The sequence below is a fragment of the Vigna umbellata genome, chromosome 9, assembly GCF_029865625.1.
Source record: "Vigna umbellata cultivar VRB3 chromosome 9, Vumbellata_1.0, whole genome shotgun sequence".
In the NCBI taxonomy this organism is placed as follows: Eukaryota; Viridiplantae; Streptophyta; class Magnoliopsida; order Fabales; family Fabaceae; genus Vigna; species Vigna umbellata.
In genome coordinates, this window is record NC_142173.1 from 47,051,966 (window position 1) to 47,119,248 (window position 67,283).

Consider the following 67,283-nt stretch of genomic DNA (forward strand, 5'->3'; position numbering starts at 1 on the left):
TTTCGTCTTGTCGCAAAATTAAACTTTATGAAAATTTGAGCAAACATTATTCAATTTGTGTGGACTTTATTAGGCTTGTAATGTGGCTAGGGCTAGAAGGTATCAAAAGAAAGGGTTAAAGGCCCAAATGAATGCTTGTCGGTTATTTTTTGGAAACAAGGGTTATCATCTGGCATTGTGTCAACTATTTGACCTTTTGAGCACTTTGTTTTTCTTGAATCTCCATTTTTTCATTTTTTTTCATCATCACTTTGTGATTTTTTTTTTGTTTGTCTTGTTTTTTTGTTTTTTTTTGTTTACCCTTTTGAAGGATTCTCTCGTTTGACATTGAGTGCTCTTCATCTGCTTCCTGAGTTGACTCATACTGATGATAACCCTTGCTTGGGAATAATTTTGAAAAATGATTTATTTTTGGCTCAAAACAGGGTGAGAATGGATTTTTTTTCCTTTTAGATAATGACAAGAAGAAGGCCACACATCATTTTGAACTCTGATTGCTTTATTTTCAAAAGATTAACTCCACGACTGGATGACCTCAACGTGAGTCGTTTTTTCTTTTTCCTTCTTTCTAGACTGCCCTTTCGGGTTTTCAATCTAGGGGACTTATTCTTTTTTTTTTAAATTCTTTTGTTCTTTTGTTTGCTTCAATGGATTCAGGGATCACTCAACTAGCGCAAATGAGAACAATATTGGCCAGGCCAATCTGCCCTAGTGTAAAGGTTTATTTTGTTACTGAGGGTAGTGTTAGTGTTTGTTGGGGGAAAATCCTTTATTCTTGGAAGGTGAAGGGTGAGAGTTTTCAAGCAACATGCGCACAAACATCTCGAGAGAAAACGTCAAATTGTTATTTTTTATTAGACATTTGACCTCGGAAAAGTCTGACACAATAACTTTTGTTTTTGATTCATCATTTTTTATTCCTTTTCGCTATTTTCGAAAAACAAGAGTTTGGCAATTTGCAAGAAAGACAAGTGACTCAAGATTACCTTCAATTTTTTTGTTCTTTTTTTTTTAATTTTGTTTTCCTTTTTTTTTCGTAATGCGCTTTCAGGACTCGATTTCCAGCACTGCTTGGAGAACCATGTAGTGAATGTTCACATCAAAAGTCATGGATGAAAGTGCGATATCAATGCGCATACCTCCCCGGTAGCAAGACACTTCATTTCTTTATGGCATCTGTAGAGACATTCTCAAGCCCTGCCTTAGTGTTGGTTGACTGTCTTCAAACTTTAACCATCTTGAATCAATTAAAGTTTGTCTTTGCGCTTGAACGCCCTACACTTTTTGGTGTATTCTTTGAATGATTCACTCTCCTTTGCCGTGCTCCACAGTTGTAATCCATCAGGTGCCACATGCATGTTATATTTGTACTACTTTAAGAAAGCAGTCAATAGATCCATCCAGGACAAGTTGTGTGAAGGTTTAAGATGAACACACCAATTAGTGTCATGCCAGCCCAATTCTCGGAACAAATTTCCATCATATGTATGCACAATCATTTTTCTTTCCATTGATCATGAGATGGCTCTTGAACAAGTGGTCCCTCCGGGTAATTTAAACTTTGCTAGGTATCACCATATCATCCAGGACTAAGCATAACCCTGCAACATTTGCAAACTTAGAGCTTCCTCCACCCTATATGGCTATCATTATTTTTCAGCGCTTCAAATTTGTGCCTAACAACCTCAACAGACATGGGGAGAAGATTTCAACTCGGGCGGCTCTGTCCTCATCGTGCTCACAATACTTGGCTTAATCATTTCCTTAAGGACCATGAAAGTGGTTGCCCCAAGCTCGTTTGCTCCTCAACTGCATTCTCTTCGGCCTTTTGAGTGTCAACATGCCCCAAGTCTTCCCCTCAGGGTGGAGTGTAATTTGAGGAAGGACCAATAAGGAAGGAAAGTTTGTGCCTCTGGAACTCTCTATTGTAGTCGTGGTGCACGAATCTCCAGGGCTTTGTAAGGCATTCAGGGCCTCTAGGATTTGGCTCATTTGTCTCTTTAGTTGTTGGATATCGACTTTCATCCCTTCTTGAACGTCTCTTTGGTTCTCCAAGATTTGTTAACTGGTTCGATTCCTTTAGGGTATCTTGGATGTTTAGCTGTATTTTAGTTTTTTTTGTTATTTTTGTTTTTTTTTTTTTTTTTGCAAAACATATTTAAGAAAAAGAAAATGAAAATAAAAAGAAAAAAGAAAAGACAACGTAGTTCAGATTTTCTAGTCAGAAATTATAAAGCTGCGAAAATATTGCCCCGGTATAATTTGGAAATTAACACGAAACGGAGTCAATAAAGTGGTTCATCATTCAGAAGTTCCGAAAAAGTGCGTCATAGGAAGTCTTGGTCAACTGACTCGGGCCTCATCCATTAGATTCTTGCAACAACTGAGGAAATTTTCAATCCCCTTGGGCGGGTTAGAGATCGGCATTGCAGACTCAGCATCAACTAATAACTTTAGAAGACCTTCAATGGCTTCGTTAGCGAGAGAAGCTAGTTGTGAGAGACTTCTCTTTCAATTCCCCCTTGCTCAACAACATGCTTCTTCATCTGAATTATCAATTCTTTATGTTTCTTCTCTGATCCAGCCCGATGCCAACGTTCCTTCTTCCGTTTTGTCATTACTGCTTTTATCCACTGCTCGTCATTTTGAAATTGTTTTTCACAATTTGGGTAGGTGAAATTAACGTGAATTACAACTTGATTGTCTTAACCCTTTCTATGTTCCCTTTCCTAAGGAAAACTTTCATTAATAATCCATAATCTTGAGCCTCCCTCCGACCATTGCCCCAAGTGTCTCTAACCTGATGAAGCAATTCAGCAAAGGTTCCTTCCTCTTAAGATCTACGATATGGCAGGAGATGCAGGCGTAGGCGCTACCCAGATCGCTTTTGTGCTAACACAGTATTGTGATTAGTACAACATCGAATACCCATGAGGGGTACATTAGGGTACTTCCCGCAATGATATATGATGTGTGGTCCTTGCTGCCCAGAAAACATGTCATTTAAACCTTTCCTCCTCTAAGCCCGCACATAGTTGCGCTCATTCATTTGCCTCTTTCATCTTTGGTTTACACCGCAACAACTCCTCCACGTGACATGTGGCATTCAAAATGGCCTTACTCATGCGAGAGATCTTCTTTCTACACGGATCATAACCTTGACTAAGGGTCTTGGAAACTTCAGTTAAGACAATAGTGAGTGGATTCTTTAGAGAAAACTTTGTATCCCACAAAATGCGTTCATGGTGACATAGCCGATAAAATCCGAGATATTAGCAAAGAGCGTGACACCATAGAGGACAAGAGCTAGCACATTCGTAATTGTTTCCCACTCTTCCCCCTTATCCGAACGATACAGGTACCACTCTAGGTAACCCTGAGGAAGGTTCCTCGCTTTACCCTTAAGCATGAATCTTCTTTCCAACTTCATTGGATGCACTCTTATGATTCTCACTTGCTGCAAGATAGGGGTATACTGCCCAGGTAGTTGTAGGAAATTTTTCCCTTGAGAGGTATATCTAAAATTTGCTCGAATTCTTCTACCATAGGCACCAATTGGAAATCCCAGAAAGTGAAACATCTCAATGGTGATTCATAGTACTGGGCTAAAACAGTAATGGCCGTGTTTGAACTTTCACCTTTAACAGGCTCAACAGATTCCCATACTCCTTCCTGAATGCATCCTTTTGGGGTTGTCTTCATTTTCTTCAGCAGTTCTCTCAGGCCATCCATATTACCCTCCTTTACTTCAATGGCTAACATTTCCTTTAAAATGTCTGAACTTGAACCCCCCTTGACTTCAGATCTCATGTTAATTTCCATTTTATCTTAAAGGCTTAGTCACAAATTTATAATTTCTCGACTATAATCCACAAAGTGTGATAAGACCATAAAAAGCACGAGCTAAAAAGAAAGAAGGCAAAAAGAAGAAAGAAGAAAAAAAAATGTATAAAGAGATATGATGATATATTCAAGGTGCGTGATTTTTTTTTAAGCAAACATGAGGATTATGAAAATTGCACACATTTCCCTTTGTGCCCTAGAGAAGGTCCGACACTTAAGATTCAAGGTTAAGTATATGCAATCTTACAAGGATGGTTCCCTGAGCCTAAAGGTCAATGGTCACTAGAGCTATGGCCCTTTTCATTGCTTCTCCACAACAGTCAGAGTAATCAACTAGATGTGGAGACACAAATGAAGAGAACAGACTCTAGCTGGAGCTCTCACGATAGCCAGACAGGAAGTACATCCCAGAATGACACCGTTACACAACTCCTCTAATTCTAAGTTACGCTCAGACCCGGGTATAGGGCCCCACTCATGATATGCACAAAGCGTGTGTGTGAAGGGAGAATGCAATGCATACCCAAACCCTTACCTGCAAAACAACCAGAAAAATTCCAGGCAGATATAAACATGTTTTCTACCCTAGGGTTCCATTTTCAACAATTCACATGCAGTTATTCCAACTATCAAACACAGATAAAGAAAAAAAAAACAGGGGAAGAAAAACATGAAGAAAAATCATGTCAAATTCGCGCATCTAATTAAATGGCTTGACTCTCTAAAAGTCCCCAGTGGAGTCGCCATCTGTCGCAACCGGAATCGCGACGGGACGACGATCCAAAGAAACGGGTTTTGAAAAGAGATTTGGAGTCGCCACCATAGTTTATTCTGGAAAACTACGGAAAAACCATAAAATGATAAGACACGGTCCGTGAAAACCAGATTCTAGGTTCGGGAGTCGGTTACGTGTAGGGAAGGTATTAACACCCTACAACGCCTGCCTTAAGGCAGTACCTTTAACTAAATGCACGAATATGATGTGGTTTTCAAAATGTTTAACTATCCCCTAAAATAAAATTATAAATAAACAAAATATATTTTTTAGTTTTTTGGGCCCGACAAGGATTGACCTTGCTCCTACGTATTCTCATTCAAAATGAGAAATCAGGGTTACGTAGTTCTTTTAGAAAACTGCTTGAAAATTTGTTTGAAAATTGTTTAGAAAATTTTGTTTGGAAAATGATTATGGATAAATTTGGATTTTTGGGAAAGTGAACCTGACAAGGGCTAGCCTTGCTCCTACGTATCTCCACTTTTGATGGAGAATCAAGGATCACGTAGTTCTGGCTAGAAATATTGTCTGTTTGCTTGAAAGTGTTGTTTTTGGTTTTTGAAGATTTTTATATTTTTTTGATATTTTTATAAAAGACAGAGAGAGGTTTTTAGCACGAGGACGATGCGAGCGATCACACACGTGCTTAACCTTTAAAACATATTTTTGGTATTTTTTTATTTAAGAAAGGAAAAAGGTTTTTAGCACAAGGACGATGCGAGCGATCACACATGTGCTTGACCTTTAAAATATATTTTTGTATTTTTATAAAAGAAAGAGAAAAGGTTTCTAACACAAGGACGATGCGAGCGATCACACATGTGCTTGACCTTAAAAATATATTTTTGTATTTTTTATAAAAGAAAGAGAAAAGGTTTTTAGCACAAGGACGATGCGAGTGATCACACATGTGCTTAACCTTTAAAATAATTTTTTGGGTATTTTTTAAAAGAAAGAGAAAGGGTTTTGAGCACAAGGACGATGCGAGCGATCACACATGTGCTTAACCTTTAAAATATTTTTTTGTATTTTTTTATAAAAGAAAGAGAGAAGGTTTTGAGCACAAGGACGATGCGAGCGATCACACATGTGCTTAACCTTTAAAATATACTCAAAAACCATTTTTGATTGTATAATTTTATCCTTTTTATATTTTATAATTTTACAAATTTTTTTGGCTAATTTTATTATATGAAAATAATTGTTTAAAATGAAATAAGACCATATTTAACTATTAGATAAAAGAAGAATTTTAAACGTAAAAAACTGAAATCTATTTCTCATAATTTTTTTATTTTATACCATTTTATATTCTACGAGAAAATAATGGTTAAATAAATACATATTAACATAATAGTAAAATAATAACATGATAGTAAAATAAATTATACAAATAAAATGTATGTGCAATGAATAAATTAAAACACGTATCAGGATTGCGTAAAGCAAAATAAAAGCATAAACAAAGAAGAATCTAATTAAACCAAAGCTTAAAACCAGCTGTTAGGAAGATTTGGCCCAGACCTACTTTTCTGAGCAGAAACCCTAGGTTTCTTTTTTCTCTTTATTTGTAAAAAAAAACTTCTTCTCCATGAACAAGCTCACATAAGGAAAAATTAATGGCAGGTACGAGAATAGAAAAAAGAAAATTTGCATCGAAAGAAAAAAGAAAGTCAAGCCTTTACGAAAAACAAAAGAAGAAGAAAAACAAAATAAAAATAAAAATTAGATAAGAAATAAACAAAAAAATGAAATAAAGAAAGTAAACAATAAGAGAGTCAGGAAAGTAAAAAGAAGATGGGTTCCCTCATCCCCTGTTTCGTGAGCAAAAAACCTAGAGTTTCTCTTATACAATATATGCCGCTGCCATCGTCGAGCCAACCACCGTGGCATCCTTCCCTGCGGCCCAGCACGTCGCCGGCGATGTCGTTCGTCGCCATAGTCATTGCTGGTCACACCGCAAGGTTCTCCTTTCTCGTTCCTCTTCTTACGCGAGAGGGAAACATCCTCACTTCCTGTGACACATTCTCACCACCACTAACGAGACCAGCTGCTACCGGTGGCTCCAAAGGAAGGATCTCCCTTCACTGCGGTTCAACCTTTCTCCCTTGTGAACCCCAACGACGTCCCAACCCTCGCCAGAGGGAGACACTGCCGGCGACCGCCACCGTCGCCGCTGACGATGGGTTCTCCTATTACTCTATTCTGTTTTTGAGCGGTTTAATATCTCGCCATGATGGGTGCACTGATGGTTGTGACCAAAAATGTGGAGAAACATCGGGGTTTGTTTCGACGCGACGGGGGCGAGTGATTCGGACAATGAAAACAATATGGAGTCCAAACAGCAAAGGAAAGGAGAGCAGTAGGAAAAAAAAACTGATTCGCATACGCAAAATTAATTGGGAGTAGGCGGGAACAGAAATATTATCCTAAAAGATCAATCCATATATGGAAGATAATGCCAGTCAGTCAGCTAGAGTTGGAAGCTTACCTTTAAAGAAGACTTTGTTTTTCGCTTTGTTACTATCCCTTTGTATCTGAGCAAATGTCCCTCTTATAGCCAACGTTTCTTTCTTTCTCCGCTCTTAGACGTGACCTTTTGTTGTTGCTCCCCTGTTGTAAGTGCTGTTGTAGGTGCTATTGTGGGTGCAAGAGGGTTGTGGTGATCGCCAATGATGGTTGGTAGCTGAAAAATATGAATAAAGACCCTCCAGGAGGTTTTCTTTTGTTCTTCTCCTGAGGTCTGTAAAAAATGAAATCTTGAAAGACTCCATGGTCCTTCTTTTTCAAAAATGCTTTGCAAGATTCCGCAGGAGGAAAAACCTCTGACTTAGGATATTCACTTTGATTTCAAATTGTCTTTTTTCCTCTTTTATGTTTCAAATGGATCAATTGGTCCTAGCGAATCAGATATCCTTTCCCCCTTGATATATGATTGCAGCTACTGTAAGCCCCTTTGCTGCAGAAGGACAGTCCTCTAAAGCTCAATTCGTGCTTGCGTAGACTGAGAATGGGGAGAAGCAAAGTCTGCTGTTCCTGAAAGGTTTAGTTGACTATTGCGTTTTCTTTTTTTTTCTCTTTTTTTTTCTCTTTTTTTTTCAGATTTTTTTTTTCGTTTTGTTAACGTTTAACATAAAAATTAAAGCAAAAGAAGATAAAAAAACTAAATCAAATAAAGCGAAATAACTAATAAAAAAAGGGTAAAATAGAAACATAACTTAAAAATAAAAATGAAAGAAAATAGGATAAAATAAAATAAGACAAAAAAATAAAAATAAAATAAACCTATTAGAGTCAATCCGGACGAAATTGGGTGTTGACAGTCGCGACATGAAGCATTCGCGCGACAAGTCGTCCACTTATGTTGGCACGCAGGATGAGTGATATACAGAACGCGATACCGCGGTCTAGCGGTTACAAACCATGCAGGAGACTCAACGTAAACACGCAGAGGAGATAGCCGCGCTGCGAGCACAGATCCCCGCAACAGAGTTATCTGCCTCCAACAGACAGGAGGATAACGATGCCAGTCATCATGGGAGAGCCTCTGAACGAGCCGGTGGAGGAAGGAGGGGGCCTACTCCTATGCGCCTCACTAACCTGCTTCCATTCACAGAGGCCATCATGCAAGCAAACATGCCGGACAAGCCCCCTCCAACTCTGGAACGCTACAATGGCTCTGAAGATCCAGATGACCATTTACGTAATTTTATAGATGCCATGGCATTCTATACTGACAGCGATCCGGTGATATGCAGAGCTTTCTCCTTATCCCTTAAAGGGGAAGCTCTAGAATGGTTCCATAAACTCCCCCGTAATTCCATAGATTGCTTTGCAACCGTCGAATCTTTATTCCGAAAACAGTACGCAGCCAATAAAAAACCAGCGATGACTGCTACTGAGCTTGTCCATACCAGGCAAGAGAAAGATGAGACCCTGAAAGCTTTCATGCAGCGGTACATCGAGACGGCCCGGCGCGTGCCAGATATTACTCCCACCTTTATCATCAGCAACCTGTCGTCCTGCCTAAGGCCGGGACAAGTCTCAGAACAATTATATGCTGACCCTCCAGCATCCATGGAGGAACTCCAATCCACGATGGCGAAATTCATCCGCATCGAAGATCACCGTAACTCCAGGAGGAAACACCAGCAAGATGCCCCTAACCGTGAAACAGGAAAACCAACGAAACGACCCCCCAATGACTACAGACCAGATCGACCACCTAGGAAGGAGTCGGGGTGGACGTCTAAATACGATCGCTACACGACTCTCAACGCACCAAGGGCGAGGGTGCTAGAAGAGGCCTTACACGCCGAACTTCTCACCGTGCGGCGGAGTGCCACCCCAAAGAACGCGGATAACAGCAAAACTTGCCGGTTCCACATGAACCGTGGGCACGACACGGACGAATGTAACGCAGTAAGAGACGAGTTAGAACGACTCATTCGTGCAGGTTATCTCCAGACTTACGTCAAGGAGAGAGTTTCCGCTAGAGCAACAACTCCTCGCCGAAGAGATCCTCCTAGGCGCAGTCCCCAGCGATCTCCCCCTAAAGATGATCGACACCGTAGGCGATCGCGCAGTCCACCTCGACGCACAGAGAGAGAGCGCTCAGTCCGAGGCCGCATCGACACCATATCTGGTGGTTTTGCGGGGGGAGGCGTGTCGGCTTCGGCGAGGAAGCGACATTTGAGACAGTTGAAGTCGGTCCATATGGTCGAGCGACAGGCTCGGTCGATCCCTGACATCACGTTCACGAACGCTGACTTCCATGCCCCCGATCCTGATCATGATGATCCTATGGTCATCACAGCTAATATAGCTCGGTATGATGTCAGCAAGGTCCTCGTCGACCAAGGAAGCTCGGTCAACATTTTATATTGGTCCACTTTTCAGAAAATGGACCTATCTGAGGACCTCATCGCCCCGTTTAATGAGCAGATTGTCGGATTCTCAGGAGAACGGGTCGATACCAGGGGATACCTTGACCTGCGAACTCGGCTCGGAACGAGTCGAGAGGCACCAGAACTTCGAGTTCGATTCCTGCTGGTCGAGGCAAATGCATCGTACAACGCCCTGCTAGGACGACCTTGTCTGAACGCGTTTGGGGCAATCGTATCTACTCCTCACCTCGCCATGAAGTTCCCAACAGACCATGGTGGCATTTGTACTGTGAGGGCCGATCAGCGCACAGCTCGACAGTGCTATGTCGCCGGGTTAAAAATCACTCCCTTCGTCCCAACCAGAAGGACAAAAGGACCCGAGGCAGCGGCAGCCGATTTAGACCCCCGCACCAACGTAGACGAGCGTCTACATCCGCAAGGCGAAGTCAAACTCCTGTCCTTAACGACAGACACATCCAAAACCACTAGCATTGGCGGAGACCTCACCTCCAGCGAAGAGCACGATTTGGGACGCATTCTACGGAACAACGCAGACTTGTTCGCATGGACAGCTGCTGATATGCCAGGCATCCATCCCGGGGTCATGGCCCACAAGTTATCCATCTTCCGAGAGGCACGACCTGTCGCCCAGAAGAAGCGACGAGTCGGGGAAGAGAAACGCCAGGCTATCCAAGCTGAGGTTGGGAAACTGCTGAATGCCCAATTCATCAGAGAATTGACGTACACTACGTGGCTGTCAAACGTAGTTATGGTCAAAAAGTCCAACGGCCAATGGAGAATGTGTGTCGATTTCACCGATCTTAACAAGGCATGTCCTAAAGACTCGTACCCCTTACCCAGCATCGATCGTCTGGTAGATGGAGCTTCAGGTCATGTAATACTAAGCTTCCTCGACGCTTACTCAGGCTATAACCAGATCCCGATGTACGAGCCCGATCAAAGCAAGACAGCCTTTATTACCGAACGCGCTAATTACTGTTATGAAGTAATGCCGTTTGGGTTGAAGAACGCCGGAGCTACTTATCAACGCCTTATGGATAAAGTTTTCCATCACCAGATTGGGCGATGCATGGATGTATATGTCGATAACATGGTTATCCGCAGCAACTCTGTCGAACAGCACCTGCAAGATTTGAAGGAGGTTTTTGCCCAGCTCCGACGGTACAGCATGCGCCTCAATCCTACCAAGTGTACCTTCGGCGTCCCCGCAGGAAAATTCTTAGGTTTCATGCTCACACGTCGAGGTATTGAAGCCAACCCCGACAAGTGCAAAGCCGTGCTCGACATGCCAGCTCCAACGACCCGACGAGAAGTACAACGTCTTGTAGGTCGCCTTACCGCCCTGTCCAGATTTATTCCAAGGCTGGCTGAATACATTAAACCCATCCTGAAGAATTTGAAAAAGAGCTCCACCCAACACTGGGACAATGATTGCGAGACTGCATTCAGCACTGTCAAGCACATCTTGACCAGTCCTCCAATTATGGCCCGACCGGACGAGGGATCCGACTTACAGCTGTATCTTGCAGCCTCCCCGTATGCGGTTAGCGCCGCCTTGATACAAGAGACACCCTCCCTTAAATTGATCTACTTCATCAGTCGTTCTTTGCAGGGGGCCGAGGAACGCTATTCCCGCATTGAGAAGTTTGCCTTGGCGTTGCTCACAGCTTCCCGCCGGCTTCGACCATACTTCCAGAGCCATCAAGTGATAGTCCGCACAGATCAACCCATCGCCAAGATCCTCCGCAAGCCAGACTTAGCAGGACGCATGGTTGCTTGGTCAGTGGAACTGTCAGAATTCGGCCTTCGCTACGAGCCCCGCGGATCTGTCAAGGGTCAACATTTGGCAGATTTCGCAGCCGAATTAACACCTGCACCAGAGAACTGCACGACAAAATGGCTCCTCAGCGTGGATGGTTCCTCTGACAAAAAGGGGGGAGGAGCCGGTGTCGTCTTAGAGGGGCCAGATGATGTGGTCCTAGAGCAAGCCATCATATTCCAGTTTCCAACTAGCAACAACCAAGCCGAGTACGAAGCCTTAATTGCTGGCCTATCCCTGGCTAGAGAGTTGTCGGTCGAGCGTTTAGAGTGTCGGATGGACTCGAAATTGGTCGTCAACCATGTCAATGGAATCTATCAAGTCAAGGACAATCAGCTATTGCGTTACTACCACAAGGTTCAGACTTTACTCCGCAATTTTGTCGAAGTTAATGTCATCCATGTACCCAGGGAGCAAAACGTAAGAGCGGACCTGTTGTCCAAATTAACTCATTCTAAGGAGCGAGCGCAGTTATCCTCAATCATTAGAATGACACTCGACCGCCCTGTGGTGGAAGCTTTTGTCACTAATGTGTCGACACCTATAACAGACTGGCGGCAGAAAGTGAAAGACCTCATGGAGCGACAGGACAAAGGCGTTAGCATTACCGCGGCTGATTCCAAACACATTGCGCGCTTTGTGTGTATAGGCGACGACCTATATCGTCGCGGCCATAGCACTCCTCTGCTGAAATGCCTCTCGGAAGAAGAGGCCGACTATGTGTTGCGCGAACTGCACACAGGGATGTGTGGATTTCACTCTGGTAAACGGACATTAAGAGGACGTATTCTTCGCGCCGGATATTACTGGCCTACTCTCGACCGCGACTGCGAGACATTCGTCAAGAAATGCCTTTCCTGCCAAGCACATGGTCACGACCTCCGTGCACCTCCTGAAGACTTACACAATATTGTCTCTCCCTGGCCGTTCGCCCAGTGGGGTCTCGACATACTTGGACCACTGCCGATCGCCAAAGCGCAAAACAAGTTCCTCCTCGTGGCAGTTGACTACTTCACAAAATGGATAGAAGCGGAGCCGCTGTCCGTCATCAGCGCCCAGCGAGTGCAGAAGTTCATTTGGCGTCTCATCTGTCGGTTCGGTCTCCCTCAGAAGATCATCACCGACAACGGTCGCCAATTCATCGAACGCAAATTAGAGGATTACCTCACCAGTTTGGGCATTAAGCATGTCACGTCATCAGTCGAGCACCCTCAAACCAACGGCCAAGCCGAGGCCGCAAATAAAGCCATTTTGACAGAGTTAAAAAAGCGACTCGGTGAAGCCAAGAGTTTATGGGTGGAGGAGCTACCCGAGGTCCTGTGGGCATACAGATGTACTCCCCATGGATCTACGGGGGACACGCCATTCAACTTAACCTATGGCACTGACGCCATGCTTCCAGTCGAGGTGGGCGAGCCTTCATTGAGGCGCCAAATCACTGATATGTCCCTTAATGAAGAGCAATTACGGACAAATCTCGACGTCCTTCCTGAACGACGTGAGGTTGCCACCATTCACGCAGAGGCCCAAAAGCGCATGCTATCTCGACGATACAATACCAAGGTCAAACCCAGAACCTTCAAAAGCGGCGATTTGGTGTGGCGGAAGCGGGGAGAAGCTCGGAAGAATCGAGCCCATGGCAAACTCGCAGCTAACTGGGAGGGACCCTTTCGGGTTGCGGAGGACATGTCGAACGGCGCATATCGTCTCCAACTTCTAGATGGCCACCCAGTTCCCAACACTTGGAACGCCACTCACCTTAAATATTACTTTAGTTAACATCCATTTCTTGTTTATGCTTCTTACAACACTATCAACTTCAATTATCAAATAAAGATTATATTTCATCATGATTATTGCTTAGATTCATTTATCACTACTCTAGTGTCGAGTCCCAGGGTTGTCGTACCAGACACTTCCATACACAAAGGGGATGAAGGCAATCTCACTGGCCGATGTTCACTCTTGAACACCCAGTCTGTTCGGGACACGCTCCCACTGGCCGATGTTCACCCTTGAACACCCAGTCTATTCGGGATACACTCCCACTCACTGGCCGATGTTCACCCTTGAACACCCAGTCTATTCGGGATACACTCCCATTGGCCGATGTTCACCCTTGAACACCCAATATTTTCCTCACTCGACTATCGTTCTCCACTGTCACACAAGGCGCTATCAATACACTCGACATTCACACTTAGCGATCACTACAGCAAATCAATCGCCAAAACAGCTAAGTTAAACGAACAGAGCACTTTATTTCAATGATTAAGCATTCGTGAATAATCCAAGTTTAAACATTCATAGTCGTCAATCAAATACTCAAGTATGTATACGCAGATCATTACTACTTCCTACTCTATTACAATTGGGGGTGCGTCGCCTTCAACAGCTTCAGCAGTCTCTTTGGCAGGCTCGTCAGCTTCCCTTGCTCCCTCAGGCTCATTGTTGGCGACCTCCTCTTCATTCTCTTCCCCCTCCAGGACAGCGTCATCCGGAATTTCCTTCAAAGGCTTCAGATGACCTTCATGCACATCTTTCCGGACGTCAAATTCAGCTCCTTTGGTTGATACCTGAAGCAAGTGCTCGACTTGCCTCAAGGCCTTCCTGAAACCTTTCTTATGTTCGTCCATGATTGCATCCTTCAACTCCTCGATCAACTCATTTTTTTCAAAGATCTCTACCTTTAGTGCGTTTCTCTCTCGGGCCACTAACAACATTGAGTTCTTCGCTTTATCCAGATCCCTACCCATCTGATCACGTTCTTGTTGGAGGGCCACACCAGCTTCTCGAGTCTTATTCAACAATGTCTCGCCCTCCTTCAGCATTTGTTCACTACGCTTCTGTCTGGCCTCACAGCCCGCATGGATCTCGGCGAGCTCTTTCAGCTGGGCGCGCACCTTCTCTAACTCAGACCGCATCTGACCCCTATCCGAGGCATACGCTAGATGCCAAGCCAACGCTTGTGCTCGTGTGTTCATCTCTAGTAAGCCTTCAGCAATCTGTTGCTCGCTCATGTTTTCGATCACCTTCTTCTCTGAAACATCCAAGTTGAGGTCTACCCTATGACCAGGCATGAAGGCACGATCCCATATGCCCTGCGGCAGGGGGCGTTCATTTTCTTCAACCACCTCCTTACTTTTCTTTGCTGCCTCGCAGTTGATGTCGCCTGTCTTGGATTTCCTTTTGCGCACGAGAGGCACCTCAGCTAATGTCGTCTCCGCAGCCGCTGCCACCACGACGGGAGGTGGACCAGATGGTGGCACCGGAGGGCATTGTTGCCCAGCGGACGACCCTGGACGATTACCTTCATCCCTCTCATCGTCGATGGTCTGAAACCAACTGCGACCACTTCCTTTCCTCCCCATTATCTCTGCAAAACACCAAAACCCATCCAGCATGGTCAGCAACAACATAACAAGTTACACAAATGATAAGCAAAGACACATACCAAACACCCTCGCCCCTGCGTCGTCGAACTCGAGGCAATTAATAAGCTGACGAGACGAAAGGGGGCGTGGCAACGCAGTCAACACACTCAACGCCTCTAATTCTTCAACCGTCATCTTATCCTCTGGCCAAGAGGTGAATCTCAGCGGGTCCTGCGTCCAGTACAGGGGAAATCTAGGGTTCCCCTCACCATCGAAAAAATACTGTCGACCGACAGCGGTAATCGACACCTTATAAAATTTTTCTTTGAAATTCCTATATGATTGCAGATATAGCTCTAACAGCGCGTTACCCGGCTCCGAAATCAATGACACCCATCCCTTTGTGGCTACTGGTCGACATCTAAAGAAATGCAGAAACAAACCTACAGTGGGCCTAATAGCTAGTGCCCGACACACTATGGCGAAAGCCTGCACATACGCCCAACTATTGGGGTGCAACTGACTCGGTGCAACGTTTAGGGTACGCAGAACATCCATTTGGAAGCTGGTAAAAGGCAGCCTCACATACAAATCGTAGAATAACACAGAATAAAAATAAAAGAATTCCTCAGAAGCATTCTCCCTCCCATGGCACACTCTCTCATCATCCCGGCAAGCTATCAATTTTATACAAGTTTGATACCCTAGGGTTCGCAACACGCAACTATTTTCAATCCAGTCTGCTAACACAACCCTACTCCTAAATTGGCTTCTAAGTTCTTTTACCTCACGCGCCGCCCAGGCGTACTCATCTCCACTAATCGGAGATATTATACGCCCCCCCGGTCCTTCACCACACACATTTCCATATGTAAAAGCCTCCTCCCCAAAAGGCAATGTGGTAATTTCAAGACATTCCGCCGTAGATGACGGCCCCGGCGTCCCGCCCCCAATGTTCTGCCCCTTTCCTTCCATGGTCAACACTAAACAAACTAAGATGAAGGAGATTTTAGGGTTACCTGGTAACGTCTCGTAACAGGGTAAGCAGTGAGGATAGAAGAGAAACAATCTCGCTCAGGATGCACACTGTCAAACTCTGTTCCTCCGCAAAAGTGAATAACCTCCTTCTGAATCGTGTTGAAGAAGCCAAAACGTTCAATCATCAGGCACCGTAGGATTCTTTTTTTTATCTAACGGCTACTAATCCGCGTCCCCTCATTTCCCTAAAGGCGCGGGAAAACCCTAAAATTCGTAACGCCACGCACAGCGGTCACCCACGTCTTCTCGTCTCCCCCACGTCTTCTCGTTTCTTCCACGCCTCCTCGTTTTACCCAACAATACTCAACAGTCCTTCGTAATTCTGTCGTCCATTTACTCGGACTTGGGGGGCATGTACTATAAGATACCTAATCCACCAACGGTCGACCAATAACCCAGGCGGTTCATAACGACATTCGACCACGTGTTGTCGACCACTCTCGGTGCCCGACTCGTAACGACATCTGACCGTATGGTGTTGTCGACCACTTGGTGCTCGACAACCATATAAGTGATGTCGCGACATGAAGCATTCGCGCGACAAGTCGTCCACTTATGTTGGCACGCAGGATGAGTGATATACAGAACGCGATACCGCGGTCTAGCGGTTACAGGTAAACAGTTACGCATATTGGCTAACAAGCGCCGCGAATCATGGAAGTACTTGACTAAATATCTAGCAGTTATAACTTATAGATAGCCAACTCCAGTAACCACCCGAGATCTCAGGTAAACGGTTTATTTTACTACTTTAAATACACACAGCATACCAGAAAAAAGGTACGTTTTTCCCCTAAGAGAAAATTAAGAAAGATTCAGTTGCTCTAACAAAGACCATTATTGACTTGAGCGTCGGAGTGCCTTTGCAGTACCCAGCCACCGTACTCAGAGCTTTGGAGAAGAGAGAAAGACGACATAGTGAAAGCAACACAGAGAAGGAAGAAAGTAAGGTTGTTAGGTTCGTATCTTGGTCCCTACATCCCTACCGAAACAGTAGGGTAGAAAGTGAAAGTAGAAGAAATATATCAATGGAATTCACTGACACTTTAAATTGAATTCAGATGTTGTAATTAATTTTTGAGTAAAATTATATTTAAAAAATTATCGTTATTTTAAAGATTGTTATGTAAAAGGATTCTTTTATATTTTTCTCATGCAATATAAATAATATAATGATAAAAAGTAAACTTTTACCGATTATTCTTATCATTGTTTCTATTTTTTATAGGTTTCAATTATCCAATTAATTCGTCAAAATTAAGGAAATTATTTTTTCTATTAGAAACAAATCTGTCTTAGCTTTATAATTTTTTTAAAACTATCTTTTTATATAGAAGCATATTTGGTAAATAAAAAAATTGTGATTAAATTTTAATTTTTTCTTTCAAAATTGGGATAAGTTTTACGTCCAGGACAAAAAATGTGAAATAAATAAAATAAAGCTTCCAGACGAGTTAGTTGTAAAAGTATCTAAGTAACAAATAGATTAAATTAGCAAAATTAAAAAATATAGAGACTAAAATGATTTGATTAACATGTTCAATAGGAAAATAGCCTCCCAAAATTCCTTCTAAGAAATGCAAGACGCTTCAACCTAATGATCGGAACGAGTAAAGAAAATCATTTACAGATTTGCAAGGTTTATATATGGGCATTATAATCTTTAAGTGTTTTTTACATGGTTTATGCTTAGTGTTTTGGGATGTATATGTCATGTGGTTGGTTTCTAATGTTGAGTATTCTCAATTCTTAAATTGTTTGTTTATGTTGTTCTCGGTATTTATGTTGCGTTTTATAGTTGAATAGGTGTTGAGTTGAGTCTAGTATGGTCGAATAGTATAGGTAGAAGACACTTTGATATTACCTTTTTGTACGATCCAAACATACCTTAATATAGGGATTAACAAGTTGATTTGTCATTATCATTTTTAATCTCATCATTTTGCAACTAGTTAGTCATGTCCTTTGGTCAGGATAATCAGTCACGGATGATATGTTCATGAGGTCAACTTAGAGTAGTCGGCCAAAGAAGCTCAGTCCAGAGTGGCGGCCAAGAGGAGCTCGACCTAGAGTAGTCGACCAAAAGGAGACATCTGAGCCAACTATATAAGGGATCGACATCACTCTCTATCCAAAATCTTAAGGCAATGGGTTAATGGGTCTTTCACCTTTATATACTGCACTACCTTTTCATTTCTACCCCATGTGGGACTTGTACTCACACTTGGATTCCCAACATCTCCCCCTCAATGGTGAGTCCCTTCCACATAGGTACACTCCTCCTCTAGCGGAAGCATTCCCAACCAACCACAACCACGAGTAACCCTTTCCAACCACCGTTCATCTTAACGGAACTCGCTTACCTGAATACCCTTTGCCAGGAAGACTTTCGGTATAGGGATCATTATACTCGTCTAAGCCGGTCACCAAGACAAACCATCGGCTCTGAAACCACTGTTGCGTCTATCGAGGAGGAGGTTACCCATGGGTTATACAAACACCAATAACATTTGAGCCAACTATATAAGGGATCAACACCACTCTCTACCCAAAACCTTAAAGCAATGAGTTAATGGGTCTTTCACCCTTATATATTGCTCTACTTTCTCATTTCTATCCAATATGGGACTTGGACTCACACTTGGATTCCCAACACAACCTAGGGTAGTCGACCAAGAAGAGCACTTCCCAGAATAGTCGGCCAATGGTGTCATCAATCTTGGAGTTTAGATCGTTTGGTTGATGGTTGGTTGTTCAGGGTTGATCGGACAGGCATACAGTACATTTAGTATGTTTAATGAATTTATATTATATATTTCTACTAGGGGTGGCAAAACATACAAACATGGCCTATTGTCCGACCTAACATTAGCCCACCAAAAATGAGTCAGACAAAGTTGACTTGTTAATTGAAAATGGATTGAACTTTACAACCCGGCCCAACCCGTTGTTAGGTTGCCTCAACTTTCTTCTTTCTGTCATCGAAAGTCTAATATCACACGAAAAATGATTGGAACTTTTTATTTTTTACATGAAAATGTGCTAATGAAAGGTTGTTAGGTTGATTCTAGGCTGAAAGAGCTGAAATGGGCTCTCGTCGAAGCTGTTTTAGATCTTGGTCGAGCTATATCAGACCTGGACCAGACTGTTAGACTGTGTTAATATTGTTAATACAAGATCGTCTATAAGACTGAACTGCTAAACATTCTCATATGTTTTGAGGTTTAACAAACAACATTAAACGAAATGAACATATGACAATGTTATCACTAAAATATCATAATAGTTGGAATATAGATAATGAATGAAAATACTCAGAAAACCAAGTAATTTAGGTCAAGTCTTAGAAAAACACCTAGGCAAAAACTGGATGTGCCACTAAACGATTCCCAAGTTAAAGCATCAATAAGAGTCTTGCTAAACACAAAAGTTATAACGTACCAAACGATAATCAATCAATTCTCAATATAGTTAAGAGGTAAAAGTGTCAAGACAATGTTTTTGGAAAGCACTTTGAAAGTCTTAATTAACATTCCAAAAAGTTGTGATAGAAGACATTCTGCCAAATAAAGTAGAATCTTAAAGCATTTACATATAGGTTGGACGATACCATGTGCTAAACGATCCACTTCATCCAACGGTGAAGCCTTAAATCAATTGATTGGTATCTTAGTGTGAAGCTCAAATGATAAAATCATACTCGAATGGTAGAAAACGTAAAAAACACTTTGTTGTTCTAAACGAGCATTAAATTTTCAACGTTTAAAAACAAAAAAAATGATGAGAGATAAGACATATATGTTACATGCATATCTATTCTACTTTGTGCAGATTGCCTATTACACGCATCCACTTGTTCCATCCTATACAAATCAGAAGTGGACATTAGGAACAAGGAAGACATTCACAGAATGTTCTCTTCATCAGAAGTTTCATATAAATAGTACTACCTACTTTTGTCAAAGTACTGAAAAAGCAAGTTTACTCTAACAAGTCAAGTTTAACCAATGGTTGCTTCATACGACAAGACTAAGAAGACTCAAGAATCAATGCCAAAGCTTCTTCTAACAGATATCTTTTTAAGAAGTCTTTAAATAGAAGATGAGTCGAAGAAAGAATCAAGAGAATAACATATAGAGAGAAAGAGCATAAGCGAACATCGTCGAGAGAAAAACACACGAACTCAAAAGGGAATATCAGAGAAGAGAAAAAGCTCAAGATTAGAAACACTCTCAATCTTCATTGATATACAAGAGAGAAAATACTTAGTGAGTCTTTTAGATTGAATTATATTGAACACATATCCTCTCTGCAAGGGTAATAGTCTAAAGACTTATAAGCAATCCCATTGATTACACATTTTGAAGAGAATTCAAACACTTGTTGATTAACTCAATTGAGCTAAAGAATTATTGGGCAGCGTATTAGGTTGATACCATGATTGTCTAGTGGAAACCAGGAGTTGGTGAAACTCAACTAGAAAGTGTATATGAAGGATACCAGGAGCGTATAGGGATATCAGAAGCGATGAAGAATACTACATAATTAGGAGTGAGTGAAACTCAACTAGTCAGGATAAAAGTGATTACTTGGGGTGACTATGGATACCAGGAGTGGTGAGAGTACTCATTGTAATCTTGTTCAAGATTATAGTGGAACACTCTAAGGTGTTAGAGGAGACTGGACGTAGATCAGGTGGAGCGAACTAGTATAAAAACAATTGTGTTCTTATTGCTTTATTCTCTTTAAATGTTTCTCTTACAAGCTTGTTACATTAAACGATTTTTTGTTAAAAAGGAAGTTTTATTAAAACATTGCAACAAACACTCCTTAACAACTGAAACACACTTGAAAGAAATTTATTGTTTAAACTGATTTCAAAGTCAAGCGTTTAACAACTTATGTAAAATATTTGATCCTCGACGAAAATGTTATATCATAATTGTTATGAAAAGGTTTTCCAATAACATTATTCAACCCTACCCTCATTGTAGTTTTTTTCAAGTACTTCAAATATAGAGTGTCGCAACGTGGCTTCCAGTTTTTTTAATGAGGTTAGACTGGTGAGTTGGCCCGACTGACCTGCAAGGATGACCGCCAGGTTGCTAAGTTGTCAAGCTTGGCGAATCGAGTTGGTTCAGATTCCCAAGTCGAAAATGTTATCCCAACCTGTCTTTTTTTATCGAACTGACAAGCTGATCCACCAAACTTGAACCTTTTTACAATCCCAAATTTTTACATGGATATTTTTAATATTTGTATAGACTCTATTCTATATTTTGTACATGCTTTATCATTTTGTATTTTTAAAAAATCTTTTCCTTATACTTTTAAATACATACCAAATTTGTAAACTTATAAATATCTTTTCTATTGATTCTATTTAAAAAATTTAATTGTAAAGTTAGAAATAATACTATTTTTTTTCAAATCTCTAAATATCTTTTAATAAAATATATATTAACATAAGAAACACAAAAAAAATAAAAAGTATCAATCCGTTCTTACGCATTGGTTTAAAACCAACAACAACATTATATATATCTTAATTAAATACTAAATAATAAAATTATACAAGTTATTGTCTCTTTGTTAACCTATAAGAGAAAGTACTAATTTATTTACATAAAAATTACTTTGATGTATTTAGAATTAAATTAAGTACTAAAACTTATTAGTTTGAAATAAAAATGTAAAATATAAGAGATTGTGACTTAATTATTTTCTTTGAACAACTATATTGATAATTTTAAATGTTGAGATTTATTTATTCAAAACAATACTAAAATTAAATTTGTAAACCATAATACACATTTTTATGTTATCATTGAATTGCACATAAAAAAGTAAATAAAAAAAAAGTAAAATATCAATATAATTTCAAAACAATTAAAATTGTGATTTTAAAACGATAATACATTTCTAAAACATATAACCATCTCAATATGTTCACATAAATCTCATTAGGATATGCTTTAACCTACCTCTAATACTATGTTAAGACATAAATCTCATTAGGATAGGCTCTAACCTAGCTGTGATACTATGTTAAAAAGTGAACTTTAAGTCTAACTCAACCTCACAAAATCGGCTTGTAAAATGTGATTTGCACCCATGTCGATGTGAGACTTCCAACCATTACCATGTGGGTTTCAAAAGTGTTTTGCTTGTCCTCACAATATGTGCAAAAATGTTTTAAGTCTAGGATCGAACGTTCACTTAAAACAATTTACTAGTCATTTACTCTAATGTTATCATCTGTGTGTTTGAGTACACTATTCTCCAACCAATAAAAGGTACCTGTTAAAACTATTCTGACCCCAAAATTAGCTAAAGTTTGATCGGTTAAACCATTAAAGTTGTAATAAATGCATGATAAAAGTCTCCATCATACCTTTGACTTATAATTATAGTTTTGTTCATAAACTTTTTTATTAGCATCAACCTAATCATGATTCAATTATCTTTAGACCTAATTAATGAATTAATACATACCTAAACTATCAGTTGTGATATTTTGATAGGTGTCTACCAAATAATACATACATTACAAAATCAATATTAATTTCAACTTCAACAAATAGAAATAAGTAATTCATCTGTTTATTTAATATAGCAGAAATTGTTGAAGGTGTAACTTTTTAATAAAAGAAAACACATTCAGGAATATATTAATAAATCCAACTAGATGATCGATGAGTGTTGGTATGTTGCTATCATATCATAAGTTTTATATGCACAACTACGGTTGATAAAACAAGAGAAATTAACATGTATCTAAGAATAAGCCACCTCCATATATAATACATCCAAATCTACATAAAAAAAATTGACATTCTTCTAACTAAAAAATAAGGTTTAAACTCTCGGTTGGTCTTCACTTTTGTATGGTATCTCAATTTTGTATGGTATCTCAATTGAGTTCTCATTTTTGTAACTGTCTCAATTGGGTTATATTTTTTGTAAAAATGAGTCAATTTTAAGTTTAGCTGAGCTGTATTTTATATTTTGATGGCGTGGCATTGTGCATTTAATTGAATGAGTGATGTGTTTTAGAATCATTAAATTGTCGTGGTTATGATGCTTCTTCTTCCTTCAACCACTGATCACATTCCATCTCTTCCGCTCCTCCACCCAAGATGTTTCCTTCCACTCCCACCCTCAAACCCTCACTCCCCAGACACACACCCTTTCTCCCTCTCAAACTTAAAAACGTCGCTGTCGTGTGAGAACATAAACCCCAATCTGGAACAAAAACACCGCTGTTCGGAGGTCTGCGTTGAATGATCAAAATTAAATGGAAAACATATAAATGCAATGTTTTAATATCATCAAAGATTTATGTTTAATCTAATTTGGAAGGAATTTATTTTTTGACATTCTTTTCCCTAAACGTTGAGTTCGCGAACAACTTGTTTATTTCTTGTGTCTCATGCAAGGTCCCTGTACAGGGAGGTTCCTTCTTCCGTTGGTTATGGTTTATATTTGTCCTGGTAGGGAGGGGATACGCCTTTCTCCCTCTTCTTTGTTGTTTCTCGTTGTGCTTCTCAATGTGTTTCTCGTTGGTAACACAAGTGGCGTGACAATGAAAGGCACCATGGGAACGATCCATCTCGAGCATGCATAAAAATGAAACCTTTAACCAACCCAGAAGTCGAAAGCATTGATCTTTATGAAGAAATCTACCATAAAGAAAATGAAAAGACAAAAGAAAAGAGAAATCAAAGACCCCAAATGGGAAAAGAAAAAAAGTAGCAGAATTTACTCACATCCACAGTTGGCGGCAGAAGGGGCAGAGACTTTGCATGCGGCAGGGAGACTGGTGACCTTGGTGACATTCAAAATCACACCAAACTGAGCATTGCTTTTGAAAGCCTCGCAAAGGCAAACATGAGCAGTTTTGAGTACAGACTTGAGGCCAGAACAGCGGGTACCCTCTGGCTTGGTGACGGTGCTGCCATTGGTGACAAAGGACAAGCAATCAACCATGGTGAGAACAAGAGTTGAGCATTCCACAGACGGTGTTGGCGCTTGAGGGTATGATGCGCTTTGTGCTAGATCAATGGCGCATAGAGCCATGAAACACACCATGAATGAGAGTTTTGATGCCATTTCTGGAGAGAGAAAAATGAAGAAAGAGTGAGGGAAAAGGAGAAGTGAGAGAATGGAAGATGAGGTGCTCCGTCGGCAGAGGAGAAGAGGAGTTCGACAAACGCGCCCCGACGGCGGCATTTTTTAGTTTGAGAGGAAGAAATGGTGTGTGTCTGGGGAGTGTGAGGGTTTGAGGGTGGGAGTGGGAAGGAAGCAGCTTGGGCGGAGGAGCGAAAGAGGTGAAAGGTGATCAGTGGTTGGAAGGAAGAAGAAGCATAGGCGCTACGTGGATTTGATGATTTAAGACACATCACCCATTCAATTTTAATGCACAATGCCACACCATCAAAACATAAAATACATCTCAGCTAAACTTAACGTCGTCTAAGAGCACTTAACAGTTAGAGTAAAATTGGCTCATTTTTAAAAAAAATATTACCCAACTGAGACGGTTTCAAAAATGAGGATCCAACTGAGATTACCATACAAAAGTGAGGATCAACTGAGGGTTTAAACTAAAAAATAATTATAAAACAATGAATTTATGAATACTTATTTTCTTATATATTATTTATGTTTTTTTTTATTTTTATTTAACGGGAAACTTAGATTTATAATTGAATAGTTTAGTTTTTGTTAGAAAATAGGAAGAATAAATTATATATGATTCGCGAATTTGTAGGTGGCACGTTGGTGACGAGCTACTTGACTGGCAGAGTACCAGCCAGCATATCTTACCATGTGGTCTGAAGTTTGGAGAAGCCGTAAAGTCAGTTGGAACATCTTCTTCCCTGTCCTACGCTATCAGAATTTCAAGCATTTTATGCATTCAGATCGATAAATGTTTTCGTTGACGTTTTTCATATAACCCTCGTGTCACTTTAATTTATCCATATTTCTTCTTTTTTTTCACTTATAATATTAATATTTGTTAAAACAGTTTATCCAAAGTATTTCCTCATTACTTATTTAAGTCATTATAACGTATAAGTCAGCCATGTGCTTATATCTTCGTGTGTTCGTATGGAAATCTTTAACTACCACTTAATCATACTTAATTTATTAAACGTGGGGCCTCAACTACCTGTTTATATTCGTATTAATATCATTTCGTTGATAAAAGAAAAGTTCCAGACTGAACGTGATTTATGGGCACTTATTTTTTTTATTGAGAATTAACAGATTTTACGAGTGAAGTGAGCTTATCCAAAAAATAAAGAATTATGAATTTACTTACTTTACCTTAATCGCTCTTATATTATTATATAGTTTTATAAATATATATATATATTTTTCATTATTTAAAGTAAGCAAAACCTTACAAATAATCTTCTTGTTTCATAATCTTTTGTCATTTTGCAACATATTTATCTTATTTGTTTTATATTGGTCAACTTTTTTTATTTTGGAAAAAAAAACTCTTCATAATTAATAGTATATTAAATTGTTTAGTCTTTACAACAGCCAAAGAAAGCTTTACACGGATTAAATTTCACTTCGTGTGAATCCTCTTTTTAAAAGCATTGGAATCAATATCTTCGGTTGATTTGATGCTTTGGAGTTTAGATATTTGGTCCTAAAAGCTTTATATTCTTATGTGGGATTTGGTAATCCTAATCCCACTCAAACTTTATGCTTCCGATAATTAAGGATTCAAAACATTTAACCATTTCTACCAATAATCAAATTAGTCTATAGTCAATATTCATTTATACTAATTACTAATTAAGTTATTATCCACACAATAATTGCAATAGGGTTTTTATATCTGTTTTTCTTTACTGCTTGTTTTTAACTATCTCTCTTATTTCTTTTTCTCTTTAATTTTAAAATTTTGTGTATGTGTGTATATATACATATATATTCATCTGTACATATTTATTAAGTAGATATTATCAAAAGTTTATCTCCTGCCGGCACTTGTCGCATGTCTTTCAAAATTCGAAAGATTCTCATTATTAAAAATTTGGAAGAAGAATTATGTATTAGCATTTATAAAAATGAAAACTAAACAACAAAAATGAATAGTTTACATAATGGCGTTAAATAAGACAATATAAAGATAAGATATAGATATCTAGAGAAAATTACAGAAATAAATTGGATATATAAAAAAAACACACATTTTCCTTTTCTATATTATAAATCAATATCAGTTTTGGATTAATTTTAATAAAAAAAGTTATATATTTTTCATATTCTTTTATTTTTTATTATTTAAAAAAGCTGGTTTTTTATTCGTTCTTTTCCTATGTCATTATGCTGCTACCTTGCGAGTCGGCACCACCTTCCAATTTTGCTGACCTTGGACCAACTATAATTCGTGAAGCAAATAACCATCCATGGATTTTTCTGCTAAGCGTCTTTGATAATCAATAATTAATGAGGTCTGATAGTAAGTTTAACTATAACCATCACTAGACAGCAAACAAAAACACAATAATTATGATATAATTAGTGCTAATTGATTAACTAAACTCCCTCTTCTATCGTTGCTTTACCTTTACTAAAATTGAATTCGATGAAATTCAATTTACTCTCGAAAAACTTAATTAGACATCAGTTTTTGTTAAACAAATTACTCGTTTTCATGGATCATGTTTCTTAATATAAATATCATACCCTAGTTCTAATAAACCTACGCTTGCTTGACAGAAGAAAAATATATAAGAAATGATACTTTGACACATGTAATTTTTTTATGTTCATTTGACACTATTATTTTTTAATTTTTACTTTTTCTTTTTAAAATATTACAAAAGCTTACTCTTTTAAAACCATTGTATCCTTGTTAAACGTGTGAAATTAATATTAATTTGTGTAATACTCTTAATCAAAATATATGTGTAATTTTATTTTACATTTTTGCATATAATATCTGATCCGCACCAATATGTATAACAACAAAGACTAGACAATAATCACAATAATACAATCTATAGGGCCTCAATAGACCAATGATCATTCTCTATTCTGCTTGCAATTTTCTCCACTGGAAGACATGAATCCACTGCATAATAGACTCCACAGTCACGTTATCTGAAAATTCCAAGCAATTATTTCCAACTTCTGTCATGCCATAAATATCTAGGAATTTTTTTCAAAGACGGGACCATTTTTTTTCAAAAGGAAAAGAAAAATAATCCCACAGCTTAATTGCTTGATTGACCTTTTTTTTAATTTAGTTCTAAACGTGCTATCATTGTCTTTTATATTTCAATTTATTCACAATTCCAATTTTGTTATATAATATTAATATATAATTAAATAAAAACATCGTGAGGAAAACATTATAGTGCGAGTCGTTCTCGTGTAAACGGCAGTTTGGTCCTTAAAATAACGTCGTTTTCTGAAAACGCTACAATCTCGTTTTCAGTTGATCTGATCGTTAAACAAAAAACAGGGTTAACGGTAGCAAAAACAATTAGTAATGGACCAATATACCCACTTGCGTCGACTTTAGGGCACGCACATGCGGAGTTAACGCCTCAACCGCCGGTGGGACCCAACACAGTGGCACCCATTGTAAATAAATACCAAACAAATGGATAATAAGGTCAGGGCAATTATTCCGTTGAGTAGACCCCACTGTGTTCAACTATAAAACCCCGAAAGCCATGTAACGGTCTCATACAACCAAAGCAAAAAAAAAAAAACTCCGCCGCCACCAATCAATAACTGTCGGCAACACAGCAATCCCACTTTTCCATTAACTGCTTTTTCGTGCTCCGAGCTCGCCGGAGCCGACATTCGCGGCGGCGCGTTACCCCATTTTCTTATTCTCTCAAAACAAAATGCAGCGCCACCGCGTCTCCGCCGTGTTTATTTTAAGCCTGTGCTTTAACATTGCGCTAGGACAGACTCCTACTCACAGTGTCCTGGACCAACATTGGTACCCGGGAACCGCCACGTGGTACGGCGAACCCGAGGGCGACGGTAGCACCGGTAAGGACTAAAACTGAGTCGAGATGTTGACTCAACAATGCAAAGTGGAAATGAACCTTATAAGTTTAATAATTAACATGATTAACTGGCTTTCTAACACGTTTTAAGATGAGTTTTGTTGGGTGATAGTGAATGAGGAACTGAATTTGATGAATTGATTGGATCAGGAGGAGCATGTGGGTATGGTACATTGGTGGACGTGAAGCCGTTGAAGGCAAGGGTGGGTGCAGTGGGGTCAGTGTTGTTCAAGAAAGGAGAAGGATGCGGGGCTTGTTATAAGGTGAAGTGTTTGGACCATAGCATATGTTCCAAGCGGGCAGTGACGGTTATAGTAACAGATGAGTGCCCGGGCTGCCCGTCTGACCGAACGCACTTCGACCTCAGTGGCTCCGCCTTCGGCCGCATGGCGTTTGCCGGTGAAAACGGTCAGCTCCGCAACCGTGGGGAAATCCCAGTCATTTACCGAAGGTATGGATCACATTTACACATACCATTTTATGTTTTTTTTATCTTAATCTTGTTGGACTAGAATACTATGATAGATAGAGCAGTTGAATGAACATTCTTGGGTGAAACTGAGTGTGAAATGTGAAGTAGAAATTCAACGAAAATATCATGAGTTTTAGTCAATCTTTGCCGTGGAAGTGTTCAACTGGGTACAAAAAAGATAAAACCGTTATAATGTTGAGAAAGGACTACCTCCTTTTGTCTTTTGGTTCTGTTTTTAGTTTTTGACAGTGACATCGGGTTAAGTGAATTGTGATATGTAAAAAGATTTTGTGACAAGAAAAAAGAAAAAGAAAGGATAATGTTAAAGTGTGTAAAAATTTGTTAACACAGTAATTCATCTATAAAGAACTAAAGTGATGACATTATAAAGAAAATCGTTGAGATTTTTCAATTGAGAATTTCTCTTACACAGTGAAGAATTTGCAGACTTTTTGGTATTTGCTGGTGAGCATTGACTATTCTCTTGCTACTTCTTTTCATGTCCTATATTTTTAGAAGATGTTTTGAAAAACGACGTTGAAACTACCCTTTTGTTCTGTGGATTAAAAAGGGAAAATTTATAGTGATAATGACCTTTGTCCTGATTTGTTATTATATTTTCGGCAGAACACCATGCAAGTATGCTGGGAAAAACATCGCCTTCCATGTCAATGAAGGTTCCACACCTTTCTGGCTATCACTTCTTGTGGAGTTTGAAGATGGAGATGGTGACATCGGCTCCATGTATATACAAGAGGTACACTTCTTTCATCTTTCTTCCCGCATTCCTTAACAAGCATCCACGAATAATTATATCTAACTATGAGTATATATATGCATAGAGAGAGACATGTATAAGAGTGAGAGAAAAAGAAACCTTGAAATTCTGGTGTCCAGAAAATCATATATACAGCCACTTTATAGTACCATCTTACATATCAATAAGAACATAACGAGATGCTCTATATATTTCAGTAATTCATAGCTAGAAAGTACAAATATTCGATTTAATTAATCTAGTACTAATGCATTGCATATGGGTCCAAGGAATTTTCATACCATCGAACTGATGAGCTGTTAAATTACCCGTGGACTTCCAAGTTTAATTTTATGTTTAAAAGAGTGGAAAAATTTGTATGTCTAAAAGAAAATAATAGCAAAAAGCATAGACAACAAGGACACGATTGAGTGGAGAATTCCACTTCCAAGTGTTGTGGGACGATCTTTGAGATCACGTGGCGAAGCTATGCAGTTCCACCTTTTGTACTTTAGATTGGAATCATTGTATGATCTGCTAAAGTTGCTGTAATCCAATTCTACCCAATTAAAAATACTATATATCCAGAGTGTTATCTTCACATAATGTGGACCATTGGCACACAATGTCTCTCTTGTGTACCTTCTATCTGTATCTTTTGAACCAGAAGCATGTGACACGGGACCTTCAAAAAAATTCCTTTTTTTCCATTTCTCCCCCACAATAAAGAATATCTGCTGAGTAGGTCACAGGTGCATGTGTCAGATGAACCCCTAACTTGCATATTATTCTTATGGTACTTTGGCAACATGCAGAATAGTAAATATTTTTTCTTTTGATCTGGGTGTTAAATTTTTGTGATTGTTGAGTATTTTATGATGGCAGGGAGGGTCAAGTGAGTGGGTGCAGATGAGTCATGTTTGGGGTGCAAATTGGTGCATTGTAAGAGGGCCTTTGAGAGGACCTTTTTCTGTTAAAGTAAGTACTTCCACAGGGAAAAGCCTCACTGCCAAAGATGTTATTCCAAGCAATTGGACTCCCAAAGCAACTTATACATCACGCTTGAATTTCCTTTCTTAAACCATTTCCAAGCCTCAGGGAAGCACTTTTCACCTTTGCTCAAATTCCACTTGGAAGAGACAGTTCTTGGCCTTAGTGTCTTTATGTTTTTAAATAAGAAACAAAAGTAGAAGTTGAGTGCACAAGGTTATTCAATGGTGTTTTTGTTTCTTAATTTTACTTCTTTTTTTGCATTTGTATACCTGTAACTTTGTCATTTCTGTGGTGTGCAACTGTTTGTATTTTGTATTCAAAGTGATGGGGTTGCCCTCTCCAAATTGGAGGGAGAGCTTGTAGTGGTAGTGTAGTATATATTTAGTAAAATGTGTGTATTATTCCCAATGTACTTTAAATGATGAATGTATAAGTTTTAGATCCAGAGATGATAGATTACTATATTTTACTTTCATGTTGATATTGGGATGAACTACACATTCTGGTCCTTATTTATAGCTTTTTTAATTTTCGACTCTTACTTTTATACTGTTTTTAATTGTCTAGAAGTATCTTCAATAGTATTAGAGTGTTCACTGTGGAAACTTGAAAAAACTAAGAAAAAGAAAATGTAAGTGCGTATTTATGTACCACCGCCCAAATCTTATATTTTCATAGAGTTGATTTCTTATATTTTAACTATTAGATTTATTAATTATGTAATATATACATATAATAGTTCTAATTTTATGTATAACATGTATTTTTAAATAAACCATTAAAAATAATTACAAAATTCAAAACAAATATGTTTTATGAATAAATATTTATAGAAATATGTGCTAACAAATTTTCAAAACATAATAAAAATTATTATATTGATGTATATGTAAAGATTTATAGCTTGACATCTATTTCATTTATTACATTGATAACACATCCATTTTTAAGGATAATTTAATATTTAACCAAAAATCATATTAGAAATTTATAACTTTTTATTTATTAAAATTGTTATGGTCTAGAGTTAGAGTTCTAAATAAAAAAACAAATAAAGTGTGATTTAAAGTTAATAGTATTTTAAGTTAAAAAATTCAAATCCAAAAATGTATGGTTGGTCTACCTATTTGTAGTCTTAAAGACTTCAAATCTTATATCTGGATCTTTGTTCACTTGAATGAATTTAAGAGAGTGATTGAGTGGATTTGAGAGGATTTGAAGATAAATTTTTTTGTTGTTTATTTGAGTGAATTTGGAGGTAAGTGAAAGTGAATTTGGAAGCAACGTTTGTCAGAATTAGTGTAAGATTTGATTGATGTGACAAATTAAAAAAATTTACTTCCAAATCTATTCTCACCTACCTCCAAGTCTACTGAAATAAACAACACAAATTTATTTTCAAATCCGTTCAATCACTCTCCCCCAAATCTATTAAGTGAAGAGAGCCTTAAAGATGGATCCTTTAACAACTTTTTTTAACAATTTTTTTTACAATAGGACATGTGTCACCACTTTATTGGTCTACTTGAATTTATTTTTAAAAAAATATTTGAAACGGACCAATCACAAGCCACCACGTATGCATTGCTAAAAAGTTGTTAAAAAAATTTTCCTTTAAAGATTAAAGATTAAGATATAATCTCTTTTATCTTTTTCTAAAATATCACAGAGATTACAAGGAATAAATCAAATTCACTTATTAAAAACTTGTGTTCAACTTCTAAATCCAAATTTATTTCACAACCTTTGAAGTCAGGTTGACTTAAAGACATCACATTCGGATTGGCCTTGGGATGGATGGGCACTACAATTTTATAAGGACTTAGGTCCAATTTTCTAGCCTCAGACTAATAACTTCTACATGCATGTTTGGATCAACTTTAAGGCATACGAATAATCTTTCAAAGCTTCAAAGTTGGCCCTCAACCAACTAGGACAACATACAATCCCCTAATCTTGAGCAGTTCTAAAACGTAAAGGTTAAATAGTCCTTCTAGAAACTTCTCTATCAATCTTCCAATTGTCACTTCAACACTTTATCAATCTAATTTCTACATGTCTCATTTCCTTTTTTTAAATGTAACATTTATCATCCACACACTCGCACTTGCTTACATGATTCTTCATATCCTTATGTTTTCATACATGGCCCATGATCTTTCAAATATTTTTAAAACCTCTTCAATTTTTGAACCTTCAATTTTCACATATTGTCATCATCAACTACTTAGGTACCTTTGCCTTTTCCTCTATTCTCATTCCTCTCTTCCTCCTCATTTCTTCAACCTTAGTTGTTTTATCCTTACTGTAGCTTTATATTAGTCCTCGTACAAACGTTTCAAAAGAGTTTTCTTCGAAATTCAAGCACTTGTCTATAATCCAATCCTACTAGAGATATCTCCTCTTTATTAAACAAAATACCTACACTTTTAGAGTGTGAAGTGATTAAATGACATTCAACGAGGATTATCCTATGATTCTATACAAGAAGAACTTGAGAATGAACCTTTAACATTCAAAGGATATGAAAGAATGAAGATCATGGCTTGGAGTATAGTTCTTAGGAACATGAGTTTATGTTTATTGGCTTCGAGTATAGTTCTTAGGAACATTAGTTTATGTTTCTATACTTTGGACTTTGGGCTTTCTTAAATTAGTTTTTGTTTCTATGTTTTTGGGCTTTGGACTTTCTTTTAGAAATTAGTTTATGTTTTTATATTTTTGGGTTTATGCTTTCTTTTAGGAGTTTTAGATTTTCTTAAACTTATGTGTTTATATATAGAGATACCAAAAGCTTATGTAAACACTTTTAGTCATATTGAATTTGATTTTTTTATCAATAGAGAGAATTATCTTGGTTCTTGTTTTAGAACATTGGTTTTTATCAAAGATTAACATCTTTGAGGCGAATCTTCATTGACTTATCAATATGTTAGATTGTGATGTCATTCCATTCCAGTCTAATTATATGTTCTTTATCTTATTTTCTTGTTTATATTTCGAAAAGAAGTCAAAGTTAGAAATAATCGTAATATTTCTTAGATATGATCATATTATTTTGGTATTTTTAGCAAGGTTCTGCTTTGGATTTTTTCTTAAGGTAAAAATACCATTTTGGTATCTGGAGCAAGGTTGTGGATTGAATTTCTTATTCTATCTTATCTTATCTTATATCTTATTTTTCAATCATATGAAGAAATTTTTTTGAATATTTTGTTGTAAATTCTTACTTTGAAATTCTTGAATAACTTTTTGGTATATTTTTTGTTCGTCGCGTTTTTTATTTAAAATTGAATTTTTTTGCATTTGATTCATATAAATTATGTTTTTGTGTGTACAATTTCAATTAATTATTATAAGTACAATTGTGTTGTTTTATATGAGTTTCTGTGTTTGAACTATAAAATTCATTTAAAAAATTGGTGGATCCAAATACAAAAGAAAAGAAAAAGAAATGATCCAAACACAAAAGAAAATTGTAGAGTTCAATACAAATTATTTTATTGCACTAATTGTTTATGGTTTGTTTGATATGTTGATTGACATTTAGTCTTTTCTTAGAATCTATATTGTTTACATTATTTCTTTATTATAGTCATATTTATTCTAGTTTTATTGTTTTGTGTCTTTTAAAATTCCTTAAAGTTTTGTCTAGAATCTCTTTATTTTTTTGCCTCCTGAGTCAAGTTTAGATCTGGTAACATTTTTCTTATTGATTATCAATTTTGGTTTAAGGTCCTGAAGATATTTTTCAAGTACTACAGAGAATTTGAGTGAAAAAACACAGGAGAGTATATTGACAAAAAGCCTACAAGTGTGATACACGAGTGGATTTGAGTAAAACACTTAGAAAAGTGCTAAGATCTTAAAATTATTATTGCTATTTTGCTTTACTAACCTTTGTTGTAAGATCTATCAATTTAAAGCAATGCAATATGGACTTATCCTACTCCTCATTGGGATTATTTGGTTATAGAAACTGAAAGTACCGAGAGAGTTACACGAAGATATACACCTAGTGTTTGTGTAGTCTTAGAAGAGGAATTCAATGAAATTGTGTCATGCAAAATACATCTAAATGGCAAATTATGTCAGTTTAGAAGAAGACATTAGCATGGCAGAAAATATTTGTCAACAAATAGGACAAGTAATCTAAGATGCACTAAATGTGAAGTCTATTTATAAAAATCATCAATGTTCTAATTGGAATACACCTCTGATTATCAATGAAGACCTCAACAACTAAAATCTCTACTTGAAAGAGGTGGAAAAAAGAACATTACAAAAATTAGATGTGTTGAAAAAAAAAAGACAAGAAGATAAGCTTAAGATAGCACAAGAAAAGGAAGAAAAAGAAATAAGAGAGAGAAGACAGAGAGAGAAAGAAGAGAAAGAGAAGAGAAAAAAAAAGAGAAAGAACAAGAGAAAGAGAAAAGCAGGGAAGAGAAAGAAAATAAAGAGAGAGAAGATGAACAAAAATAAGAAAAATAAGAGAAAGAAAGGGAGGTAAAAGAAAGAGAGGATAACAAAAAGAGGGAAAAGAAAAAAGAACTAAAAAAACATTTGATTTGTCATTAAAAGAAAGTACAAATTCATCTCATTTTATTTTGTTGTCTAGGAAAGAATTGTTCTTCAAAAAGCATCAACAATGGAGAGAAGAAATAATCATATTATCTAGGAAAGATTTATTCATCAAAGACTAATGACAACAACAATGAAAGAAAGAAAGGATGACAAAAAAAGAAGACACAAGCTTGGAATTCAATGAATATGTGTTTGATACTCTTTTAGTTTGTTTTTCAATTACTTTAAATAGTCAAAGTTATTTTTTTAGTTTGGACACAAAATTAGAAATAGTTACACAAGAGTTGGTTTTCTTGTCCATTCTCAGCCAATTTATAGGCAATGAGGTGAGTTTGAAAATATATGCATGTAAGTTAGCTTGCTTGTCCATTTCTAAACAATGAATAATCAAAGTCATACTTATAATTTGATTGTTTGTCTATCTCTAAACAACGAACAATTAAAGTCATACTTATAGTTTGAGTGTTTATTTAAATTATATTCTTTATCTTTAAGTGTGACATTTTAATTTAACATTATTTGTTAATGTGGATATTTGACCTAGAAAGACTTTAAACTTCAAAAATCTTTGATAATAAGATATTTAGTTTATGCTAAGATCCAAATCTTAATTTATAAGAATTTTTATTTTAGATTATTTTAGATTTGTGCTTTTTCTTTTTTCAAGAAGCACATGATAAGGAAAAAAAATTAAGAAAGAAGCTACTACATAAGTTATCCACCAAAAGCTACTCAAAAACTTATCCACTTCATAAAGAAAAATTTAAGAACCAGAGAGTTATTTCTAACACTACCAAACATAAAGAGAATGAATTTTTCAAATGGTAAAATTTATTGAACAACTTCTTAAGCACAAACAGAACAAGGTACAAAGTTGCTGACATTTTCACTAGATATGAAAGAGGACTCTCCGTGATTGTTCTACTCAAGTGGAAAACCTTAAAAACATGATTGTACACTATGACAAGGAGACTGACAACCTCTTAAGAAAGAGAAAGCTGTCAAAAGGAAAAGAGACTGCAACTCGTTCTGCTAATTCTAGATCTGATGGTCGGGGGCCTTCTGTTGAGAACTTAAATTTTCAAGGCTCAAAAGCAAGCTTTTGGTATTATGACTTTTCCCACTGGGCTCATGGTCGTGCCCATAACCTTTATGATGGTGATGTTAAAATGTTTAGGACTCAAGACCTGACTTGTCTCCATGAGAACCTCAAAGAAACTGATTTTGACAAATGAACAAGACATTGATTGCTTGCGATCCAAAGTAACTGATTGCATCTCAGCAAGAGATCAATCGCCTACGATCCAAAGTAGCTGATGTGGCTCGTCTTCAACAACAACTTAAAAGAAAGGAACAACGAGAACCTTCACCTTAAGGCGAGAAAGAACTTGAAGATCTTCGCTCTTCCTGGGATATGAAGGAGAGAAAACTTGAAAATAGATGAAAGAAAACTAGAAGAACGAAATTTCCTTGTCCTTCGGGGCTTGGATTAGAAACAACGTTAGAATGAGTGAGTCCTGTGGTCTGGTGCCGACATTTCTGCTACCGGATCCCATCAAATCAGTTGTTGATGGAGGAACACTAGTGGAAGATTAGAAATTTACCTCACTTCTGATGCAACCTTTTTCTTATGAACTTTTTATCTTGACTACTTTGTTTAACAATTTTGCCTTTTTGTGTTATCCTATCCTTATGAACGGGTTCGTTTTCTTTTTTTGTCCATTCTACTAATATTGCTACGATTTAATTACTCAAAGTAGGTATGATAAACTTGTTGAGTACTTCAAAAAATAATTCTATGTTTAAATGAAACTCTAGTCAGCACTTGTCCGAATGGAACGCACATTCTTTAAAACCTGCTAGGATCTGATTCTTTGAGCTAGGGTGTCGAAACTTTAAACTAGCTGCTAGGCCAACCGAGCTAGGGTGCAAAACTTTAAACTAACTAATAAGCCAGCCCCAGTAGTGCTGGTGTGTCAGGTTTAAACTAATGTTTGAAACTAAATCATCATTAAAATCCAATTACGAGGCAATAAAGAAACATTGGCCAAATGGGCCAAACTTGAGACAAAGGAAACGAGGCTTGAAATAAAGAATTTCATATTTCTAAACCATGAATATAATTTTTCCTTGTGCTTATTGTCAGAAGTTAATTACTGTTGAAAACTCGATAATAACCACAAGAAAATTAAAAGATGTTCAATATTCTGCAGCAACTTGGATCCCAAGCTGTTTGGATAATTAAGATAACTAGCAATTCTATAATGTTGACTGTGAACTTTCACCAGCTTTCTAAAAGAGGTAGTGGGCCAGAGAACCTGATCTGTGTATGGAACCTAAAATACAATCTGAATCCAAATTGTGTATAGGTTGCCAATTCTCCCTCAGATAACCATAGTGGATACGGGAGTAGAGTACATGTCTTGAAAAGATTCAATACTTATACCTCCTCAATATACCTCCTCAATAGTATATAACTCCCTCAATAGTCTATAACTAGATCAACAGTATGGACCAAATTTAGATTTACCAAGCATATTGAAATTATAAATCAAATCATCTCAATGATTCACAATGCTGGGTGTTGTTTGAAAAATCACAACTAGGTTTTAATACCTCTAACGTGAACCAAAACAACGTACAAACAAATCCAATGTGGAAATTTTGGGGTTAGAGACAAAAAAGAAGGGGGCAATGAGAGGTAAAATAAGAAAACAGTGGAGGCAAAAATAATAGACAAGAAAAAAAAATATAAGTAAACATTTCTACCGTCAGATTTCTCAAATGAACATAAACCCACATTCCAAAGTTCATAGTACTACAAAATCAAGTCTTACAAAGATATAAATAACCAGCACAAAAAGAAAACCTAAAATATCCGTAAGGTAACCACAAAATTGACATTTGAAAAAGTCCCTAATCGAACAAGCCGAATCCCATGTCATCATCACTCTCTTCTTCAGGTTCTTCCTATAAAATTTTAACAGATACAAATTAGTCGATCACAAGCAAACAAAAGGATGAACAAAAAATTGCAGGAACAAGAATTTCAAAAGCGTTACCTTCTTTTTCTCCTCAGCAGCAGGGGCGGCTGCGGCAGCACCTCCCCCAGCAGCAGCAACTGGGGCAGCTGCAACAGCAACTGGAGCCCCACCGCCTGCGGCATTTGCTATCAAATCGCCAAGATTTTTCTTCTCGGCAAGTTTAGCAAACAAGGTAGGCCAAAAAGAATCTACTTGAACCTTCGCAGTTTTCAACAAGGTGGCAATACTGTCCGCCTATTCATTACTTAAGGAACAACACAACATAGCCAAGCAAATTCATTTGTGATTAAACGCTAAAACCCACTATTTATGTCCCAACAGATACGTAATTGATTAGACTCACTTGTCCAAATAACCATTATTAAATTAAAACGAAATAACTTCCTCGGAACCACTCTCTACCTTCAAAAATCTTCTGTTCACATCACAACTGCAACATGGCCTAATCTGTCAACTATAAAACACCGGTCAAATTAGACCCACATTACTCAACATAAAAACATTAACAGAATCAAAAGATTTGAACTTTCCTCTTACGAAAGATCAACCTCTGCTTTTTTTTAATCACAATTTTCAGTACTTCAATTATTCAAAAATCTAATACAACATTTAAACATGAAACAAGATAAATTGTTTCAAACATCCACTTACAATTCCTCAACTGTGAACCAATGGGAACACAAAAGGATACAGTGACGGCGATTCCTTCATCATGAAGGATGAGTGATGCGTATGAACAAGCAGTTTCTGCGATCGACATTTTCCGACTGCAGAACACCATACAGACCAGAATGACACAGTCAAGAACGACAGTCAAATAAAAAAGCGAAACATTGAAACGATATCAAATCGAAGAAAATGCAACAGCGAAATGGCTACCTTCAGGAATAACAGATCGGAGATGCGCAGCGAACGACGAACGGAGACGCGCAACCAACCGGAATGAAAGGCTTTCCTAGGGTTTGAGATTTAAGAACTGAGAAACCGGTTAATGGGCCTAGTCGTCTCGAGCCCATTTTTTAACCCTTGGCCCAATCTGAGTATAAACTAATAACGCCTAAGCAATAATTTTTCAAATAACATGGGTGTTACTCCCTCCACCACCACATTTTCTCTCTCCACCATCACATTTTCTCCCTCCACCTCCCCAATTCTATTATATATTTTCTGAATTACAAAACTAACCTTTTACAATTACAAAAATAACCTTTATACTTTTTAATTTTAATTATTTACTTTAACCCTAAAATCTATATTTTTACCCCTTCTCACCCACCTCCCAACCTTCTCAGATTCTCACTCAAACATCATCATTCTCATCTTCCATTTTTCCTCCATACAAGTTTTCTTCCTCCTTCAGCAGTAGGCGGTGTGCGGCAGTGCGGCGGTGGTGCGACGGTGAAGTGTGGTGGTGCTTTCTCTCACAATGATGATATTTTTAAATTTTTTTTTAAATGTAATGCATATATTTTTGCTCTGTGCTGGGCTGCTCCTCTGCTTTTTTTCTGCTGTGTGCGTGTGTTGGGAGAAAGGAAGAAGATAACCAGGAAAAACGGAGGTCGGGCATCCGTTTGAATCTGAAACGGATGTCGAGATCCGTCGACGGATGTCGACATCCGTTTCAGATCCAAACGGATGCCCAACCTCCGTTTTTTGCCTGTATATTTAACGGTTGGGTCATTTAACGGTTGGGTCGTTTCAATTAGCGTTGTAACTCGCTCTCTCTTGTTTCGAAAATTGTTTCTGTAGAAAAAATGGGATGAAGTGAAAAACAGAATTGCTGCTATGGCAGTGTTTTTAGATTTTGCTGACGGTGAAGGAAGAGAACTGCACGGACATGTTGATAACAGCCGCACTACTTTAACATATTTCTATTTTCTCTTTTATGACCTGTAACTTTAAGGCATACATGTTTAAATTTTCCAATTTTAATTTATGTTTCCTTGTATATGAAGTTTAAATTTGTAATTTGAAATAAATTATTCAGATAAATTGCTTTTGATAATTTGAAAAAAAATGGCCCAGTTTGTTTGTCAGAAGTTTACAGCCTTACACGCATTAAACTAAATCAATATTATTTAATGATTTAGTAGCCAAATCCAATTTGGTTCATTTACCATTCGATTTCAAAAGTTAAATTTCACTTAACTTATTACATGCAGGCGAGTTGAACGGATGTGTCATTTAATTTTATAAAAAAAATACAATTTTTATTCCTTTTTAATATGAAAACTGAAACTAAATTTTAAATTATTAAACTAAATATGATAAGAAAATATCATATTAATATACATGTAATAATCATATATATATATATATATAATAGATTATCGATAAAATAAAATTTTAAATGTATAAATTATTGAGATTATTAAACCATAAAATTTAACAAAAGAGGAATAATTGTAATATGAAAGAAGGAAGAATGATAAAAAGAATGAATGTTCATATGAGATTTTAAACAATATTAACCATAAAATTTTAATAAGGGTAAAATAGAAATGAAAAAATAAAGAAAAGGGTAAAAGAGGAATGGGGTGGTGGAGGAACCAAGTTGTGGTGGTGTAGGGAGTAACACCCCATATTATTAATTCATACTTTTATACTATTACATCATTGTTTTATACATTTTTTATTTTATTATTTAATAAGTATTTTTTAAAATTAAAATAATTAATTTATCAATTTTATCTTTTAAATAACTGTTTTTGAAATTAAATATTTTTTATTTCTCATTTTTGTAATTTATTTTTTAAATCAAAACAACTATTTATAATAAAAAATATTTACTTAATATTTTAAATTATATTTACTTTTATAGTTATAATTTTTTTTATTATAAAAAAGTACACTAATAACATATATGTTTTCACTAGTTATATCATAATTGACATAAATAATACTATTTGTTAACGTTTAATATTTTTTTAAAATAAAATCATTTTAATTCAATTTAATAAACTTGTTAAATATTATAATAGTTTAATGAAATTAGCTATATAACATCAAATTATATATTGAATTGAGTTGAGATGTTGTTAATGAAATAATACATTATAATTATTTATGTATTTTTCGAATAATATAGTATTTTTATAAAATACTACTTGTAAAATAAAAATTTATGAATTAAAGCTAATAATATTTTTAATTATTTAACAATGATAATTTTTATAATTTAATAACATAATGTTAAAACCACTTTAACCTTATTCTAACCCATGGAGGTTATGGGAATTAAGACTCATTCATTTGGTGAACCAATAAAAAAAAGAGATACATGAAAAGTGCGTTGGGATATAGCCTTTGCAAACTAACATTCTGGACAAAGATGTGACGGAAATTATTTTTAACAGAAAAAACTCAATTATAAACATTATAAGCTTAGGCTACTTAAATTTTTAAGTATATGATGACGACTTTTATATAAATTTGATATTCAATGAACAAAATGACATCATTCAATTTCAAGTGGTTGATCTTCTCAGTAAAGCAACTAGTTATTATTGTTGTAAATGTGATTTTTGTAGTAAACACAATTTTATATTTGCTTATGAATCATGAATTTATGATCAAACCTGGCTTAGTTGTATACATAACAAACATATAGTAAATTCCATGAATTCGTAAAATTTCAAAATGGGACTAACTTAAAAGATAATGTTATCATTAGGGAAATAAGAAGTACCAAAGTAAGATGGCACCAAAAGATTTCCTATGAAAACCTATAAAAGTAGGATAATAATTTAGATCAATGCTCTCTGTTGGCTTCTTGCAAAGCCTAAAGTATCTTCAACTGGCCAACATTTATTCTCCATTAATATAGCAACAAAATTTAGCAAGATAGGAAAAATGCAGAGTATATTAAAAAAGAATTGCTATAAGAAAAATTGTCTTTGTGTCATTAAGCAGTCGTTGATTCAGATCTAGCTACTTGCTCACCTTCAACTATACCAGAATCTTGTGGTTCACCATTAGCAGCAACACCTTTTGCAGGAGAAGTAGGTTTGTTTCCGGCAACACTTGTAGTTGAGTTTGTCCCACCTTTATTTTCCTTCCCCTCCTTTGCATCTTTCTTATCTTTGTCATCTTTTGCATCTTTCTTATCTTTGTCATCTTTTGCATCCTTTTCTTCTTTGGGTGGAGGAGGCATCATATGAGAAGGAGGATTTTGTTTAAGCTTCAAAATCATTTGACGCATTCTTGCTAGATCAGTAGGTTTCCCTGGCTTTGGACCCTGAATAACATGAACTGAAGGCTTATTATTCTCAGCTTCTTTCTTTCCTCTTCTCTTCTCAATATTAGGAACCTCTCGAGGAATGATCTCAGCTATTGCTTTCCAGTAATGTTGGTGAGCTTCTTTGTGAAACTTCTCTTGATTGGACAAGTATATCTGCACACACTCATTCTCTTCATTTGCATACAAATAACCAAGTATCACAATGCTACATGAATGCATGTGCTTTCCCAAATCGATTGCAGGTAAGATAGTATAACATAACCATCAACAATGAATGCATGATTCACAAAAAATTACAAGAACTAAACTATAGCATTGGATGGTTATTTCTACCTTTTCTCTTTCCCTGTTGTTTTTTTTGTTCGACTCACAGTTGAGTTTTCTTTTCTCGTAAAAGGCTTCTTTATACTCTTCAGCTTCCTTTATAATCTGATTTCGCATCTCCTTCTCTTGTGTCTCTTTTTCCTCCAGATGAATGGCATTCAAACTGCATTACAAAATGTCAAGAAGAAAAAAAAAAAATACACTATCAGGAAAACACACCCCTATCTAAGATAACCAGATCTATACAAATTTCCATAACCGATTAACATTTAAATCAGTCTTTGAAGTAGTTTATCACAATCCAATTCACACAAATTCTCTTGCATAACAAAACCAAATCATGCAGGTGTTGTTGCAGAATAATAAAAAGCCTCGAAATGAAAATAAATGTCACCGTCGCCATTCACGTCTGGCATGTCCTTCCTCCTGCATTTGAGATGGGTCGGGGAGCATTGGTCCGCCGGAGGTGAAGGTGGTGTCATCGGCGGGAGCGGATTCGAAGGGGGAAACAAAGTCGGGATTGGGGGTGGAAACTCCAAAGCCATAAACAGAAGGAGATTGAGGGTTATTGTTGAAATCATCATTAGTATTTGGATCTGCATTGGGTTGAGGTTGTTGATCATCGTAATCGTAATGCTGAGACTCGTATTCCATGGCCATGCCTGAGTAATTGTTGTCATCTTCGTAGCGTTCCCTTGTTGGTGATTGATCTTCAAAAGAGTCGAAGGATGCCATCTCTCCAACGTTGCGTTCGGATCACAAATCACTATCAATCTTCGATAATCTTCAAATTCTACTTCTGTTTATGTTTCATCATAGGCACAAAAATACTTATTAACCATTCACACTCATCACAATTATTTTATTTTATTTTATTTTTTTATTATCATTATTATTATTGTCATCGTTTCCAAATATTATATATTTGTAACTTTTTACTCCGATCTTTTTTTTCGGTGCAGGTTTTTTCTTCTACCACCATTTTTTTATTTTTTTTAACTTTATTTTGTATATTTATTCATTCGTTTAATCTAGCAGTTCCCTTTGCATATGGTTTTCTTAATATAATGTAAACCTATTGTAAGAAATTTCCTTTTTTCTTTGCATGTTAGTTTCTGTGATACTAATTTAATATCATAATTCAATATAGCTTCTTTGTTAATAAATTATGGACCGGTTTGTTTGTGTTTGTTTTCAAAGAAAAAACTTATTTGATAAATATTTAAAAAAAATTCAAAATAATTGTTTTTTTCCTTATTTTAATAAGTAAATCACCTATACTTTTTTAATAAGTGATTATTTTAAAAAATGTACATTTTACATTTAAATGAACCAACCTATTTCTCTTAAAAGATTTAGTTAGCAGATTTAATAAACGAATGAACAATTGTTTTCATATATGAGTTGACATATTTTAAATTCTTACACAACATTAGTTTCTTAGTATCTATATATCAAATCTGTATTGTTACTGCTGAAATTTTGCTCGAATTTTATTTGGATTGATCTAATGGATTTGTCTTAAATTTTCGCAAACAAACAAATATTAGAAAAATTGTAAGACATAATAAAATCATAGTTTTAAAAAAATAGTAATACAAGAATAAAACTTTATCAATGATAGAGCCAATATAAATTTATTGTGTACAAAATAAAAATATTTTTGGTAGAAAGGATGACAATGTGACAAAGAGGGAAAAAGTTTCATTATCTTCTACTTATCTTTAATGAAAAAATTCATCAAATCTTCGTACCCAATCCAATGGGTATGAAAAATGTGTCTCATTCTCATCCCTTCCATAGTGAGTATATCTATGTATCTTTATTCATACCAATAGTTGATTTCTTAGGAATTTAATATCAATTGATTAATTTTTATAAAATAATAAAAAATTCTTACAAAAAAAGAAAGATAATATTATATAATATTAAATATTAAAATAATGTATTTTTGTTTATTCCATGTCAAATATTTTAGAAGAAATTATAATTATAAATACAATTATATATTTTTTAAATTAGAGTATCAAATAAAAATTTCATCCTAACCAAAATCTTTATTAAATTTGTTTTATAAATGCTAATAAAAAGAAGTTGATAAAATTTAAAAATACTTTTAAAATACTAAAAAAAACCATATATTCAAATTTAAAAATATTTTAAATGTTTCTTTATTCTTATTCTTTAAATTCTAATGAGATCTCTATTTTTATACACTAATAATAATTATAATATACTACAAGAATGAAATCCAACACAGAACAAAAAATAAACTAATAATAATTAAGATTTAATGTAAATATTTTATCTTTTGAATTTAATATAGGTTAGATGATGATAAAAAAATATTCATAACATTAAATTATTATATTATTATAAACAAATTTTTTATACAATTCTAATGATAAAATTACACATGATAATGAGTTATAAAATAAAAATAATTATATAAAAAATATTAAAACAGTATTATACGTAATAAAAAGAAGCAACAAATAAAAATATTAAAAAATAAAAATAATTACATGTGTGTTAAAAACAATTTAATATATCATTAAATAAAGCTACATAAAAAGAAAAACAAATATATATAATTAAAAGTATGATAAGATAAAAATTCCTTAAAAATCTAAAAATTATTTTCATATATAAACTAATAGGACTTTTGAAAGATAATAAAAATTATTCTAACAAAACAAAAAGAAATATTCAAATAAAATGAAAATTAAAAATAAAATAATAAAATAGATAATTTTTTATATTATCTAATAAAAAGATTTATGTTATTTATCATTGAAAGTTAAATATTTTTATACGAAAAAATAAATAATAAATAAAAATATTACTAGAAATATTCAAGACAAATTCATCCTTACAAGTGTTACTGTGAATATTTTTTTTACTTGTGATGTTAATGTGATAGCTTTAAATAAATAAGGGAAATGTAATATAAATAAAAAAATAAAATGTGGATGGTAATGGAAAGTAATGTCCTAAATGGTTAATATAATTAGTGCTGTTGATATACATCTTCTAATAGATATGATTAATAATTATATCTCTTGTTGTTCATATATATTATATATTATTTTTGTTATTATTACTTTAATATATACAAATATTGAAATATAAAACTACTATTAAAGAGTTCATAACTTTTATGAGAAAAGAAAAGTATATTATATATCACTGTAACTTGAAAAATATTGTGTAAGAGATTTTTCAAACTCAATAAATTACGTAGACAATTCATATTCATAAAGCAAATAAATTTTTAACATAATGTATTTAAAATTTTGATGTTTAAGAAATTAGTAAATTAAATAACAGTAATTGTATTTTTCTATAAATATTTTTGTTTATTGAATTTAATTTAAGACTTACTTTTATTTTCATTTTCTCGGCGATACTTATAATTATATGTATATAAACTTTGTCACTGAGTAGGAAAAAATTTATAATTTAAAGAATATAACTTATATAATGAATAATTTTACATTATAAAGTAACATCTTTCAATATAATAATACTACTAAAATAAAAATCACATGATCAACCATCCAAAAATAGATAATCTTTAAATAGGAGCATTTTATTAAAATTATCAAAAAGTATCAAAACATAATAACATTATTTTTATATATATACAATTTAAGAAATTTAAAGAGTTTTAACATAAATCACAACTATTTTTTAAAAGGTATTTTAAATTGAAACAACTCTAATATTAAGAACTAGATTATTGTAACATCATTCTTCTAAAGTATACTAACTTCTCATTTTTAATATGCTTACACTAATTAATGTAATGATGACAAAAGAATAAAAAATACACAAAACCAATAAAAAGAAATGATAAACTAATTTGTAAAAGTTGATGGCGTTAAATTTTGAGAAGTTTTGTACTTGTGGTGGCATTTATTGTTCTGCATAACTATTGTAATGAGTTTCATCCTACCATACACAAAATTAGTTCTCTCACCATCATATGAACCTTATATTTGTTCAAAGATTAGGATTTCATGCTATTTTTACCACATAATTCATTATTTTATTAGAGTATCAAGATAACCTCCAGTACTCAATCAATTCATCAATGAATACACAATAAAAACTCAAGCCTAATCCAAAATGGAATAATGTACATTATTCTCAAACAATTCACATACACAAATAATTATAGTGCCAAAGATTTATTGTATATCCCTAAAACCACATCACAAACACATAAGTCTCATAAAATGGAATAATTGAAAAACTTTGCCAGTCCCACTCAACAAGAGCATATACTCGCTTAACGAGCAGTAGTTGAAGGTCCACTAGTTGATAATGTTAATTTTTAACATTATTTTGACATTTTATTAACAAAAAAGAAAAAAAAAACTATTCTCTAGCTTTTGACCTTTTTTAGTTCTCAAATTTATCTTGTTTTTGTAAATACTTACATTTTGGGTTATTTTAATCTAATTATACCATCAATCCCCATTATTTTGTGACAAGAAGCTTTTGTATCAACTCAAGGAAGTTGGCAATCTAAAGAAGCAATAAGAGAAACTAAAATGTGCAATCATGAAGAACACGCTGAGCGACACAAAGTAAGAAAGCATCACATTTTAGTTTCTAGGAATGAAGATTAATTCATTAGTTGTCTTAAACCCTAGTTCATAAAACGACTTTGTTTACTATATGAATTTAAGGGATTGACTCGTAACAAGAAGACCTAGGCTCTTTTCACCAAGGGTTTGAGGTTTGAGTAAACTCGTGGGTTGATATTGATAGTTTAATGGATAAGAGTTATGTTTATATGTATAAGAGTGAAGTAGGTGAAATTTAACCCAACAATATGATTCCATATCATTTTGTGTCTTTTCTATTAGTTAGGTGTGTTTAACTTCCAAAGTTCACTTTTATTATCTATGCATCAATTTACTTTCTTGCACATAATATCAAATTATGGAAATATTCTTTAGTTTGGATTATTTATTAATTTGCAATTATTTGATATTTCACGAGTCTCTTGAGAAATGATATTCGATCTTATCGATTACTACTATGTTTGTCTAAGAGTTAACATTCACTTAGCGACTAGAAGTCTCGTCTAGTAACTTTAGCATTGAAACTATTTTCATAGTAAATCACACAACAAGTCCAATACACACCCAGTGAGAGCACCCTTGGTGCTCCCAGGATTTTATTTAAAGAATTTTGTCGATATCCAACGACAACCAATTCAATGAGTTCTCTGACTTTGGAGTTATTGAACAATACTATTCTCGCCTAACGACTACCGAGTTTTTGAGTTCTTTGACTGGCATCGCCTAGTGAGTCTACATAATGCAGAAATCCAAAACTAGCGAATTTGATAATACAATCCCTACCAATATTAATTCAATGCTTCATACATCCTGCAAACTATTATAATATATATAGATATGGCAAAAGTTAAAAACTTAGAACGTTTAGAAAGTTGATGTTGGCAACGGTAAAAAAGCAATTTATTGAGCAACGTTTAGTTCATTTTCTTAAGTGCTCCAACGATATAAAATTTAATGGGTTTTATTTTCTTTTATTGATTTTATTCTCCCCTGGCTCTATAAATAGAGAGCTTTTCCTCCATTCCAAAACACACCAAATCAGTTTTCTCTCATTTTCCTTTCTTTTTTCCTCTTCTAAAAATATTATGGGTTATTTTTATACTCTTTTAGAGATCCTGGCTAGTTCTAAGATCCTCAGAAATATTTTGGGAAGTTACTGTTGTATCCTAGGGGACTTGCGCAATATACCGCGAATAAGTCCTTAAGGACAGTGAAACTACACGCTCCAGGAAATATTTTTTGTCAGCTTTTCTACAACACAAACATGCCAATTTCGTGTTAAACAACTGAACTCATTCAGAACCATCACATTTGCAATACCATTCTTAAAATGCTCCAATTTTCATCATACAACATACATATACTACTTGAAGATTCTACCTTTGCATTCAATAGCATAATAATCAAACATGACAATTTTATCATACCATCATAGTTGCAAAGACACACTTAGTCAATTAAGTAATTTAAAACTTAGAATAACTAAAATTAGTTCCCCTTACCTATTACAAAGGCTTTTACGACTCTAAACATCAAAACGTCTAACTCTATAAGATATTCTATCTACACATAAAAACATCATAAGAACGATCATACCATACCATTATGATCACTAATAAGTAGAGCTATCAAAACGGGTAACCTGGCTCGACCCTACCCGGCTCACCACGGGTTGGTCACTCAGTGAGCCAACCCAACCCGGCTCATTTATTAGCAAGCTGAAAAAATTCGAACCCAGCTCGACCCACCACGGGTTGGTGGGTTAAACGGGTTGACTCACTTGACTCATTTAATTATAAGTTTTCTTTTAAATAAAAAAATTACAATTTTTTTAATTCAAATATAAATAAACGTTACAATAAAATGATGTTAAACTCTAAAGACAATTCAAAATAAATAAAAAAGTATCATACAATCCAAGCGTAATCCAAAAACATGTAAAAAAAGGCGAATAAATAAGTTTTTAATATTGATAATTTTTGTATCACTATTCCATTTATAATATTAGAGTTTTGAATAGATAAATTTATAATATTTTTATCTCTTGAAACATCTTATTCTTTATCATCATCTACACTATAATAAAAAAAATGTTAACTAATAATATTGAAACACAAAAAATAATTAATTAAATTAAATTAGGTGAAAGTAAGTCGAGTTAATTGGTTTCTTCGTTTGACTAAATATATTAAATTATATTTTTTCCTTATCAGACTTTTTATTTATACTAAAATTTTTTAATATTAAATAATGAAGTCTTATAAACAATGTCAAATCTTAAAATATAAATTATGATATTAAATATTAGAATGAGATTAATTCATTCAAAATTATAGTGAGTATTCTTAGGTTTAAATAAGGTACATATTTTAAATTATATTTCATATTTAATAATTTTTTATTGAGCCTTCACATTTGTTTTACAAAAAATATTTAAGCTTATTAAATATATTTATACATAATTATAATTATTTAATACAAATGAAAATAGAAATAACCATGACCCAAATGAAGTTAAGGACACGGTCCGTTAATTTCATGGACTTTTATAGTCGGTGTTAGTTAACATATATGTATGTTTCTGCAGCCGTAGTTCTTTATTTGTTTCATGTTCTACTTGAACGATAGTTACGAATTTCTCCTTGAGCTACACCATAGCCATAACCATGGTGTTTATCGCATCACCCAACCAGAAAACCCTAGCCATAGACGTAAACCCTAACACCACCACTCTCCATCACCTCAAACTTGCGATCCAACAAACCCTAACCCTCCCAATTTCTCAACAGCGCCTCTTCCTCTCTCAGAGTCACCGATTATCAGCCGCTAATGACGGCGATGATTCGGTTCTCATCTCCGATCTCGGCGTCGGGCCGTACTCGACCCTAACCCTTCACATTCCCCTCCTAGGCGGCACCAATCCTCCGGCTGTCCCCAAACCCCGCTTCGATTTCCTCAACTCCAAGCCCCCTCCGAACTATGTCGCCGGACTTGGCCGTGGTGCCACTGGCTTCACCACTCGTTCCGATATTGGTCCCGCAAGGGCCGCCCCTGACCTCCCCGACCGCTCCGCCACAACTATTGGTGGAACCGCCGGCGCCGGGCGGGGGCGAGGGAAGCCCGGTGAGGAGGAGGATGACGACGAGGGCGAGGACAAAGGCTATGACGAGAATCAAAAGTTCGACGAGTTTGAAGGGAATGATGTTGGGTTATTTGCCTCTGCGGAATACGATGAGGATGACAAAGAAGCAGACGCAGTTTGGGAAGCCATTGACAAGAGGATGGATTCACGGAGGAAGGATAGGAGGGAGGCCAGGTTGAAGCAAGAGATTGAGAAATATCGAGCCTCAAACCCTAAGATCACCGAACAGTTTGCTGATTTGAAGAGGAAATTGTATACTCTTTCTTCGGATGATTGGCAGAGTCTTGAGAAGTTCGAGAGTGGGGGTTATTCGTCCAGAAACAAGAAGAAGAGGTTCGAGAGTTTTGTGCCTGTGCCGGATACTCTTCTTGAGAAGGCAAGGCAGGAACAAGAGCATGTCACAGCGTTGGATCCAAAGAGCAGGGCTGCTAATGGAACGGAGACTCCATGGGCACAAACCCCAGTTACGGATTTGACTGCCGTGGGTGAGGGTAGAGGTACTGTGTTATCTTTGAAGTTGGATAGGCTGTCAGATTCGGTTTCTGGGATGACGAATGTTGACCCCAAGGGGTATTTGACCGTGCTTAATAGTATGAAGATTACCAGTGATGCTGAAATTTCGGATTTCAAGAAGGCTAGGTTGCTACTAAAAAGTGTCACTCAGACAAATCCGAAGCACCCTCCAGGCTGGATTGCTGCTGCAAGGCTGGAGGAATTGGCAGGGAAGCTTCAGGCAGCTAGGCAGTTGATACAGAAAGGGTGTGAGGAGTGTCCCAAGAACGAGGATGTGTGGCTGGAGGCTTGTAGGCTGGCTAATCCGGATGAGGCAAAGGCGGTGATTGCAAGGGGTGTTAAGTCGATTCCCAATTCGGTGAAGTTGTGGATGCAGGCTGCGAAATTGGAGCATGATGATGCAAACAGGAGTAGGGTTTTGAGGAAGGGGTTGGAGCACATTCCTGATTCGGTTAGGCTGTGGAAGGCCGTTGTGGAGCTTGCTAATGAGGAGGATGCTAGGCTTTTGCTTCACAGGGCCGTGGAGTGTTGTCCTTTGCATGTCGAACTCTGGCTTGCGCTTGCGAGGTTGGAGACTTATGACAATGCTAAGAAGGTTCTGAATAGGGCGAGGGAGAGGCTATCCAAGGAACCATCTATATGGATAACAGCTGCGAAGTTGGAAGAAGCTAATGGCAATACTTCCATGGTTGGGAAGATCATTGAAAGGGGTATAAGGGCTTTGCAGAGGGAAGGTTTGGTGATTGATAGGGAAGCTTGGATGAAGGAAGCAGAGGCAGCGGAGCGAGCTGGGTCGGTTGCAACTTGCCAAGCAATAGTACACAATACTATTGGGATTGGAGTTGAAGAAGAAGATAGGAAGAGGACATGGGTTGCTGATGCAGAGGAATGCAAGAAAAGGGGTTCTATTGAGACTGCTAGAGCTATTTATGCTCATGCTTTGACTGTCTTCTTAACTAAAAAGAGCATATGGCTCAAAGCAGCGCAGCTGGAAAAGAGTCATGGTACCAGGGAATCTCTGGATGCATTACTTCGCAAAGCAGTTACATACAGACCACAGGCTGAAGTTCTTTGGCTTATGGGTGCCAAAGAGAAGTGGCTTGCTGGAGATGTGCCTGCAGCTCGTGCTATCCTCCAAGAAGCTTATGCTGCCATTCCCAATTCTGAGGAAATATGGCTTGCTGCTTTCAAGTTAGAATTTGAAAACCATGAACCTGAGAGAGCTAGGATGTTGTTGGCTAAAGCTAGAGAGAGAGGAGGTACAGAAAGAGTCTGGATGAAATCGGCTATTGTGGAGAGAGAGCTGGGGAACATTGAAGAAGAAAGGAGATTGTTAGACGAAGGTCTGAAGCAATTCCCTTCATTCTTTAAATTGTGGCTGATGCTTGGCCAACTAGAGGAACAGCTTGCCGAGAATGCAAAGCGACTTGATCAGACTGAAAAACGGCTTGATCACATGAGGGAAGCAAAGAAGGTCTACGAATCTGGACTGAAAAACTGTCCTAATTGTGTACCTCTTTGGCTTTCTCTTGCTAATCTTGAAGAGGAGATGAATGGACTGAGTAAAGCTCGTGCAGTTCTCACAATGGCTAGAAAGAAGAATCCTCAAAACCCTGAACTCTGGCTAGCTGCTGTTAGAGCGGAATTGAAGCATGGATATAAGAAAGAAGCTGATATTTTGATGGCAAAAGCGTTGCAGGAGTGTCCTAACAGTGGTATTCTGTGGGCAGCATCAATTGAGATGGTTCCACGTCCACAACGTAAAACGAAGAGTGTGGATGCCATCAAGAAATGTGACCATGATGCCCATGTTATTGCTGCTGTCGCCAAATTATTCTGGCATGATAGGAAGGTGGACAAAGCTAGGACTTGGTTGAATCGGGCTGTGACGCTAGCTCCTGACATTGGGGATTTCTGGGCATTGTGCTACAAATTTGAACTACAGCATGGAACTGAGGAGAACCAGAAGGATGTATTGAAGAGATGTATTGCTGCTGAACCAAAACATGGAGAGAAATGGCAAGTAATCTCAAAGGCAGTTGAGAACTCTCATCAACCAACAGAATCCATCTTGAAGAAAGTAGTTGTTGCACTTGGGAAGGAAGAGAATGCAGCCGAGAATAATAAACATTGATTTGCCGAGGTTGTAACATCACATATGCCCTTGAGCTGTGGCATAAATGGTTAGTTTCGAAGAGAATTTTAAATATTCATCAATAATTTATACTTGAATGTCTCATAGAATATTGAAGGAGTTTTTATATTTGTTTGATCCATTTTCTTTTTCCTGACTTTTTTTCCTTCATCCGTAACTCTGTATTTTTGTGTATTACTCTTTTGTCATCTACCTGATTTTGTAGTTTATTTCTTTGGTATCATACAATCTTCAACTTGACCTCTCCTATCAATCTGGAAAATCTGTATTTTCTCCAGTTTCTGTTTTGAGTGTTCTGTTGGCATGCTTATAACAATCAAACTAATTTAACTGTACTTGGATACACAAAGGAAAACATCAGGGTATTTGGGTACAAAAACGAACCTCCAAGCAAGTTATGTCAAGTCATTTTTCATTTTAGTTTTCTGATACTAATTTCATGACATTCGTTATTTGTTTGTTACAATTTGAGCTGTAGTGAAACTGGTGCAGCTTTTCTGACAAAAAAGATAGCCCGAGTTCCTATATGCACTTAATTTCCCTCTTGTATTTTGCTTTATATTTATCTCTCTCAAATGTAACGTTGATGATTCAGTGCGCTATAGTGGTATAGGGGCACTGCAGATGTTGAGTAACCCTGGGCTACTATATTGTCTTCTCATGAGAAGACTTTTTATTTGAACATTACTATTTTCTCACCCTCTCCATTTGGTTTCTTAGCCAAACATGATTTTGAGCACAATTTAGTGTATTTTCTATACATTTTGCCCTCTAGCTTTTCCCTAGAGGCAATCTGTTATTTTCTGAGCTGCCACATCTGTTACTGAAACTTTGTGGCAACAAGAACCGAGTTGCACAGTAACCATGCTCCTCTATAACAAGTTTCATGATCCGAACTGTGTAGCTGTTTAAGTTTTTGTTCATTGAAAATGAACAAGCTGCCTACTTTGAAGACGAGTTGTACTATTATAGATCTCTAGCTTCATCAGGATTGTTGATAGTAGCAAATAATGGTCAGTATATAGTGACCAACTGACTTAGGTTATCAGATTAGGATGGATAAACAATTTCTGCGGATAGGTATAAGGTCAACGTGATGTAGGATGATGCAGGGTAAGAACAACTTTAGCAATCATGGATTCATGTATGATTGGACACTAAGGCAAAGGGATTCTCGCAAAATCTACCTGTTTGACTTGTTTAGTCTCTGTAGCAGGTCTCATTGAGATTTATTAATGTTGAGGATGGAACATATACTATTTGTAAACAAATTTACTGGTTAATCACTGGTTAGTGTCTAGGATTTGTCCTGTCAACCATGATAGTTTAAAATAATGAAATTAGGATGACTTGAACATCTGAAACTAAAAATGATCACAATTCATAAGGTAGTAATGCCTAATTATTGTGTCAAGTAGAAATTATGATCACAGGCCATTCAGGGCCGTTTCTATCAATTCTAATCGCATCATCTAAAATACCAACATTAGAATTGATGCCATCCTTGAAGGTAAGTCATGATATTTAAATCCAATCATGTGTAAGTGGGACATAGTTGGTAATAATGAAACATTGGGCGAATAGGTCAAACTGGAGCAAAATGAAATGAGGACTGTTCTCGGAAAAGTTTAATAAAACTTCTTGGTGCTCTTTTCAGATTTTAATTACTGCTGGACACTTAATAACAAGAAAAATATAAGATATTGAGCATTCTGCAGCAACTTAGATTCCGCAGTGTTTGGCTTATTAAGGCAGCAAGAAATTGTGCAAGAATTAAATAGTATTTATCAAAAAGCAATCTAGCTTATTTGTGACTGTAGATTAAAGCTCTGATAAAATAAGTACATGCTCAAGTTACTTAGAAATAGGAGGTTTAGAAATGATCCCAGCACAAGAGAATCCCTTGTTGTGCAGTAGTGCATCAGACCATCATATGCTTTGTTTGTTAAGGAATTCAACAGTGTAAGGTTCCCCTGTGGGAATTGTTCATTCACAAAATGGCTTCCTTATGGAATATATATATATATGATGCCCAATTCTGGCACAAAATGTTTCACTGTCCCACTTCGGATGTAGTCCTTCATGCCAGAAGACTTTTAAGACAGTCTTTCTCATCCATGATCAGCATTGCTGGAACCGTGACTTTAGGATCTCTTATGCTACTTTCCACTCCAAGAGTCCTGCGTGAATCATTAACTGTACTTGATAAATTATATAAGTACCCTAGAATGTTCTTGTATACAAATATTTAGATATTTAGATTTCACTCCTTGAGAATAACATGAAGATACTCAAATTACAAGGAAAATATATCCACTTTTACCAGATTTCTGAAAGAGGTAGTGGGACTGAGAAGCTACAATGCAAATCTGAAACCAAATTGTTCATATAGTGATGCATAGGTTGCCAATAACTTCCTCAGAGAACAATGGTGGTATGGGCGTAGATGGGTTATACAAGTCCATGATTTCCTTGATAATTAACCGCTAATGGTATCACTTCCCGAAAGATTGTGTAGATGTTCCTTATAACTTACCTAGCATCACAATGGAAATTTTGGTGATAAAATTTAGTTTCAGAATTGTATATTGTTATTTTTATTCTGTGTATCATAAAACTATGCTGTTTGAGAGATATTGTTTCTGTATTGTGTAGTACATGTTGCATACCTTGCTAACTATTGCTTAATGAATCTATAGAAGACCCACGACATCATCATGGTCAAGTAAGTTTCCCTTTTCTGCTCCGCTGGATGCTCAGAAAGCCTCTGAAATCAAAGGCAATAGTCCGGTAGCCTGCATTTGCTGCATTTGTTGTACGTATTTCTGAGAATCCATATGTAAGAAAACCACTGCCTTTTGAACTGCACCAATTGGATTGTCACTAAAAGTGAAGTTTGACGAAACTGATCATTCAACAATATTCTGATCATTCAACAATATTCTGATGTGTTCAAGGAATAACTTTCAATCTAAACAACATGGAGCTTTAGTCCCTTCACTTCTACGAGACTGCTGTTTGCTCTCCATCTTATCAGGTGTTAGAAGCAGGCTGTTTCACCGCAGAGTGAGAAAAGGGCGAGGGATTTATGTGAGAAAATGGTGTCCGACAAAAGATAAACCTTACCTACGTCTGTATGCGCGGATACAAACAAATGAAAATGAATATTCTGATACTATTTGAGTGCCAATGCTTTTTCAAATGGATATTCTTTTATGACATTTGATAATATATGTTTATTATAAGCTTGCAGAGCAATTGATTAAACTTGCTGGTCATTATGGCTTCATTTACGCTCGCTAGCCAGCGTGATGACGCCTCATGAGGCAAATACAAAACCCAAGTTAAGAATTCAACGTATAAAACTGGTATAAATTTAAGAAAAGCATTAAAATTTAAAGTCACAACAAAGAATTAATGCTTTTGCAATCGAGTTATTACAAATTAATAAAATTATCAATTTATGTAATTACCAGGGTATTCTACCAATCATTCTGGTATAATTTTTTATTTTAAATAGAAAATCATAAAAGTATAACTAAGTATTTAAAGTATTCTTGCAATGTCCATCCTTTATACACATTCAACGTTTTATTATAAGTATTTAAAGTATTCTCGTTTAAAAGTGTCTCTTTCGTGAGATTGAATACACAGTACATCCTGAAAACAAGTAGGTGTGTTTGGATAAGGTAATTTAGAATAATTATTTAAAGAATTTAAATTTCTTTATAATAAAGTGACTTGAGATAAAGTAATTAGAAAGAAAAAAATCACATTTAAAGAATTTTGGAAAGTATTTCAAATGAGTAAAAATGAAAATTTTCAAATATCTTCAAAAGTATAAAATTTGAAATTCTATTCAATTTTATTTTATTATCACCCATTTATGAGTTAATGTGGAAAGCTCAATCGAATCAACTCTAATTGAAAGTTCAAATTAGTTGGCTTGACTAAAGAGTTAATCAAGTCAATTTAGATTAAAAGTTGAATTAATTTGGCTTGGAATGAAGTTTGAGTAAAAAATTAACTTGAGTCAAAAGTTAAGCCGAATCTGTCTAGGTCAAATGTTGAGTTAAGTTGATTGGACTGTATTGGAGCCAAGTTGGCATAAACCAAAGGTCAAGCCGATTTATCACAAGTTGATTTGCATAAATAAAAGGTCAAAACAATTTGACATAAAGGTTGAGTAAAGTCAAATAAACCTAAGGTCAAGTCGACTCGGTTAGGAGTGAATGTTAGGATGAACCAACGAAGCTGAAGGTTGAGCAGGGTCGACTCAGACACAAAATCGAGTAGGGCCGACTCAGGCTGGAGATTGAACTTAATTATTTTGAACCGAAGTTCGAGCCATGTTTGCTCTTGTTAAAGGTCGACCTAAGTCCGTTTGGATTGAAAGTTAAAATCAATCGACCATAGTTGAAGGTTGAGACGAGTTAACTTAGACTAAAGGTTAGACCTAGTCAGTCAATGTCAAATCTTTTAGAATTAGCCCAAACTGAAAGTGAAAACGAATCGTCTGGAATCAAATGTCGAGCTAGTTCAATTTAAACTTAAGAATAAAGTTGAGGTTATCTTAAAATAGAAATTAAATTATTTTATCCAAATAAAAAAAATTAAAATATAAGATATTTTGATTAGTATATCAAACAAACTATTTAAAAAAATAAAAAAATTTAATTTAAAATAATTCAAATACCATGTATTTCAATTTTTTGAAATTGTTAAAATTCTTCGTTCAAATACAAGTTTCTGGGAAATGCGGAGGGGTGACCTGATAGTATATCGGATCAAAAGTATTTTATACTCTATGAACTCGAGTTTTTCAAATCTCATCATGAATCAAGAAGAAACAATTGATGTAAACTGATAAATTAACATCCCACTCAATAACTAGCACCTACCAGTGTCCGAATTACAAGACCCCTTTCAAGGTACAATAACACCCTCTCTTAACGAGAGACTCCAAGCACTAGGATAACTATACAACAAAAACTGTATTTTCTGCTTAAAAAGAAAAAAAAAAAGATTGAGGCATGCTTTAAATCTTCACCTAAGTTTCTTTTGTAGACCAACAAAGAAGTCTGTCTAACCATTAAATCGAGAGACTTATAAAAAGTCCTACATCACATGGACCTCTTCGTTAACCATGCTTAAAACCATGATCAAAATTCTCTTTCCATGTTAACAAGAAAAAAGATTAACGGTGGTACAACTGAGAAAGGATAGTTAGAGTGGAATTTCGTATCATATTATCTTCTGTTCCTTACTGATAGATCCGAAATGTGTGGTGGTAGAAAGGTGATGCATATGAAACATGAGCTAATAAATTAATCTGTCAAAATTGTTTTGTCCTGCACAAGCTTCTGAACTTCAACATCTCCTAACTCTATTTCACTTCCTTGCCTCTTGTGTTCATTCTTAAACATGAGCTCTATCTGCTCCAATGACTTCCCTTTGGTCTCAGGAACTAGCACGTAGACAAACACAATGGCAAGAGAAGAAATAGCAGCAAACAGAAAGAATGCTCCACCCACTGTAATTGCACGCGAAACAGAAAGGAAAGACATAGCCACAAAACCACTACAGACCCTATTGCCCACAGCCCCAAGCGAAGATGCTTGAGCACGCACCCTTAAAGGGAAGATTTCAGATGTCAAAACCCAACACACAGGGCCTAATCCAACAGAAAAGAAAGCCACATTCCCACAAACAAGTACAATTACCAATGCAATTACAAATGATCCTTTTGGAAACAAAGAAAGACTAACCCCTATGCTAAACAAACACACTGTCATCCCAATTGTGCTTACAAAGAGTAGTGGCCTCCTTCCTTTTTTGTCAATAAGAAGAATTGCTACCAATATAAAAACTGTCTTTGTCACACCTACAGCAACAGTGGCAGCTAGGAGTTTTGCATTATCCTCAATCCCAGCTGCTTTGAAAATCTCAGGACTGTAATACACAGTTGCATCAATTCCAGAAATCTGTTGAAAACATTGAATCCCGATTCCTGTGATCATCATTCTGCGAAGGGAAGGAGAAGGAAACAACAGTTCATACCACACAGGTTTCTCTTCATAGTGTTCACCATTGCCCAAACCAGCTGCCTGCTGTATTTCTGCAAGCCTCTCCTCCACTTCTCTGTCACTTTCATTAGTTTTCAGAAGCACTGATCTTGCTTCTTCAATCCGGTTCTGCATTACCAACCACCTTGGTGACTCGGGAATGATGAAAAGTGCAAAGCCAATGAAAACTGAGGGCAAAATCCCCACAGCAAGCATTATCCTCCAGTTTATGTGAACCGAGAAGCCTGAAAAAGCATAATTTGATACATAGCCAAGCAAAATTCCTAGATTGATGAAAATCTCTGGGAAGGTAGTGAGAAAGCCTCTGGTGGTGTTTGGTGATATCTCTGCAATGTATATAGGGGCAATCAAGCCTCCAAATCCTATTCCAACGCCAGCTAAAAATCTTCCAACCATTAGTATTGAAAATGAAGGAGCAAGAGTCATTATCAGTGAACCCATTTGAAAAATCACTGCAGCTATGGCCATTGTCCATTTCCTACCAATAATATCGGAAGTTCTTCCACCACCTAAACTTCCAAGTAGAGAAATAACGCTCAATATACCAACTAAAAACTCCTCCTTCACCTCTGATATCTTCAGATCTTCTTTTATAAATATAACTGCTCCACTCATCACACCAACATCTGACAGTTGACAAGAGTAATTCATAAAAATATTTCTTAACAAATCTTTCTGTACTGCAAATTTACTGTTATTTAATCTTAAATTGCTATGTACGATAAATTTGTTAATGCTTAATCTTAAGAAAACAATACTGATGATATTCTGATCGGTGGATAGTGCAAAAAAACTAACATTTTTCATTTGGGTATGGTTTTAAACAGCACCAAAAATCAGTACTCTCAAATCCTAAGCTGAAAATGTAGGAAGTTCTTTCATGAATCGCAGAAAAAGTAAGAGACTACGCGAATCAAGCATACCATAGCCGAGAAGGACATTATTGAGAGAAGCAAAGGTGGCACATGCCATAACATATTTCCTGGTACTGTTCCTCCTTGCTTCCTGTTGCAAAACATCATCGTCTCCCTCTGGAAGGTCGGAGTGCATCCTCTTGTACTCGTTCTTTGATCCCAAAGCAATTGCAGACAACCCCAGTTCACTATTCCCATGTTGTTGGAACCCCATACTATCTCTTGATTCTTTGCAACTTGCAGAAATCTGAAATTGCTGTTGGATCTGAATTATGAGATTACCAAAACCATGGCATGGAAATGAAGATTGACCTTAAAGTATGCAAAGGACAAGAGCGAGCACCAAGTGGGGGCACTTTTTATGTCATGGAAGAAAAAAAACCCCTCTGCCTAATTCCATATTTTATTTGCTTCCACGTGAGACCTTCCACATTTATCATAGTTTAAATGGTTCTTTCAATGCAACATCTTAAAATCATTAATAAAGATGACCAATTACTGAATTTTGGCCATAAACTACATCGACATGCTATATTCAATTAATGTAAATAAAATATAATATTCGTAATTGAATTATAAGAAAAACAACAGCAACAGCAACGGAAGTTGCAGTGAATTTAGACAAAGACCATGATGTAAAAAAGGATGAGAATTGTCATCTCATTTTGCAAGATTCCGTATGATCCACTTTAAAATTGAAACATAGTATCAAAACCCATCCTAAATCTATTAAAATACTTACATAATCAGTCACACATTAGGGTCAATGTTCATCACTCTGTTTTCTTTATTAAATATCCAATTTGCTCCATGGAAGGTTAAAGTGTGAGCTGACAGGTTTTCCAATATTATTTTTTTTCCATGTAGATGGGTTTTTGAAAAATTTATCGTCTTGCATAAATGAAATGGTGAAACTCTTAACAGAAGTTCAATTCAACAGTTAATTGTCTCGTAAATATATTTTTCACTTTTATATATGACGTATTAGGGGTTAAATAAGAAGATTTTAAAGTGAATGTTTTTCTCCATAGTTGTTTTTCTTTCAGTTTTAGAGTTTCATCTTCTTTTCCACCATGGAAGAAGTTGTTCAAAGTAATGAAACTCTTTATGGTTCAAAATTAGCGTTTGTAATTGTTCTAAAAACTACTCCAATATATATTATTTCTTGTTTTATGTTACCTTCTGCCTAATATTTACTCTTTTTAGCTACCCTAATTTTATTTCTATAACGAAATTATAATTTGTGTAACATGAGAACTGACAGTAAAAAGTCTAATTCTAGGATGTGAGAAAGCATTATAGGTAACTCCAATGAGTTTAATGAGTTTTTCGTGTTCTTTTGGTAGGAAATTGAAATGAAATTTAATATCTAGTTATTGTGAAGTAATATATCTATTTTTCAAGCATGTTTGTGAGAAAAGTTTATAACACTATATCTTTTAAAAGTTTAGACTATGCAATGTCATTGGATTGCCTTATTTCTATAAGTTGAAAACATTCTTCTTATAGAACTTACATTCAAATCTATCATATCATCTTATAAAATAAAGCTAACAGAGTGCTAATTCATGTATTCTAAAAAAAGATTTGATGCAAGAAACATACATTTTTTATTGTATGTTTAAGGAAATTATGTTTAAGATAAAATATACTATAAAAGAACAACAAGTTGAGTTTAGTGGAGATTTTGTCGGCTAAAAGATTACCAACTCTAACATGCTATAGAAGATAAATAAGTCTCACCACTGTTTGACTCAAGAGACCTATAAATAGAAGACTTGTAATAAACACCATTTCTCTTTTGAGTTTTAGGTTTCCTTGCTTTCTTCTTAATTGATGGGGAAATTGGATTCACATATTTTGTTCTCTCTCAATATTGTTGGCTATGTATTATTTGAATGAAATATTAACAAGACGTACTATATGTTCTCATACTCAGCAAAACATCATAAATATTTAAAATGAAACTATAAAATTGATAATTTTTGTATACTTGTTTTCAAAACCTACATCTACGAATGTGAATATTAAGATTGACACCCAACTTATTGAAATTTTGAACTTTATATATTTTTCCATTTAAATCTCCTGACCAAACAAAAGGTTGAAAATTGTTTTTTTCTTTTTTCTTTCTCCAACCTATTTTATTGAATTGGAGACAATTAAGCAATTTTAGTAGTCAATTTCTTCTTTTCTTTTGTATAACATTTGACTTCTTCCAAATTGGCTTACCCTTATACCTCATAATCATCACTTTGGAACTTCATTAATATTGTTTATGTTGTCAACCATACACTCATCTTAGAAGTAGGACCTTGAGTATGACTCAAATATCCACTTCATTTCATAATAAAATGCAGTTTTTTTTTTTTTATGTAAGACTCAATTTTGCTAAAAATTCTAAAGGTTTCCAATTCTTCTTCCTAGTTCAACATCAATAATTCATTATAAAATATTGACATTAGATACAATTTATGATTAAATTAAATATTGATTGTTCCGTTAGATGATTATGATCAGAATAACTCCTTATTATCATGTTCTTTCGAGATATGTTAGATAATTATTCAAGAGCACAATAATATCAAAGATACAACTCATCCTTCGTATTCTTCTTGTCATGACAAATACGTGTCTTTTAGCATCATTATACCTTTTACAACCATTAACAAAAGTCTTTTAGTAGTCAAATATTGATGTAGTTCTCGTCCAAGTTAAGTTATTATTTAATCGAGAAACAATGTTGTAGGAGTAGCTCAAGAGTCTAGAAAACCTAAAACAAACTTAAAAATGAGATCTTTTATTCAAAATTTATTTTTCAAGTTTTTTTATTCAAAATTATCTATATTAACTATTGTTAATATTATTTTCATTTAACTTTTACCACTTCATCACTTATTTCATTAGAAATTTCATCTTTATAATCTGAAACCCATAAATCAAAAAATACTAAAAAATAAAACCAAACAAAAAAAAATACATTTTTAATCCTAATATAAATTCAACAAATAGAAAAAAAAAACAACAACAAAATAAATAAAAAGAAAAATAAACTAATAAAAAATAAGGATAAAAAAATTACAAACAACATGCGAAGTAATAAAATCTTACAAAATCCTGAAAAAAAAAAAACAAGAAGAGACATGAAATCACTGAATGAAAAGTCACATAAAAATAAAAAAAAGAAAATTAAAATTAAAATTGGTTCTAGAAAAATAAAAATAACTAATCATGTTTTGTTCTAAACAAAATTATAATTTGTTGAAAAAAGATTTTAACTCATTACATATAATTTTTAATATCAATAAAGTTTAACTTAATTAAATTTCATTTTCAAACGTAAAATTATAATTAAATTAATACAAATATATTAATACTAAAAAAATCAACTTCCTTTTTTTAAAACAGAATTTTATAATTAATTTAATAAAAGTATATTAATACTAAAAAGTTTCCTTTAGACTTTTTTATAAATATAATTTTATAATTAATTTAATAAAAGAATATTATTACAATTTTTTTTAGACTTACGTTTGTTTTATATGCTTTATCGCCCTGCATTGTTGCTAACCAAACTTCCTCCTGTGATACAACACAAAATTTAGTTTGAAAACCATTATGAAATCAACATACGAATAAACTACACATTAAATTACATTAATATACTCCTAATCAAACTCTCAACAATTTATGAAGTTTCAATTTCTCATTATATATAAATATAGACAAATAAATGAATAATTTATAAATAATGTCACCCACAATCGACTATCTACAACAATATACAACAAACCAACTCACCATTAAACATATACCTAAAACAAAGACAAATGTGTGTTTCACCCAAAACAGAGACACAATTAGTACAATAAAAAAAAATAAAACATACTTACACTTAACTTCACAATGAAATTCTGTCTTCATTCCTCGGACAGAGCACAAATTTCTTCTATCATAATCATTTTCTCTTTCCAATCATTTTTTTCTTTATAATTTTTGAACGTGATAAAAATATTATATATTTTTATTTAAGTAAGAATAAATTATCAAGTATCATCTATTATTTAATTGTTATTAAAAATTTGATTAGAAAAAGGAACTAACATGAAAATAAAATTATAATTCAAAGACAACTATATATTTATTAAACTTCCAATCTTCCAAAAATCGATTTAAATATTTACTCAATTATTTACTTTTATAACTTGCCACCACATGACAAATTAACAATTTTTTTTAAATATTTTGGTTTAGATTATACTAAATTATTTAAAAAATCAAACATAAAAAACTTTTAATTGAGAAACACGTATTTCAAATTAGATTTATGATTAATCAAACATAAAATATCATTCACCTAAATATATCATTAACAAAATTTTTAATAACTTCCTAGCAATTCAAATTTGTTTTTATATAAAAATTTGAGTTATTAAGCATAAATGTTTTGTAAAAATACTAATCCAACAAAAAAAGTATTTATTAGAAAAAAAAGAAAAGAAATTGTTACTTCAAAAATGGCAACCATTGATCTAATTTGGCTAAAAGATTGATATTCTTATCATTATTACACTTTTATATATATATATATATATATATATATATATATATATATATATATATATATATATATATACACGTACGAACATGTATAGATGAGTAGGTAACATGAAAAAAAAGTGAAGAAACATAAAATTTGCGAGTTTAGTTTCTTAATTAATGATAAGTATTTTCATACATGTTTTTAGATTTATTAATTAATGATAAGTATTTATTCATAAAACAATGTGTTTTCCTCGTTGAAAAGTTATAATTAGAAGTAGGAAAGTGTGTAATAAATTGTACAATAATTTATACATCAAAGTGGATTGCTATCAGATATTTCTCGCTAAGTCAACATTAAATCGCTCACCTAAATAGAGTTTTATTTGCTCAGTGCACCAGTACAACTCGCTCAGCGAATAAAGGACAATTAAAGATATGCTGAAGTTGAATATTCGCTTAACGCATAAAGAGTTGTGCGCTTAGCGAATTAGTTATTTTTTCAACTGGCTTTTAAAGTGGGAATGATAGATAGAAAGAACTCCAAACAGAAGTTCCGAACAAAGGAAAGAAACGAAAACATCTCAGGAACTTCCGGAGAGTACTTCAAGGCATCAAGACATCATTGTTGCAAGGGATTGCTTTAAATGTGTACGTTCTAGATGTCTATGAGTAGTTAAATTTTTCTTTTGTTGAAATTGGATGTAACGAACTCACCCTGATGTAATTTTCCTGTTTGTTATTCGTTCATATGCTCTTTCTTGAATTTAGTAACATTGTATGAAAGTATAATGTTATTTGAATGTCTTTGATTACTGGAAAGTAACTTTGAACATGAACAACCTAAGTGATTTGGGATCTAGGAATAGACTCAATAACTTGGTCATTTTAAAATTGACTAAGGGATTATCATTTTTATATATAAATTTAGAACTAGTTGCTAAGGGATTAGGACTAGTATGCTTTGATGTGAATGTTTGAATGAAATAATGATATATTATAGTTGGTATGATTCATGAAACCCAATTTCAACAAAGTTTCTTTTAAACATAATTCCTTACACACCAACTATTTGATAAAATAACAAAAAGAGTTTATTGTGTTGTATTGTGCATTTTGATGTCTAATGGAAAAAATTGTCATATGTTGGACAAGTCTTTTGGAAGAATGATACTCTCAACTTATTCTATATTACTTAGAACAATTTGGTATACTTGAAAAAAAAAGTTAATGGGAATTTTTCTACCTTATTATAAGAAATATTTAGTAAATAATTACTTTTAGCAGTTTATAACGTATTTTGAAATATTACTTTTATTAGTATTTTTAAAGCTTAAAATTATAACTATTTATATAAATTTCCTTTTTTATAATACTTTTTAAATTAATGCTTCACCTTTTCTCTTAAATAAGAAAGATTTGTTTTTGTATTTTGAGATAAAAAACAATATCATAAAAATATATGACACATACTTAACTATATTATTTTATTTTAGATTTTACTTGAAATATTTAAGAGATTGCACAAGATTAGTAATAAAATATACAATGGAAAAAATAATCTGAAGCAAATAATATAATCATAATAAATTAATTAACAATAAAAATTACTATAATTTAAAATTAATAAAAATTAGTGTAAAATTTCATCTGTTTATATTTTTTTAACTTGTTTATGCATGAAGTAGGTATAGTTTTCATTAAAACTAGAACAAAATTATATATTAAGATTAGAATATCGTTAGAATAATATTAAATTGGGTTAAATATGTTTTTAGTCCCTAAACTATTGGTCGTTTCTGATTTTCGTCCCTCTTTCAAAGTAAGGTACAATTTGATCCTCATTCTTTTCGAAACGTTCGTTTTAGTTCTCGGAACTTTGGTTTTAGTCCTCACTTTGTTGCTAGATGAGGACCAAATTTTGAAACAGTGTTAGTTTTCGAGAACTAAAACGAACGTTTTCGAAAAGAATGAGAACCAAATTGTACCTTACTTTGAAAGAGGGACGAAAACCAGAAACGACCAATAGTTTAGGGACTAAAAACATATTTAACCCTATTAAATTTATGATTTAAATTTGATTTAAACTAAATAATTAGAATTAACATTAGTAAATTTAATATTAAAATTAAATTTAAATTTAAATTAATATTAACTCACATTAGCATATTTAAAATTATTATTAAAAAAATTGTAATAACATTAGAATTTAAAATTAATATTTATTTGGTTTTCTTAGAAGTTTAAATTTGTTTAATGATTGAAATATGTGTACATATTTTTATTACTTTTGATATTAAGATATTCATTATTAAAATATATTGTTGTGTGATTTTCTTCATTTTATAAAAATTTAAATATTATGAAAATATTATTCACTGTTGTTGAATCTTTAGAACGTGTAATAAATTATTTCAAATATTATGAAAATATCCATATTTTACTTTCATATGTCATTAATTAATTGTGTTATGATTTTTTATATATATTATACCGTTTTTTCATTTGTTTAATATTTTAAAGTTTTTATATTTGTTTATTTAAATTGTAATATTTATGAGGCATGTTTTTTTTAATTGTAATACTAAAAATATAATAACAAACAAATACAAAAAATAAACAAATAATTACATAATAATAAATATTGAAACAAATAATAAATAATAAAAAAATTAAATATTTATAATAATTAGTAATAAATAATACTTAAATAACTACAAATTATAACAAAAAATTAAAAATTAAAAAATAAATTAAGAAACAAAATAATAAGTCAAAAATTAAAAATTTACGCATAATAATTATTATTTAAATAAATAAATAATTTCAAAAACATTACAAATTAACAACAAATATAAATTTCAAATTAATGACATTATAAATTAAAAATTAAAAAAATGTCAACAAATCGATAAAAAAGGTTTAAAAAAACCACAAAAACATAACAAATTAAATTTAAATTAATAAATAAATCAAAAACTAAAAATATTACAAAAAATAATTAAATGATAATTCATATTGAAAATAAAATATCAATAAATAATTATAGATTCAAAAAATTAACAAAAAAAATTTATACTTCTAAATTAAGAAAATAATAATTACATTAAAAA

At 34.7% G+C, this 67,283-nt stretch overlaps 7 protein-coding genes across 8 annotated transcripts; 2 read left to right on the forward strand and 5 right to left on the reverse strand.

Annotated features, from left to right (window-relative positions):
- Nucleotides 1-13,701: 13,701 nt before the first annotated feature.
- LOC148193711 (uncharacterized) lies at nt 13,702-15,693 on the reverse strand. Its single transcript, XM_088098617.1, has 2 exons — nt 14,799-15,693; nt 13,702-14,720 (listed from the first exon to the last, which is right to left on the reverse strand). The coding sequence occupies exons 1-2, from the start codon at nt 15,691-15,693 to the stop codon at nt 13,702-13,704; spliced, it is 1,914 nt and encodes a 637-aa protein (XP_087954743.1).
- Nucleotides 15,694-23,517: 7,824 nt separating this feature from the next.
- Nucleotides 23,518-23,868, reverse strand: LOC124835318 (non-specific lipid transfer protein GPI-anchored 31-like). Its single transcript, XM_047310222.2, has one exon. The coding sequence runs from the start codon at nt 23,866-23,868 to the stop codon at nt 23,518-23,520; it is 351 nt and encodes a 116-aa protein (XP_047166178.1).
- Nucleotides 23,869-27,461: 3,593 nt separating this feature from the next.
- On the forward strand, nt 27,462-30,478 carry LOC124835316 (expansin-B3-like). Its single transcript, XM_047310220.2, has 4 exons — nt 27,462-27,792; nt 27,960-28,260; nt 28,909-29,038; nt 29,924-30,478. The coding sequence occupies exons 1-4, from the start codon at nt 27,642-27,644 to the stop codon at nt 30,116-30,118; spliced, it is 777 nt and encodes a 258-aa protein (XP_047166176.1). The 5' UTR covers nt 27,462-27,641; the 3' UTR covers nt 30,119-30,478.
- A 6,870-nt stretch (nt 30,479-37,348) lies between these two features.
- On the reverse strand, nt 37,349-38,674 carry LOC124835319 (large ribosomal subunit protein P1y-like). Its single transcript, XM_047310223.2, has 4 exons — nt 38,539-38,674; nt 38,351-38,426; nt 37,678-37,893; nt 37,349-37,585 (listed from the first exon to the last, which is right to left on the reverse strand). Exons 2-4 carry the CDS (start codon nt 38,417-38,419, stop codon nt 37,532-37,534), a joined length of 339 nt encoding a protein of 112 aa, XP_047166179.1. The 5' UTR covers nt 38,420-38,426; nt 38,539-38,674; the 3' UTR covers nt 37,349-37,531.
- A 2,588-nt stretch (nt 38,675-41,262) lies between these two features.
- On the reverse strand, nt 41,263-43,082 carry LOC124835317 (Clathrin light chain protein). The gene is made up of 3 exons (XM_047310221.2): nt 42,618-43,082; nt 42,233-42,386; nt 41,263-42,052 (listed from the first exon to the last, which is right to left on the reverse strand). The coding sequence occupies exons 1-3, from the start codon at nt 42,956-42,958 to the stop codon at nt 41,564-41,566; spliced, it is 984 nt and encodes a 327-aa protein (XP_047166177.1). The 5' UTR covers nt 42,959-43,082; the 3' UTR covers nt 41,263-41,563.
- A 6,327-nt stretch (nt 43,083-49,409) lies between these two features.
- EMB2770 (pre-mRNA splicing factor-like protein) lies at nt 49,410-55,886 on the forward strand. Of its 2 annotated transcripts, XR_015782102.1 has the most exons (3): nt 49,410-52,656; nt 55,328-55,467; nt 55,586-55,886. XR_015782102.1 is itself a non-coding variant. In XM_047326037.2 (2 exons), the coding sequence occupies exon 1, from the start codon at nt 49,485-49,487 to the stop codon at nt 52,605-52,607; it is 3,123 nt and encodes a 1,040-aa protein (XP_047181993.1). In that variant the 5' UTR covers nt 49,410-49,484; the 3' UTR covers nt 52,608-52,656; nt 55,328-55,551. The 2 variants fall into 2 exon arrangements, 1 of the variants encoding a protein (XP_047181993.1); XM_047326037.2 differs by lacking the exon at nt 55,586-55,886 and having other exon boundaries at nt 55,328-55,551.
- Nucleotides 55,887-57,465: 1,579 nt separating this feature from the next.
- On the reverse strand, nt 57,466-60,008 carry LOC124848383 (putative polyol transporter 4). The gene is made up of 2 exons (XM_047326040.2): nt 59,638-60,008; nt 57,466-59,340 (listed from the first exon to the last, which is right to left on the reverse strand). The coding sequence occupies exons 1-2, from the start codon at nt 59,840-59,842 to the stop codon at nt 57,956-57,958; spliced, it is 1,590 nt and encodes a 529-aa protein (XP_047181996.1). The 5' UTR covers nt 59,843-60,008; the 3' UTR covers nt 57,466-57,955.
- Nucleotides 60,009-67,283: the final 7,275 nt, after the last annotated feature.

Coding starts and splice junctions, on each gene's coding strand:
- LOC124835319 (XM_047310223.2), bottom strand. CDS start 38,419: ATGTCGATCGCAGAAACTGCTTGTTCATACGCATCACTCATCCTTCAT. Junction 37,894..38,350: donor ATGAAGGAATCGCCGTCACT/GTATCCTTTTGT, acceptor AGTAATGAATAG/GCGGACAGTATTGCCACCTT. Junction 37,586..37,677: donor CTGCTGAGGAGAAAAAGAAG/GTAACGCTTTTG, acceptor AAAATTTTATAG/GAAGAACCTGAAGAAGAGAG.
- LOC124835316 (XM_047310220.2), top strand. CDS start 27,642: ATGCAGCGCCACCGCGTCTCCGCCGTGTTTATTTTAAGCCTGTGCTTT. Junction 27,793..27,959: donor CGAGGGCGACGGTAGCACCG/GTAAGGACTAAA, acceptor TGATTGGATCAG/GAGGAGCATGTGGGTATGGT. Junction 28,261..28,908: donor ATCCCAGTCATTTACCGAAG/GTATGGATCACA, acceptor TATTTTCGGCAG/AACACCATGCAAGTATGCTG.
- LOC124848383 (XM_047326040.2), bottom strand. CDS start 59,842: ATGGGGTTCCAACAACATGGGAATAGTGAACTGGGGTTGTCTGCAATT. Junction 59,341..59,637: donor TAATGTCCTTCTCGGCTATG/GTATGCTTGATT, acceptor GTCAACTGTCAG/ATGTTGGTGTGATGAGTGGA.
- LOC124835317 (XM_047310221.2), bottom strand. CDS start 42,958: ATGGCATCCTTCGACTCTTTTGAAGATCAATCACCAACAAGGGAACGC. Junction 42,387..42,617: donor GCCAGACGTGAATGGCGACG/GTGACATTTATT, acceptor TTTGTAATGCAG/TTTGAATGCCATTCATCTGG. Junction 42,053..42,232: donor ACAACAGGGAAAGAGAAAAG/GTAGAAATAACC, acceptor GAGTGTGTGCAG/ATATACTTGTCCAATCAAGA.
- LOC148193711 (XM_088098617.1), bottom strand. CDS start 15,693: ATGGAAGGAAAGGGGCAGAACATTGGGGGCGGGACGCCGGGGCCGTCA. Junction 14,721..14,798: donor CGCAGGGGCGAGGGTGTTTG/GTATGTGTCTTT, acceptor GGTGTTTTGCAG/AGATAATGGGGAGGAAAGGA.
- LOC124835318 (XM_047310222.2), bottom strand. CDS start 23,868: ATGGCATCAAAACTCTCATTCATGGTGTGTTTCATGGCTCTATGCGCC.
- EMB2770 (XM_047326037.2), top strand. CDS start 49,485: ATGGTGTTTATCGCATCACCCAACCAGAAAACCCTAGCCATAGACGTA.